General features: G+C 32.1%; 2 protein-coding genes and 1 long non-coding RNA gene across 3 annotated transcripts; 1 reads left to right on the plus strand and 2 right to left on the minus strand.

Moving 5' to 3' along the window:
• Positions 1-23,507: 23,507 nt before the first annotated feature.
• LOC134726779 (uncharacterized) lies at positions 23,508-25,103 on the minus strand. Its single transcript, XR_010108636.1, has 3 exons — positions 24,997-25,103; positions 24,532-24,659; positions 23,508-23,853 (listed from the first exon to the last, which is right to left on the minus strand). It is a non-coding gene; the product is annotated as an uncharacterized LOC134726779 (long non-coding RNA).
• Positions 25,104-29,254: 4,151 nt separating this feature from the next.
• LOC134724545 (mitochondrial glycine transporter B-like) lies at positions 29,255-38,277 on the plus strand. Its single transcript, XM_063587636.1, has 9 exons — positions 29,255-29,594; positions 30,451-30,563; positions 31,309-31,390; positions 31,893-32,075; positions 32,953-33,022; positions 33,489-33,587; positions 35,738-35,904; positions 36,185-36,277; positions 37,489-38,277. Exons 1-9 carry the CDS (start codon positions 29,577-29,579, stop codon positions 37,513-37,515), a joined length of 852 nt encoding a protein of 283 aa, XP_063443706.1. The 5' UTR covers positions 29,255-29,576; the 3' UTR covers positions 37,516-38,277.
• A 3,386-nt stretch (positions 38,278-41,663) lies between these two features.
• LOC134726780 (centrosomal protein 20-like) lies at positions 41,664-49,620 on the minus strand. Its single transcript, XM_063591195.1, has 5 exons — positions 49,503-49,620; positions 44,652-44,849; positions 44,075-44,159; positions 42,936-43,066; positions 41,664-42,065 (listed from the first exon to the last, which is right to left on the minus strand). The coding sequence occupies exons 1-5, from the start codon at positions 49,528-49,530 to the stop codon at positions 42,025-42,027; spliced, it is 483 nt and encodes a 160-aa protein (XP_063447265.1). The 5' UTR covers positions 49,531-49,620; the 3' UTR covers positions 41,664-42,024.
• Between the last annotated feature and the right edge of the window lie 22,469 nt (positions 49,621-72,089).

Here is a 72,089-nt window from a genome sequence, read left to right on the forward strand (position 1 = left end):
GTTTCTTGTAATGAAGTCACCTCATTTGTGCCTGTCCCAAGTTAGGAGCCTCAAGCCTTTGTTAGTCTTATAGGATTAAAAAAAAACCATTATATGGTGGCCTTCGGCTGATTTCTACTCTCTGGTCGGGTTGTTGTCTCATTGACACTTTCCCCATTTCCATTCTCAATGTTATAACCCTCATTACGGTAGTGCACAGTATTCGAGGTAGATTGTAAACAATTGGAATTAAATAAAAGCGGTGCAAGTGATTCCGAAAAAGGACATATCCATGAAAATTTAACATTGACATATGAACCATGAGAAATGGTAAGGTCAAGGTCTGATAACACTGGACTTATACCACACACAAAGACAGTTGATCTCTTACTTAAAGTATCCGAGATTCATTCCATATCTCGGAAAGTTTCCAATATATATAAATAAATTGAGTATCAAGAAATCTAAGCAATCAAAGAACTTTAAACGTCTCATAGATAGAATTGTCAACTAGAAATTGTTACCAAAATTCACTTTAGTTCTTAGTTAAAACATAAAAAAAAAAAAATAACACACTTCAATCCTTATCTGACATCATATTCAATTTTTAAAGCTTTATAAACATATTGCATTTAAAATATATTTAAAGATGTTTCCATTGATTTTTCTTTTTTTTTTTTACAACTTCAGATACTTTATTTTACTATAATAGTTGTTAACAAATCTCCTTAATGTTACAACAATGGCATTAAGGTTCTGCCCTGTATGGTTAATTACCAATAAAAAATAATCCATTGATTTTTCTATTACATAGATATACGTTGATGTGTCCCATTGTCTTCACAGGTCAGGCTACAATGTTTCACCTTGGCTCTTTCACATTGTTTACTTCTTACGTATGTGTCAATGTCCGAATGGGTAATAATACGTAACCACTCACATATACTTACGGGGCGCCGAATGGGACTCTTGTGGTTTTGTACAAAATTCAAATCTGTCATAACAAAATCATTTTTGTCTTACAAAACTATGTGCTACAGACTTGTTTTGTGAAAACTTCAATTTTGTGATGACAAAATTCATTTGTGTAGACAAAATTCATTTTTGTCATGACAAAATTCATTTTTGTAGACAAAATTCATATTTGTCATGACAAAAGTCAATTTTGTCTTAAAGGTATGCAAATATAAACATATTTGCATACAAAATTGACTTTTGTTACCTGATATGGAAATTAAATCACAAAAGTCAATTGTGTGCGGTAAGATTCAATTTTGTGAGACAAAATTGACTTTTGTGAAACAAAATTAACTTTTGTGAGACAAAATTGACTTTTGTGAGACAAAATTGACTTTTGTGAGACAAAATTGACTTTTGTGAGACAAAATTTAATTTTGTCATTTTTGTTGAGACAAAATTCAATTTTGTCATTTTTGTTGAGACAAAATTCAATTTTGTCATTTTTGTTGAGACAAAAGTCAATTTTGTTAATTTTGTTGAGACAAAAGTCAATTTTGTAAATTTTGTTGAGACAAAAGTCAATTTTGTTAATTTTGTTGAGACAAAAGTCAATTTTGTCAATTTTGTTGAGACAAAAGTCAATTTTGTCAATTTTGTTGAGACAAAAGTCAATTTTGTCAATTTTGTTGTGACCAAAGTCAATTTTGTCAATTTTGTTGAGACAAAAGTCAATTTTGTCAATTTTGTTGAGACAAAAGTCAATTTTGTGACGACAAAATTCATTTTTGTGATGACAAAATTCAATTTTGTAACAACAAAATTGACTGTTATGAGACAAAATTGACTTTCGTGAGACAAAATTGACTTTCGTGAGACAAAACTCTATTTTGTTGAGACAAAATTCAATTTTGTTAATTTTGTTGAGACAAAATTCAATTTTGTTAATTTTGTTGAGACAAAATTCAATTTTGTCAATTTTGTTGAGACAAAATTCAATTTTGTTAATTTTGTTGAGACAAAATTCAATTTTGTCAATTTTGTTGAGACAAAAGTCAATTTTGTCAATTTTGTCTCACAAAAGTCAATTTTGTGTAACAAAAGTCAATTTTGTGTAACAAAAGTCAATTTTTTAAAGTAATTTTGTGTAACAAAAGTCAATTTTTGTGTAACAAAAGTATTTTTTGTGTAACAAAAGTGATTTTTGTGTAACAAAAGTAATTTTTGTGTAACAAAAGTAATTTTTGTGTAATAAAAGTAATTTTTGTGTAACAAAAGTCAATTTTGTGTAACAAAAGTCGATTTTGTATGCAAATTAGTTCACAAAAACCAAACTAAACTAATTTAAATACAAAATTGACTTTTGTCGCTCAATTTTCAAATAAGGTAACAAAAGTCAAGTCTGTGTAACAAAAATGAATTTTGTCATGACAAAAGTGACTTTTGTTCGCTGATAGATAATTTTGTATGACAAAATTTCAAATTTGTAGTATGATACAAATTTTGTTAAACTGAACTCATTTTTGTTGAACAAAAGTCACTTTTGTCCGTACAAAATTGAATTTTGAGTACAAAACCACAAGAGTCTCATTCGGCGCCCCGTAATACTAGCCATTGATATAATCACAACATACTTTTATGATATGATAAGAATGTATTGCGTACTGATCTAAAATTTGCTGCTGCAATGGACAGCAGCCTTCTTTCAAGACAATATTGATTTGCGACAGAAGCTGAAGAATATCGAATCAAACGAGTATTCTCTCCCTATATAGAAAAAAAACCTGGTAGTATCCATGAGATTGAGTTCCAGTGCAAAAGTTGCAAAAGTCCACTATGACGTCCCACTTTCCACTATGACATCTCACTTTCCACTATGACGTGTCACTTTCCACTATGACATATGTTTCCACTATGACGTCTCACTTTCCACTTTGACATCTGACTTTCAGCAAATTTTAAAATTTAAGATTTAATCTGAGGTTATATAAAAGTCATGGCCTTCTGAAATCTAATAATGTAAATAATTGTATTATCTACGCGACACGATCTAAAAGATTGTTTATAATAGAAACAAAGTCGAATGGTTAATCGTATCAACGTTGACATGTTGAGCGACATCCATTTCTGGGAGCATGTCATTGCATACTTATCTTATACTATAAATAAATTAAGTTTTAGTTTATTTACACAACATTTTGGTATTCTGCCAATAATATATGATTGTTATTGTACGTTAATGATTGTATACTGTTATGAAATTTATAATGATACGCATTAAACTGTTAAAGATTTTATTGAAATTAAAGGACATTACTTATCTGAGTGAAATGACATTTAGGTCAAATTTATTGAAGTAAAACTGGTGTCAATTTTGGATTTTACTAGTTCATTGTTTGGTTTAAATTTGTTTAACACAAAGTTTTAAACAAATCAAAATTTTTGACAATAACTGTCTGTTAATTCTTAATTATTTCCTAATGCTTGTAGGGTAAAATTTTGGTTGGCTTGCTTGCTAAGTTTGCATAAATCAAATTTAAGCTTTGAAATAAGGATTGATATCTTGATTGATTAGTTTTTTTATATGCTGCATTATCGCAAAGAGGCTATATCGTGGCGACAGCTTATTCAAATCTTTTTACAATCTTTGACATCTCGAAAAACTATATTTTGGGCAAATTTACACCTATATATTATATATAATTTGATTGGAAATCATTCAAATACTATATATTGTACAATATACAAACAAAGCAAGCAAACTAGTCAAAGTCTTGCTCTACATGGATTAGTTAATAAGCTGTAAACTGCCAATTTAGTGGAAGATATTAGCAGGCAAAATCGAGGGAATTGTGCAAATGATGATACAAGCATGAAAATTACCACAAAGCATCATTATTATATACTTTTAAAGAAACAACTGCTGGCCATTAAAAAAAATCATTTTTTCAAGATGGCCACCGCCGTTTTCCAAAATGGCTGTTTTTTCAGTTTGAAAATACTGTTTTTTTCTAGAAAACTTTTCGTTTACCTTCTATTAGTGAAAAACAGCTGTCAGGTTTGGTAGCTACCTTCTTTACATGTGAATAATTCACTAGACATGAGTATTTGACACAAACCGGGTTTGCGCATGCGCGAAAATGTAACAAAATTCATTAAAAAATAGTTGAACTATTTACTATAAAATAAGTGATTTGGGATTTTCAATGATATTATGATTTGGTTTGATAACATTTTTCAAGGTTATAACACACATGATTTAACAATTTTGCGCATGCGCAAACCATTTATAGACATAATGAGTTATTTGTATGCACTACCAGGGCAAACTGGTATAAATCGTAGTTCATCTCATTACTCTAAAAAGCAAGTAAGTGTAAAATCTATGATGCCACTGTTTAAAAACAAGCCAATTCAGTTGCAATGAACAGGTATTTGATGGATAAGACGGAAAATGTGGTTAAAATGAGAAAAACATCAATAGTAACGGTAGATCAGCCACTTTTGGTAATGATTATTCAGTGGGAATTGTACATCGAAGATAAGTTTATCGTCATGTAACGTGGATTTCACATTGAAATGACTTGTTTTAAAGTTCTTGGTGATATATTAAGTGAAGGTAGATGGACACATGTTTCATGTTTCCTCACTAAAACCATTATTGCAACAGCTAGAACGGCTTATTCTTGTATGTATGTTCAAATGTACCTAGGACTAGACACGCGCATCAGATAACTCTATGTGTTTTAGCTTAAAAGATCTATATCGGCTTAAGAAAGCTAAACACATAAATTATAATCATATCATGACTCTGTGACGTTCAATGATTTGATAGACTGGCGTAAGAAAATATAGTCATCTCTACCACAGTTCAATTCCTGGCGTTCAATTATAAAATAAGAACTTCTTGTGAATTTGGTAGTATGCTTATTTCATGAGTCAGATTTTGTACCAACAGTCCATATAAAGCATGATACTGTATTCATTTAGGTCTTGATCGTGTAACATATTCTCGATCGCGACCGACCTTCTCCGAGATATGGCTTCCCTTCTCTTAAGTCACCCACAGGTGGCAATTGATTTTGAAAATGATAATTTTACTGTACGTAAGACCAAAAAATATTTTTCTTATAACACAATTTATCAGACAAAAACAGAATAATGCAATTGTAAAGGGCGATGTGTTGTCATAGATTTAACCGAAGACCTCATTTAGACGTATTGATGGTAGCTATACCAGAAGTCAGTAGACCATCAGATAAATTTGCAAGATCAAGTGGTTTGAGGCATTCTATAATAGATGAACGACTTAATGAACACACAAGGGTTTCTTTAAAAAGATCAAAGGCAAATAATTTGAAGATCCTTTGAAGTAAATACAAAACGAAGGAGAACCGGTTTCTTATAACCAGATTAAAAAGAACAACTCTTATTATATAAAACTGTAAACGTTTTTGTAAAAAAAACAAAGCTAGAGCTCTTAGATATCTTTTCTAGTTTTTATTTTTTGTCGCAGTGGACACATTGATTTGGAATATTTCTTAATCCATAAAGACAAACTGCTCCTCCGTTTTTGTTTTCGGATGTCATTTTAAACAGTGGTATTAAATCGGTGCAAATGGATAAACTTGAAACATTTTTGTGGATGATTTTGCAATTGTGTTATACGGCCTTAAATAAAATCTTGCATCGATAAGTATTCAAGAGTAGATATTGTTTTAGATTTACTAAATGAATCATTGAAAGGCTAGATGTGAGAAGACAAAACTTGGGTTCTGGAGTAGTTTTCTCTATGAAGATGACAACGAAACGAAAATTTTCAAGTGTTTTGCCGACAGAAATGCTTCTGTAGAGACTAATAAGGATACTTTCCAGCTACCCCTTGTAAGCATGTAGAAGCAGATATACGAATGTTTGTCCATGATCGGCCTGATTATGAAAATTGTTGTAGGACGGTTATTCAATATAGCACCGACACAGATGTAGTAGTATTAAGAATTGCAGCACTCCAAAACTTTGGTGGAACAAACTGTGGATAGGTTTTGGCAGGAATGAAGTCTTTTGATGGCTTCCTGTACGTGATATATCGAATGCGTTTGGTCCTCGTGTAGCTACTCTTCCTTTCATTCATACATTCAGTGCATGTGACACTAAGGGAATAGGTCAGTTTGGATGACATAGGAAGTATTTCAACATGTAAGGGACGTACTTATTTCTTTGCTGATTATAAAGACACATACAAGAACATAAAAGAAGCATTTGTTTGCATCATGTATGACAAAACATCATCACTTTATTTTTACCCAGGAAGCAGCGGCATTGTGATGTAGTTCCGCCTACAAGAGTTTTTTTCTTCGGAGCACATCGAAAGAGCAGCGTATCAAGGATGATAAGTTTGGGCTCAGTCTGATTTATGTACCAATTCATGAATACTAGGGTTGGATGAAAGAAAAAAATCGAGGACTCCTTCGGCTACCGTTAAAGTTGCATCCTCCTGTCGGGAACTTTTGAAATGACGAGGCGAAACATCCAGTTGTGTTGGTGACTGTAAATGCTACCGTTCTGTCCGAGTACGAGTTTTGTTATTGGCTACTGACCGATAATTGTAAGATAACGAACCTGTCTTTCTAATAAAACTAGACATTAAATCTTTACAAAGAATGTGATATCACTTGTTAAGATGATGAAAATTATAAAAAAAATACATTTTCAAAACATTTTGAAACCGGAAATCAATCTTTTTTGTCATTTGTGTGTTGTTTTTCTGTACTTTGGGAACTGTTATTTACGCTTAATAAAACCATACATTGGATTATACCTATAACACAACTTTCAAAGATTTAAAACTGGATATGACGCCATTTGCAAAATGATCGGTGGCCATCTTGAAAAAATGAAATTTTTTATGGCAAGCACCTGATTTCTTTTAATTATCATTCAGTCCACCTGTATACCAAAGTTCATGCTTGTATTTCATGCATGTGTTATAATTGTTAAGTTGATGAAAAATATTTTTTTACGTATTTGCATCTAATTTGGAACCGGAAACCACTATTTTTCTTCAGTTATGTGTTGTTTTGTCGTACTAAGGAGCTGTTTTTAACGTTTTATCATCATATCTTACATTGAATTATACATAACACATCTTTCAAGGATTGAAATCCCTTGTAAAATTGCTTGAAATTAAAAAAAAATGAAATTTTTGACTCGTTAGCCGACATTTTGAAACCGGAAGTCACCTTAAGTTTCATTAATGTATTGTCTAGTCGTTATTTATGAACTGTCATTTTCTTTTTATCAAATCTAACAATGGATTTTACAAATAACACACTTTTCAAAGGATTAACCATTAATGGCTAATTTGTTATGACGCCATTTTCAAAATGTGTGGTGGCCATCTTGAAAAAATGATTATTTTTTCTGGCCAGCAGCGGATTTTTTATAAGTATCATTTAGTTAACCTTTATACCAAATTTCATGCTTGTATCACGATTTGCACAATTATGTCCATAATATCTCCCACTAATTAACCATATCGATGATGTTTGATAAGCTTAGGAAAGTAAAGCATATCCAGGAAAATCGTGTTTTGTTTCGAACTAGTTCGGAACCAGTTTGACATAACAAAAATAACTTTTTGAATAATTCATTTTATGTATATATACATTACCTACGTAATTATTTATAAATAAATTTATTAAGCACAAATTACACCATAAGAAATCTTATACATGCATGTATTATAGCTTGCTGTTCTGTGCTAGCCAAGGCTCCGTGTTGAAAAACCGTACTTCGATCCATATTAAATGGTTTAATTTTACAAATTGTGACTTGGATGAAGAATAGTCTCATTGGCACCTATACCACATCTTCTTATACATATTTAGTTTACAATGTTGTATTTTGTATACATTTGTACTTTTTTTCTGTTCTAACTATGGCGTGTTCAGTTTATTTACGACTTATGAGTTGGTTATCTTTAATTTACCTTTCTTTTACTACATCGTCCTTTTAACTCGGGTGGATAGTATGAGTGGCCGTTCATGTCATTTGCGTGATTATATACGCGTATATGATTTTATACGCGTAAATATACGCGTATATTGTTGTTTTCAACGCGTATATTGTGGTTTTCAACGCGTATATTGTAGTTTTATACGCGTATATTGTTAAAATAAACACGTTTATACTTAAATCCAATTTATTTATCATATACGCGTTAATATACGCGTATGCAATCATTATATACGCGTTTATATACGCGCTAATTGCATAAATATATACGCGTATGAAATCATTATATACGCGTAAATAAACATTCGTTTGTCTTTTTGTTTTAACCAATGAAAACTGCGTTCTTAAACTAGTTTGTATATCACAATTGTAATGAAGTGCGGTTCTTTCGACCAACATACGTAATTAATCTCAAGACTTTACACCGTTTTATTTAAATTTCATTTATATGAAAGTTTGTTGCCTATAATTAAAATAATAACAAACAGTGTTTCTGGAATATTTGCTTATACTATTAAAGCATGGGTCCCTTTTCAAAAGTCTCCCAACGAATAAGTAACAGGGCATTAACCGAGCGCTGGAACGGGTACTATGAGTGGCCGTTCATGTCATTTGCGCGATTATATACGCGTATATAATTTTCAACGCGTATATATACGCGTATATTGTGGTTTTCAACGCGTATATTATCGTTTTATACGCGTATATTGTTAAAATAAACACGTTTATACTTTATTCCAATTTATTTATTATATACGCGTTAATATACGCGTTATTTGCATAAATATACGCGTTAATATACGCGTTATTTGTGTTAATATACGCGTATGAAATCATTATATACGCGTTAATAAACATTCGTTTGTCTTATTGTTTTAACCAATGAAAGCTGCGTTCTTAAACTGGTTTGCATGTGACAATTGGGTTACACTAATGACTGGACCGAATGACAGGACCGAATGACAGGACCAAATGAAAAATGCTAATAACTTTTTCATTTCTTTAAGGATTGATCTCAAATTTGAAATATAATAAGATTTTATCATTTGATAAATAAATTTAAGAAAAAAAAATTAAAAAATTTTTGGTAAGAAACTTTAGAAAACGTGACATGACCAATTCTGATAATGACAGGACCAACTTCGAGAATGACAGGACCAAATAAAAATGCTAATAACTTTTTTATTTTTCAAAGAAATTCTCTCAGATTTGAAATATAAAATGGTATGCCATATTTTGACACCAAAATGTTATAAAAAATATAGATTTATTTTCAAAAACTTTCGAAAACGTGGCATGACCATTGCTGACTGACAGGACCAACCTCGACAATGACCGGACCAGATGAAGTTGCTAATTTCTCTTTTATTTCTTAAAATATTTTTCTGAGATTGAAATATAATAAGATTTCATCATTTGATAAATAGATTTAAGAAAAAAATTAACAAAAATTGTAAGAAACTTTAAAAAACGTGACATGACCAACTCTGATAATGACAGGACCAACATCGACAATGACAGGACCAAATAAAAATGCTAATAACTTTTTTATTTTTCAAAGGAATTCTCCCAGATTTGAAAAATAAAATCATATGTCATATTTTGAACATAAATGTTATAAAAAATATTGAAAGTTTAAACGTGGCATGACTATCGCTGACTGACATGACCAACCTCGACAATGACAGGTCCAGATGAAATTGCTAATTACTTTTAATTTTCTAAAAAAATAAATTCTGAAATTTAAGATATAATCAGATTCAAGCATTTTATACATAAAGATAGGAATAATATAGAATTTTTTTATTTAAAGCTTGCAGTAATATGACCTCGACAAGGACAGGACCAAATAAAAATGCTATTCACTTTTTAATTTTGAAAAGGAATAATGTCAGATTTAAAATATAATAAGATCTCATTTTTAATACATCAATTTTGCAAAAACGTGAAATGACCAAAGTTCTTCTTTAGAAATCCTGGTTGAAATTTATAAGAATTATGAAAAAAAGCATAATTAAGATTGAATGAAAAGTTTTTAGAAAATAAGGGAATAAAGATAACTTGGGGAAAACGTTAGGTCTGCGAAAGCCCACCGCGTTATTTGAACTTTTTATTGGTATATTGTAATCCGAGTTGTAGAAATATTGTTGAGCTTGAGAAACTTTGTAGATTTATTAAATTAATTTCTGTGAAAGTTTATCCTCCTCGCTAGTACAACTATATGGTTTTTTTTTTATAAACTATGTAAAGATCATTCATTCATTCATTCATTCAGAATACTTTGTATATTAATTACCGGTCATAATCTGACACGTCTGAAAACAATTATAAGGTAACAAACAAAAGGTTTGACATAAGCCATAAATAAGTTGATAAATCCAATAAAGATTGTGATGACAGTAATGAAAATCACATAATAGTTCATGTCGTTGTTTTATTAAAATTTTCAGTACAGTAAATAATTATTTCCATGTATGTTTGAGTATATGCAGGGTATATCTTGATCGTTTTTTCACGGACTACTTTAAAAAGTTTGATACCTTTCCAAAGTGGCTTAAATTGGGCTTCATGATGTCAAGAAATATTATGATGATTATTCAATAAATCTTAATTAATCTATAGTTAAATGAACTATCTCTTAAACTTTAAAATGATTATATGTTATAACATATAAATATTTCAAGATCTCTTTCTTAAATATAGTGATCATTCGTGTCTTTTTGTCCTGTTGCTCTCCGCCAACATATGTTTAGTAGCTAGATCAAGATTTTTAACCACCATAGAATATTTTTTTCTGAATAAGATATATCTTATCAATTATGGATCAGAATTGAACAAATTCAGTAAAATAAGAAAGACATTATGATTTATCATCGGCCAGATCATAGCTGATGTTGGTCAGGTCACACAAACGCAAGCTTTCAATACGTTGTATTCTATATTTTTCTTATATGATGTGCGAAATGGTATAAATTGTCATTTATTTCAATTTTGAGAGAAATATTCTGACAAATATATAATAAACATTTTTATTTGGTCCTGTCATTAATTGTAGATGATTGTCCGGTCATTGGCAACGTTATTTTGGTCACAGTTCCGCAATTAAGCTTTCTATACCTTTTTCTTATATTTATGTATAAAATGGTGTAATCTTCTCATATTTTAAATTTTCATAGAAATATTCTGAGAAATAAAAGAGTAATTAGCAATGCCATCTGGTCCGGTCATTGTCGAGGTTTGTCCTGTCAGTCAGCGATGGTCATATTACGTTTTTGAAAATTTTTGACAATAAATCTATACTTTTTATAACATAGATATTTCAAACTGTGACATATCATTTTATTTTTTAAATCTGAGATAATTCTTTTGAAAAATTAAAAAGTTATTAGCATTTTTATTTGGTCCTGTCATTGTCAAAGTTGGTCCTGTCATTATCAGTGTTGGTCATGTCACGTTTTCTAAAAAAATTATATATCTATTTTATTTTGTTCACTTAAATCTATTCATCAAATGATGAAATCTTGTTACATTTCAAATTTCAGAAAAATATTTTAAGAAATAAAAGAGAAATTAGCAACTTTCATCTGGTCCGGTCATTGTCGAGGTTGGTCCTGTCAGTCAGCAATGGTCATGTCACGTTTTTGAAAATAAATCTATATTTTTTTATAACATTTTGGTGTCAAAATATGGCATACCATTTTATATTTCAAATCTGAGATAATTTCTTTGAAAAATAAAAAAGTTATCAGCATTTTTATTTGGTCCTGTCATTCTCGATGTTGGTCCTGTCATTATCAGAATTGGTCATGTCACGTTTTCTAAAGTTTCTTACCAAAATTTTTTTAATTTTTTTTCTTAAATTTATTTATCAAATGATAAAATCTTATTATATTTCAAATTTGAGATCAATCCTTAAAGAAATGAAAAAGTTATTAGCATTTTTCATTTGGTCCTGTCATTCGGTCCTGTCATTCGGTCCAGTCATTAGTGTAACCCAATTGTCACATGCAAACCAGTTTAAGAACGCAGCTTTCATTGGTTAAAACAATAAGACAAACGAATGTTTATTAACGCGTATATAATGATTTCATACGCGTATATTAACACAAATAACGCGTATATTAACGCGTATATTTATGCAAATAACGCGTATATTAACGCGTATATAATAAATAAATTGGAATAAAGTATAAACGTGTTTATTTTAACAATATACGCGTATAAAACGATAATATACGCGTTGAAAACCACAATATACGCGTTGAAAACCACAATATACGCGTTGAAAACCACAATATACGCGTATATATACGCGTTGAAAATTATATACGCGTATATAATCGCGCAAATGACATGAACGGCCACTCATAGGGTACATACGCGCTAATCGGGTTATTTCATCTCTCAGAACACATAGTTACCACCAGAGACATGCACCTAATTCAAAATCGATTTATTTCAAGGACTTAGGTGCAACATATACCCCGCGTATTAAAAGCGAATAAGGAACGAATAAGTAACAGGTTATTAACCGAGCGCTGGAACGGGTACATACGCGGTAATAGGGTTATGCTATCTCTAAGAACACATTGTTACCACCAGAGGCATGAACACAATTGAAAATCCTTTCTAAAAGGTGCAATGTATAACACACGTCTTATATTTAGATAAGTAACAGGGTATACACCGAGCGCTGGAACGGGTACATGCGCGCTAATAGGGTTATTTCATCACTCAGAACACATAGTTACCGCCAGAGACAAGAACACAATTGAAAATCATTTTCTAAAAGGTGCAACGTATAATACGCGTGTTATAAACAAGGTTTTAGTCAAGCTCCGACACGATGTGCATGTACACCCCGCTAACATGTTTTATAGCTGATCATGCGGTATGGGCTTTGCTTATTGTTGAAGACCGTATCCTGACCTATGGTTGTTAATTTCTGTGTCATTTTGGTCTGTTGTGGGGGAGTTGTCTCATTGTCGATCATACCACATCTTCATTTTTATACAAGCGGTAAAAGGTGATTTTACCTCTTGGAACCGAGAACCAGATCTTCAAACATACGAATATAAAACATTTAAAAGGTAGAGCGTATAAAAACAATATAAGAAACAAATAAGTATCGAACATAAAGCAACAGGATCGGTTGAGCACAAACACATATAAAGAGGTCATTAAAACGTAATTTTACCTCAACAAATTTAGAACTATAACCAGAGATAAGAATGTACACAATTAAAAAGGGGGAAGGATATCAAAAATCGAATAAGTAACGAATAAGGAATAAGTAATAAGTAACGAATAGGCAACGAATAGGTAATAACGAAAAAGTAACGAACAGGTAATAGGGAATTCGTAACGAATAGGTAATAACGAAAAAGTAACGAACAGGGAATAGGGAATACGTAACGAATAGGTAACGGATAGAGAATAGGGAATAAGTAACGAATAGGTAACGAATAGGGAATAGGGAATGAGTAAGGAATAGGTAACGAATAGGGAATACGTAACGAAAAAGGAATAAGTAACCAACTTGACGTCCATGTTGAAGACACCATCTGTGCATGTCGGAGAAAATGTACCACTATAATTTGTTTGTATAATTGTCCATTAAATTCAAATTCATTGTTTCTTAGTATAAATTTAACAGATGCCGTTAAAACTTTTTTGATGGGAATATTTAAAGTATATTCTTGTGTGTCAATTGATTCTAATGCATTGATAACTGTTTCTTCTTAGTTATTAATGTTCACATTTGAGTACATAGACGTTACATCATAGGCAATAAGAATGCAATCCTTGATGTTAGATCACATATTAAAAAAACTGAAACGTATCAATATTTACCAATCACTAGTGCACATCCGAAAACACACATTCACAAGTATTACAGTTTGCAAGTGAATCTATACGTCATATTAGAAATAATAGTGACACCAAGGAGTTAGATAGAAATTTAACTAACTTACAAGATAAGTTTATATTGAAAGATGATACTGTAAAAATAAAACAGAGTATGTTATTAGAAACGTTAGAAATACTACAAGCAGAAAAAACAACCTTATTAAAGGCCGATAGGACAAAGAATGTTCCACTCACCCTCCTTACAAAAATCTAAGTAAGGTTATAAGAAAACTAGAGGCTCCAAAGAGCCTGTGTCGCTCACCTTGGTCTATGTGAATATTAAACAAAGGAAGCAGATGGATTCATGACAAAATTGTGTTTTGGTGATGGTGATGTGTTTGTAAATCTTACTTTACTAGTCTTGCTGCTTACATTTATCTCTATCTATAATGAACTTGGCCCAGTAGTTTCAGTGGAAAATGTTAATAAAAATTTACAAATTTTATGAAAATTGTTAAAAATTGACTATAAAGGACAATAACTCCTTAGGGGGTCAATTGACAATTTCGGTCATGTTGACTTATTTGTAAATCTTACTTTGCTGAACATAATTGCTGTTTACAGTTTATCTCTATCTATAATAAAATTTAAGATAATAACCAAAAACAGCAAAATTTCCTTAAAATTACCGATTCAGGGGCAGCAACCCAACAACGGGTTGTCAGATTCATCTGAAAATTATAGGGCAGATAGATCTTGATCTGAGTAATAATTTTACCCCGTGTTGGATTTGCTCTAAATGCTTTGGTTTTTGAGTTATAAGCCAAAAACTGCATTTTACCCCTATGTTCTATTTTTAGCTGTGGCGGCCATCTTGATTTGAAAGTCGGGTCACCGGACACATTTTTAAAACAAGATACCCCAAAGATGATGATTGCCAAGTCTGGATTAATTTGGCCCAGTAGTTTCAGAGGAGAAGATTTTTGTAAAAGATAACTAAGATTTACGAAAAATGGTTAAAAATTGACTATAAAGGGCAATAACTCCTAAACGGGTCAACTGACCATTTCGGTCATGTTGACTTATTTGTAAATCCTACTTTACTAAACATTATTGCTGTTTACAGTTTATCTCTATCTATAATAATATTCAAGATAATAACCAAAAACTGCAAAATTTCCACAAAATTACCAATTCAGGGGCAGCAACCCAACAACGGGTTGACCGATTCATCTGAAAATTTCAGGGCAGATAGATCTTGACCTGATAAACATTTTTACCCTGTCAGATTTCCTCTAAATGCTTTGGTTTTTGAGTTATAAGCCAAAAACTGCATTTAAACCTCTATGTTCTATTTTTTGCCGTGGCGGCCATCTTGGTTGGTTGACAGGGTCACACCACACATTTATTAAACTAGATACCCCAATGATGATTGTGGCCAAGTTTGGTTCAATTTGGCCCAGTAGTTTCAGAGGAGAAGATTTTTGTAAAAGATAACTAAGATTTACGAAAAATGGTTAAAAATTGACTATAAAGGGCAATAACTCCTAAACGGGTCAACTGACCATTTCGGTCATGTTGACTTATTTGTAAATCCTACTTTACTAAACATTATTGCTGTTTACAGTTTATCTTTATCTATAATAATATTCAAAATAATAACCAAAAACTGCAAAATTTCCACAAAATTACCAATTCAGGGGCAGCAACCCAACAACGGGTTGACCGATTCATCTGAAAATTTCAGGGCAGATAGATTTTGACCTGATAAACATTTTTACCCCATGTCAGATTTCCTCTAAATGCTTTGGTTTTTGAGTTATAAGCCAAAAACTGCAGTTTACCCCTATGTTCTATTTTTAGCCGTGGCTGCCATCTTGGTTGGTTGACTGGGTCACGCCACACATTTTTTAAACTAGATACCCCAATGATGATTGTGGCCAAGTTTGGATTAATTTGGCCAAGTAGTTTCAGAGGAGAAGATTTTTGTAAAAGATTACTTTAATTTACGAAAAATGGTTAAAAATTGACTATAAAGGGCAATAACTCCTAAACGGGTCAACTGACCATTTTGGTCATGTTGACTTATTTGTAGATCTTACTTTGCTGAACATTATTGCTGTTTACAGTTTATCTCTATCTATAATAATATTCAAGATAATAACCAAAAACTGCAAAATTTCCACAAAATTACCAATTCAGGGGCAGCAACCCAACAACGGGTTGACCGATTCATCTGAAAATTTCAGGGCAGATAGATCTTGCCCTGATAAACATTTTTACCCCATGTCAGATTTCCTCTAAATGCTTTGGTTTTTGAGTTATAAGCCAAAAACTGCAGTTTACCCCTATGTTCTATTTTTAGCCATGGCGGCCATCTTGGTTAGTTGGCCGGGTCACTGGACACATTTTTTAAACTAGATACCCCAATAATGATAGTGGCCAAGTTTGGTTTAATTTGGCCCAGTAGTTTCAGAGGAGAAGATTTTTGTAAAAGTTAACAACGACGACGGACGACGGACGACGGACGACAGACGACGGACGACGGACGACGGACGACGACGGACGCCGGACGCAAAGTGATGGGAAAAGCTCACTTGGCCCTTCGGGCCAGGTGAGCTAAAAATGAGCAATCTGCAAAAAGACAAACAATGTAGTGAAATCTTCACCCAGGTGCCTATCATAGCGTATAAACGTACCAAAACAATCAAAGAATACCTTGCTAAATCAAGGAAATAGTTGGGAGACTTTTGAAAAGGGACCCATGCTTTAATAGTATAAGCAAATATTCCAAAAACACTGTAAGTTATTATTTTAATTATAGGCAACAAACTTTCATATAAATGAAATTTAAATAAAACGGTGTAAAGTCTTGAGATTAATTACGTATGTTGGTCGAAAGAACCGCACTTCATTCTAACAATTGTGATATATATACAAACTAGTTTAAAACGCAGTTTTCGTTGGTTAAAACAAAAAGACAAACGAATGTTTATTTACGCGTATATAATGATTTCCTACGCGTATAGTAACGCGTATATTTATGCAATTAACGCGTATATAAACGCGTATATAATGATTGCATACGCGTATATTAACGCGTATATGATAAATAAATTGGATTTTAGTATAAACGTGTTTATTTTAACAATATACGCGTATAAAACTACAATATACGCGTTGAAAACCACAATATACGCGTTGAAAACCACAATTTACGCGTTGAAAACCACAATATACGCGTATATTTACGCGTATAAAATCATATACGCGTATATAATCACGCAAATGACCAGAACGGCCACTCATAGGATAGTTTCCTCATTGTCCATCATACCACATCTCCCCATTTAATATAACAGCAATCTATGGCTTCGGTAAAGATCCCAGATATTCGATTATACGAATACGAATACGAATACGAAAGTTTTACTTTTGATTCGGTTCACCTATAACAATACAAGCATAAGCTCTTAAGAGCTTTTTACCGATTGGAGTGAAGATAAAAAATAATGCTCTTTACTAAAGTATAATTTCAAAGATATTTTATTTTAAAGAACAAAATACCAAATATGGACTGTTTATCTCGTCTAACATATAGACAATGTAAATAATTATGAAAACATCCTGCTGTTTATCCGCCCAGGAACTTATATATTAAATATACTGTTCCCACATTCGCTCAATATTTGTATGCTCATATCATATAAATCTCGTCACAATTATTAGACGTCCTCATTATCACAAGATGTTTTGTGCATTATTGCTGTGTTTTTACCTTCTAAACGTTTAGCATCAAGTGAGCGTACCATATGACTTTTATTCTAGATAAATGTGATGTGTTTATGATATCTATAGTATTTAGTGTCGACATGATTATGTGTAGTATATGAATGATCAGCTTACAAGATCGACAAGATATAAGCACAACGATGAGCCTTGTCTCGATATAGATACATGTATTAATGACTAGTTGTTTTGTTGTATTTCAAATACTACATATAAAGGAAGGGTGCACTGATTTAATTCGTTGCACTTTACGTTAACATAATTAACTCTTCTTATGATCTATAAACTGAACTGTTTGTCAAAAGGCGTTTGTGATTGCTTGTAGGGGTAATACCATCATTTTCTGCTTTTTAGAATAAATTATAGCTTTCGTTAAATTGGCAGAATTTTATTAATTGTAGAATGTATCTTGGTTTCAAATAAAGAAATACATTGCATGGAGTACTGTAGTAAAAATTTCATACAACATTAAATAATGCCATTGCATGTTAAAAAACCCAACACATATATATAACACCGGTAGTAAAGCAGGCAACGTTTCACCTTACCTCCTCCCCCCGTCCGACCCCTTGTTAACAAGCTTTAACGGGACAACCTGAGTATTCATAATATTACATTGGAAAACCAAATAAAAAAGAATGCATGGTTCTTATCCAAGATAAATGTCCATTTCTCATTGTTGAATATCTAACTTTGACACATATATATATATTGACTTATATATGCCATTTGGTCTCTGGTGGAGATGTATCTCATTGGCAGTCATATAACATCTTCATATTTTCATACAGATGAGGCAGGGGCGTGTCCAGGATATTTGAAAGGGGGGGCGTAGAATAAAATATTTCGCCGAGCGAAGCGAGGCGAAAAATTTGTGGGACCTTTTTTTGGCTTAAAAACATAAAATAATAGAGAATTGCACTAATGCAACGGTTCCTGACTTGGAGCATGTATATTTTAAAGTTAAAGTGTCAGGATGTGACATTTTTTATGCCGAGTTCTCTCCATTAATTGTCTATGGTGTATTAAAATGATTGGATGGATCTTAATAGGAGTAGACCAATAACGAGAAATTCCAAACTCAAGGGTATATAGGAGTTACTTAACATTTCAATTCCTAGGCCAGGATTTTATAAACGAGAGGCGTGATTACGGTTGAGGGTCCATGGGGAAGCTCAGAAGCTCCTGAATTTCAACAATTTAGCATCAAATTATGAAGTAATCCCTCTATTTTTTTTATTAAGTTCGGGTTTCGTTGAACGACACACATGATACAAGACAAATAAACACTGAAGAATAAAGTTCTTTCGTTCTGAGTATTGCTTTAATGTGGAAATATACATATTTCTAGTATACATGTACCTTGACGCAAAACCTAAAATGAACACAGAAAAAAACTGACGGACTCTCATTTTCAATTACTAGAGTGGATTCATTAGAACCATTTTACGTGGATTTCTCATGGCGTAATCGTCAATAATTTTATCAAAATTATCAAGTTTAATGTCTCTGTGAACATATAAAAGAAGCAGAGCATTTAGGCGATCCTCCTTCATGGTGCTTCTCAAATCATTCTTGATCAACTTAAGGGATGAGTTAGCTCTTTCGGTGGAGCTTGACGTGACGCTCGTCAAAGCAAGTAAGAAGAGAACTTTCATGATGTTTGGAAATAAAGTCGAGCATGCCCTTACATCAGCCGGACTCCGAGAAACGAAATTTTACGGTTGATGATGACCCATCAGATTGGGGAATCAGTATAAAAAGAAATCAGAGTATGTGTTTAATTAATGAATATGATAAATTGCTTTTATTCTATACAATACTAGCAGATTATAACGATAGGCTTTTTTTTTTTTTTTTTTTTTTTTTTAAAGGGGGGGCGTACGCCCATTACGCCCTTACCTGGACCCGCCCCTGTGAGGCACCATGAACTCCAACAAAAAAATCGTGGGTGTTCCAGAAGGGTATGCAGATTCTGCTCCACATGTGGCACCCGTCGTGTTACTCATATAAGTACAAACCCTGTGACAAGTCTTACATGGCAGTTCACAGCCGAGGAAAAAAGGACGGGATCGTTGTTACAACAATAGGAACGTATCCGTCGTCATCTGTGAAACACAATTGGATAGTGATAGCGAGTCCTGATTTCAAAGAGTAATGAGATGGCGGAGAAGAGAACTGCTTTGAAAAAACAATCAAATGAAAAACTTTATCCTGAAGACCTAAAATAGAAATAAGTTCATAAAAAGTTTAAAATACAATTATGGATTTAACTCTTTTTTTTTTTAATTCAAACATCAATAAATAATTCTACAATAATAGTTTTGACTTCTTGTGTATATTTTTGAAATCCGGATATTGTTCCTATATAGATACGAAGCGTCATTATATCTTAACTCGATTCTTAATCAATTTGTAATTTACCAAGCACGAGAGAAGGGGAAATATGCAAACGAAACGAGACTGGATCTTCAACACGGTAAGCGTCCTTTTCACGTAAAAACTGTAAAACTGCCAACAGTTGACATCATGATATATATATATGTAATTTTGTTTGTTCTGTGTTAACAACTATCTATATGATAGATAAGTTGTGCCAAATACGGCTAAGGTAATCTACTCCTGGGGTAAGAAAATCCTTATTTTTTCGAAAATTCTAAGTTTTGTAAACAGAAAATTTATAAAAATGACCATATAATTGATATTCATGCCAACACCGAAGTGCTGACTACTGAAGCAGGGTTAATATTTATATTACATTTACCAGTTCTCGTCCTTAATATGCATCTATAATTTGCCGCTGGACATTAATTCGTATTTTACGAACTTTATCAGCATGAAATATTTTTTGTTGGAAGTAAACAAATTGAACTGATAATTCAATTAGCATAATATAAACACAATGAAATGAGAAATCTGAAATATATTTTAAGGCTTATCGCTTTAACATGAGCCTGTTAACAACTAAGTGGTTGTCGTTTGTTGCGAACAAAAAATATAACCAACTCCCCCACCAGAGGCGGATCCAGAAATTTTCATAAGTGGGCCCACTGAGTCACTGACTGACATAAGAGGGGGTTCGCGTCAGTCACGCTTCAGTGATTCCCTATATAAGCAACCAATTTTTTCCCAAAAAAGGGGGGACCAGGTCCCCAGCCCTCCCCCCCCCTAAATCCGCCTCTGCGGCCACTGGAATATTCTTATGATTAAATCACCTTAAACATGATAAAGAAGAGCATAACAGGATGTTTTTATCCCTGAAATAAAAAGTTGATTTAATGAATCCATTTGTATGCACTCTGTAACATGTGTAATTTGTTTATGTTCGCTAAAGATACGAATGATTGCTTGGTAGTTCATGCATAGTACAAATTACGTCACTTTATGTTAAGAAATGTGTAAACAGTTCATTGAAACTGACTTTAAAGTGCACCATAAAGCGTTTGATGTGACATGTTGTTGTATTCCAAATGTAAATTTATAAGTTATATATACTTATGATAAGAGCTTACGCACATTTTTTTTGTTTATCGCCAACATAGCTTTTTTGAACTCATATTCATCACGATTTATTTGAATTTTAAGTAACAAGAGTGCACACGCTGAAATGTCTCGCCTTCTTTACAAATCATTGATATTATGTTGATAGACCTAAATATAAAGCTTTATTACAACTGTCACATAAACTCAACATTAACCAAGAAAACGAAACATTGATCAATGAACCATGAAATTGGGGTCAAGGTCAGATGAACCATGCCAGGCAGACATGTACAGCTAACAATTCGTCAATACAACAAATATAGTTGACTTATTACTTATAAATTAAGAAAAACAGACCAAAACACAAACACTTAGCAATGGACCGTGAAAATGAGGTCAAGGTCAAATAAAAGCTGCGTAACAAACTACACCAAATATATATAGTTGACCTAATGCATAAAGTATTAGAAAAATAGACCAACACTCAAAAACTTAACTTTGACCACTAAACCACGAAAATGAGGTCAAGGTCAGATGACACCTGCCAGCTAAACATTTACACCTTACAATCATTCCATACACCAAATATAGTAGACCTATTGCATATAGTATGAAAAACAGACCAAAACACAAAAACTTAACTATAACCACTGAACCATGAAATGAGGTCAAGGTCAGATAACACCTGTCAGTTGGAAATGTACACCTTTCAGTCCTTCCATACACCGAATATACTAGACCTATTGCTTATTGTATCTGAGATATGGACTTGACCACCAAAACTTAACCTTGTTCACTGATCCATGAAATGAGGTCCAGGTCAAGTGAAGACTGTCTGACGGGCATGAGGACCTTGCAAGGTACGCACATACCAAATATAGTTATCCAATTACTTATAATAAGAGAATTTAACATTACAAAAAATATGAACCTTTTTTTCAAGTGGTCACTAAACCATTAAAATGAGGTCAAGGACATTGAACATGTGACTGACGGAAAGTTCGTAACATGAGGCATCTATATACAAAGTATGAAGCATACAGGTCTTCTATCTTCTAAAATATAAAGTTTTTAAGAAGTTAGCTAACGCCGCCGCTGGATCACTATCCCAATGTCGAGCTATCTACAACAAAAGTTGCAGGATCGACCAAAAATCGTCCAAAATACGTATCCGTCTCACTCCGCATAATAGCCCGAGTAAATTTTTAATATTCTGGAATTACGCCCTCTTTCAAAAATCCTGGATGCGGCCCAGGCTGCTAATTGCATGCACATTTTACAACCTCGAATTGCAATAGTTTGTGGACTTGAATGTCTTGTGCTAATAAGACTCCGAATCACAATTGGTTGTGGACTTAAATGGCGTGTGTTAGTAAAACATCGAATTGCAATAGGCTGTGGACTTAATTGTTTTGTGCCAGTAAGCCCCCGAATTACAATAGGGTGTGGACTTTTCTATAAATGTCTTGACTGTGCTAGTAAGACCCCGAATTACAATGGGTTGTGTGTTTATCTTTAAATATCTTGTTCTATAGTAAGACATCAAATTACAATGGATTATGTGTTTATCTTTTAATGCCTTGTGCTAGTAAGACCCAGAATTACAATGGGTAGTGTGTTTATCTTTTAATGTCTTGTGCTAGTAATACCCAGAATTAAAATGGGTTGTGTGTTTATCTTTTAATGTCTTGTGCTAGTAAGACCCCGAATTACAATGGGTTGTGTGTTTATCTTTTAATGTCTTGTGCTAGTAAGACCCAGAATTACAATGGGTTGTTTACATGTCTCCGAAATAATTATATTTCTTTGTTTTGTATGAGGTGCTGAGGAAGATTGGTGCCAGTTCCGACAATTTCATAAACTAAATCCATAAATGTACCACTAGTATAACCTGGGACTATTATACTAGTCACAGATATAACCAACAACTTATATTCATAACGCATGTATTTCAATTGTTCACTTACACAGATATAACCAACAACTTATATTCATAACGCATGTATTTCAATTGTTCACTTACACAGATATAACCAACAACTTATATTCATAACGCATGTATTTCAATTGTTCACTTACACAGATATAACCAACAACTTATATTCATAACGCATGTATTTCAATTGTTCACTTACACAGATATAACCAACAACTTATATTCATAACGCATGTATTTCAATTGTTCACTTACACAGATATAACCAACAACTTATATTCATAACGCATGTATTTCAATTGTTCACTTACACAGATATAACCAACAACTTATATTCATAACGCATGTATTTCAATTGTTCACTTACACAGATATAACCAACAACTTATATTCATAACGCATGTATTTCAATTGTTCACTTTCACAAACACGTTCTTGACTGTTAAAAAAATATATCTATAGTTAATCTTCTTTATATATTAAGTAGAATTAAACAAAAGGATTTCGATAGTATTTATTATTCTATTTGTATAACTAAACCGACTAACATGGCTGAAAATAACACGGCGCAATTCCTGTCTGGCTCTAATTAAAATGTATAAGATTAATTAAATCAATAACGGTAATTTAGAATTAAGAATAAATCAAAGAAGAGTTGGTCATCTTGGTTCAGCCGTATTGTCAACCTTTAATGACTCTTAAGTATTTTCTCCCGACAGATCTAGAATGTCCGCTGGTAACTTTTTTGTATAAACAATGTCATAATATCTGTTCCTATTAGAATGCATTTTATATTCCGTTTCGAACAAAAACTTTTATTTATATAGAAAAATAGGTAAACAAATCTGGAAAAAAAGAAAAATAGGTTGGTAAGATATTATAAGAATAAAAAATAATGTGGGGCCAAAAAAAGAAAGAATGAACACATGTACAAAATTGATGTTGGTCAAAAAAGTTAAAGCTAACAAATATACAGCATTCGCGTAAGAATATAGTTGTCGTGCGTTTTATATAATATTCACGCTGTTTGTGAAAGTCTACTGCTGCTTGTGTACTGTTGCTTGTGTACTACTATTCAACTTTTTGTTCTGCTGCTTGAGTTCTGTTGTTTGTTTACTACTGCCTGTGTACTGCCGTTTGTGTTCTGCTGCTTGTGTACTGTTGCTTGTGTACTGCTGTTTGTGTTGTACTGCTCGAGTACTGCTGCTTGAGAACTGCTGTTTGTGTACTGCTGTTTGTGTTCTGCTGCTTGAGTATATAATGTGGCTTGTGTACTGCTGTTTTTATACTACTGATTGTGTGTTACTGTGCTGTTTGTGTACTGCTACTTGTGTTCTGGTACTTGTGTACTGTATTGTACTGGTGCGTGTGTACTACTGGTGTGGACTGTAAGGTATCTCTTCTGGCAATTGCAAGTAATTTATTTTAATATTTTCAAAGACGCAGCGGTACGCTGTATGCTGTATATTTATAAACATAGATAGCACTGACCTCGTCGAAAAAAAAGTATGCCAAACATTTACCTTCACTGTATATGCAATGATGACTAATTATCACCCGAAATGACAACAAACTCTGGAATGCAATAATACATTGCACTTTGTACTTGTTCTAAGCCTCTATATTTACATCATCAACCTATAAACAGAAGCTTATAAACAACAAGCATCTATTAGTGTCAGATATAGTAATCAAGTGAGTGCATTTAATTACGCACGAGGCAGTAATAAATTTATGAAATAATTGTCTGTTTCACTTTGAAGACACTGAGTTTATTTAATTATGAAATTATATATTGACATTTCCATGATTTTAATTAGAAGGTGTCATGGTAATTATTTCCTGTGTATTAATGTTCAAACATTGAAAAAATATCTACTACTGTTTACATTTATATATCGTCAAAAGTATTATTATTTTTAAGATAAGTATAAAGGTCGTACATGTACTACGCGGTATATATATTGAAAAATCTCCATAAAACCTACCTTGCAATTGTTGACAATGTATATTTATTATATATATATTCCAACCAATAATTAAACGTTTGTTTAAGTGGGACGGGCTTTCTCTTGAATTTTGCGGAATACTGAGGCGGAATGCATAAATTTGCATCTTCGTTGATTAGAATGGTGACGTTAAATTTGATACCTCGTGTAAAGAGAATACGGCTTCATGCACGTTAAGAATCCTTAATTACGACAAAGTGCCTGTTGTAAGGCGAAATGTCTGTTCCTTTTCAGTATAACCTCAGTTTACAGTCAGGGTTTCTTTCGCTTGGGCAGCCGGCTGGAGATTGACTGATTCACTGATCTTTTCCTGACCATGCATGAAATATTTGCCACTGGACATTTAGCAAACAACAATCAATCTCCAAATTTTTATAACCTACGATATAGTTATATAGAGAGGAAGAGAGACATCATATAAACAAAAATAAAAGGACACCTGACATAAACTGGTAGCATGCAAACAGTTTGAAGCCATTCGATCAAAATTATCGTTCAATATTGGTATCTACCAAAATAAACACTAGAAAGCCTGCGCATATATAAGGAATATTTAATTCGTCAATGAAAAATGGTGACGGAAATTTTAATTCAATATGCGACAGTCACACCGTGTATATTCACTGACCAATGCTAATACATGTATACTAGTACTAAATATACATTTACATATATACAGTGTGATGTTTAATGTTGTAAATACCAATTGTGTCAATAAATTGTGACTGACTTTATGCCCTTTATGGTTCCTGTTATTTGTGAAATAAAAATATCTTTTATTTTCTATAGTTCGTCAATGATAAGGAATATGACCAATAGGTGACGGGCACCTTATGAAGTCCATGCGATACCGTGCATATTCAGTAAAGTTCGTGGATGATTAGGTATATGACCCACATGTGACGGCCGTAAATCTTGATTCCATGTAATGACATGATAACCGGGCCACTTATATCAACACAAGCCATGATTTCAACTTCCCAATTGTGAACTTTCCATTTCTATGTAGCAACATTCCAGCAGCGCCTGCATACGGAGTATACATCTCCAAATTGATATGATATTCCCGCGCTTGTAAGTCCTATCATGTTTTAGCTATCCGAAGTTCATCCCTACTGTGCACTGGTCATGAGGAGAACTACTGCAGATTGAGATACTATATTCCCGGTTCTATTTTTGCTATTTTTTAGTTTTTACGTATTTTAAAATAAACTTAATATCATATCCTTTTAATATTAAATCGGCCTCATTGCACTCAATGTCTCTTACTATAATTATATCCTACATTGCTCATATTATCAATTTATTAAGGTCTTTCCCCTAGGTGAGGAAAGACCTTATTGTTTTTCTAATGTTTTTTTTTCTTTTTCTTTTTTTTCTTTTTTTTCTTCCAACATTTGTTTGACAAGGCCTCCTCCCCTTTCTGTTGAAGTTATCAAGACCAAATATGGACCATCGATAGACCTCATAATGAACTTTTACAAGATGAACTTTTGTAGGATTTCATCATCCCCTTTAGAAGTTATCTCCCTTTTATTGATTTTTTTCAACATGGCCCCCCTTAAATGTTTTAAAAGATATCATGACCTTATTTGGACAATAGCTAGATCTTATCATGATGTGTTACCATATGAGGCTGCTAAGGATTTCATCATCCGTTATGAAAGTTATGTCCCTTTGAATCCATTTCTTTCTTTTACATTTTTCTCAAAAAGTATTCAAGCTAGAATCGATTTGAAAACAGCAACATGTACAAGAACAGATGGCAATGTTAATGAACATGTACAATCATTTTGTTATTAATCCTTATAAGGAGTTATTCCCCTTGAAAAATTGTACATAATTTTAGAAAAATTGTATTTCGAGAACCAGAAGTCGTAGAGACTTGGGACCTTCACCAATAATCTGTAATTCATGTGACCTTTACTATGCACCCAAGGTCAAAGGTCACTGAGTGCAAAAAAAAATTACGCTGCAATTTCAAGCTTACATATTAGGAAAACGATAAGACTTTGCTGCATACATACAGCGTATAAATTGTTCCTCTCGACAAGCTCTACATTTTATATGATCAGTCCAAAAATGTCCGACTGTCTGTTCAAAAGTTACAACGGGATGATTCTTAAAAATATAGTATTTTGTGTATATCTTTTTGAAGGTAACAGATATCAACCTACTATAAACTGCAAAAATGATCAGTAATTCAAGACCTTCAATTTGAGGTCAATGTCAGGTCATGATGAAATTTTACCCTGACCTTCACAGTATACTATGACCTTGACCTTGTGATATTTGAAAGGTCAAGTGGTGCTGAGTTGAATGGTGGTAGTCCCATGTCTCCACGACTTCCGGTTCTCAAGTTTGGTATTGCATCATATATTTGATGATTAATTTTGACCCTGGTGAACTTTGAAATCATCCCAATTCTTTTTCTATAATGGTGTCCTTTAACTGTAGATCATTTACCTTTTAACAGATTGGAGATATCTATTGTCGCTTTAGAAATAATGCAGTTCGAAATTTTACGTGCAGTGGCATATATTTCTGAATCAACAACAGTTTAACACTTAAAATGTTTACGAAATTTAAGAGGTTAACCTAATTATATGCTTAACCAAATACCAAAAACATTCCATTTAAAAAAACACCAAAAAAATCAATTTGAAATTTTCATGTTTTGCATTGACTTTGTAAGTTTCATAACTTCTATTTATATCGTCGATATTGCATCATTTTTTGCACTTTGTCAAATGGGGTCAACTGATATATCAAATTGAAGGTCTTAATAAACTCTACTTAAAAATGAAAATTTTAAACCTCTTTTTCATCCCAGGTGGAAGGCTGGGGTCATTTAGTGCAAAAATTCAAATTTCTCAGATGGTAAGGTTGTCGCATATCAAATGAAAGAACATAAAGCGTACATTTCAAATTTCAAATTGACGTTTCCCGAAAATGGGTTGGATGGGGTTATTGAGTGCAAAAATTATTTTTTCTTTTAATGTATGGTTGTTGTATATCAAATGAAAGGTCATGATGTGTACATTTGAAATATCAAATTTCCGACCCCCAAAAAAAAGTTGAACAGGGTTATTAAGTGCAAAAATCAAACTTTCTAGAACATGGCGTTGTCGCATATCAAATGAAAGCTCATCTACTCTATGTTACATATATCATACTTCCAATCTCAAAAATGTAGGCGGATGAGGTCATTAAAAGTTAAAAGTGAAAAGTTTGAGAAGGTATGCTTGTCGTATATCAAACGAAAGGTAGTACTAAGAACATTACGAAAACATCACTTTTACAGGAAAGACCTTTCAATTGTTTTACAAACAATTGAGATACTAGTTATTTATGTATTACTTATTGTGTATTTCACTAATGTTTATATAATCATTGTATTATGATGTTTTTGTATCTTGCCTGACAAGGGCCCATGATTGGAAAATAAAATAATGTCTAATGTCTAATGTCATACTAGGAACGCGGACCTAGAAGAGAGCACCTAACAACAACTCGGTACTTGAAGTTAAGGTTTGACTGTCCCTGAGTTATCTTTCGTCCCTCTTTTAAGACAGTAAATGGAACCCAAATGAGTAGATTCCGAAAGAAATCTGAGTTAGAGTATAGTGTAATATAGTCCTAGACCAGTGGCGGATCCAGCCATTTTAAAAGGGGGTAGGGTTCCCATCCCATGACAAAGGGGGGGGGGGGTTCCAACTATATGCCCCCCCCCCCGATCTGCCAATGCAGATAGTATTTACCGGTCCATTCTGTGTGTATTCATTTGTATCTCAATCATCTCTAATCAATAGGTCAACGACCTACTTGGAGAATAAAAGTAGCTAAATATCAGCCTAGTTAAAAGTAACTGGACCAAATAGGTAAGTTTGACGTATCAATGTACCAAAACAGTGGAATATTAAAATGCAGGGTGTATTGAATTAAAAAAAAATTAAGCAGTTTAAACTGGTCAGAAGTGGTTTTATTAGGCACTACTTTACTACTTTACTGTTTTAAAAATTGAATGTAAATATAGTCCGCTAATTTTACGTATAAAATTTGTGCTTTTTACACCTGAATTCAAATCTACAAAAAAAATAGTATGTTATACAGACAAAAGTAACAATATTAATTATATTGCAAGTTGAAAACATCAAATATGACGTACACATGGCTTCAAACCTGTTTGGCATGCTGCCAAGCTGCGTAGGAATATACATATTAACCCCCGCGCTACAAATTTACGTTAGATCAACAAATAACAGAATCGTGAACAGTACTTGTGTATCAGAGAAATAGTTAACCTTCTTAGTCTTTGGAAAACATATTTATCACAGGAGATATAAAGAAAGCGATATATTACATTCTGAGGAATTTATTTGTCTTTATTTTAGAAAGCGATTTATTTATTTTCAATCGCAAAAGACGCTTTTCTCGGACCATGTTTTAACCAAGTGGGGTTCGTCCCCGTTTCTAAATAAACCGTATTTACCGTTAAAAATCGGTCGGGCAACTGTTTCAATCAAACTGATACACAATCCGTATTAAAACTTATAGCAATGGAATCCGCATTAACGGTAAGGTTTCAATTTTGTTTATTTAGTTTATTATGAAGGTGAAAAGGGGGAGGGGTGACATGTATTTACTAAAATTTGGTCTTGCTTCGATGTTTATTGCTGTCAAATAGATATATTTTATATGATATGATTTTGTTTTTCTGCAATTCACTGTCTATGTATAGTGCACCACCTCTGGATTTTACCTTAATAATGTAATATATTTTATCCTTGTTTCTTCCCCCTTTTTAAATATTTTGATATTTTAATATTACCCGTTAAGGGGTGTTCCTTATAATAGGAAGCTCATACGAAGAAAAGAAAGATAGAAGCAATAAAAAGTAAATTTTTATACTATCGTCACACTTTCAATAAATAGTTCACATGGATTATTTTTATATGTGTACAGTTTGCAGTATATTTTAATAATATAATAATACAACCATATTGTCTAATATATTTATGTAAACAAATATTACTAATCCGTCTGTTGTCGACAGTAAATACTTTAGAACCGATAGGTCACACGTTGAGGCTGCGTGTCAAATGGTTTCCCTGTTGGCACGAGTCCAGATAATTATGACGTCTATATATTTACATTTTCACTGTGACTCCTACTGACGATCAAGGCGTTACATCAAGTGGAGATAACTCCAACATTCTTTCCAATGTGTTAATTTTGCCCAATACTACCCTTCATAGGCTTAGATTTTCTTTATAAGTTTTGACAGAAAAATCTTATTGATTAATTGAACTAATTTTGAAAAATTTAATTGAACTAATTTTGAAAAATTCAATTGAACTAATTTTGAAAAATAAAATATCTTGTATGTATATTATGTTTTGCATGTTTATCAGATAAAATCTTATTTTTCAGTCACCAGTTGTGAAATCATTCATGTGTGGAATGTTCAGTGGAACATGCTCCACGCTACTGTTCCAGCCATTAGACCTGGTCAAGACCCGTTTACAAGTTTCAGTAAATGTTGGGTAAGATATTGAAAGTATATAAATAATCAGTAAATCACAGGATTAATATTATTCAAAAAAGAATACAACCACTTCAAATATTTAAACAGACACAATAATAAGATTAGAAGAACATTATTTTAATCTGTGACAAATATAACCAGTTTCAATTGTATAATATGGCAAACATTTTAAATGTAAACAGCAAAGCTAGAACTTTCTGTATTGATTGACACTGCACAAAGTTTTGGCACCCAATTATAATATCAGTTTCAGAGCAGGTGTTTTACCTGGAAAAAGAAGCATCAACATTCCAGTTCAAATTCTGTAACAACACCTTTTTCAAATACAAGCCTAAAAATCAATATTCAAACATATTTCTTGAGTGTTGGAAAAAGTCTTATGCACACTTGCCAGCTTGATTAAAATTTTACTAGATGGGGGTTGCAGACTGAACTGTTATGCATATATAGAATAGTAAAAATTAATTAAAATTTTTCGAAGGAACATATTAATGTTTTACTATCAAACTTTAACCTCCTAGAACTTAGAAGTGAGAAAATAAGGAAATAAGAATTGGTGACGGTGAACAATCAGACTTTTTAGCAAATTTTTGCATTGAATAAATAAATGTCTCTTCTCTACTTGAGATGGCAGTAGGTAGATATATGTTAAGGTTAACCATAAATATTTTAATGTAGAAAACCATTTATTAATTTTTTTTTAAATTTTTTTTTCTAAATGTAAATAAAATTTTGTTTTTCAGAGGACGTGTAGGAATGGTCACCATCTTTTGTAATGTTGTACAACAAGATACTATGAGAGGGTTATGGAAAGGTATTGTTCCTGTAAGTATAGATAATGCTTGCACAGGCATGGTAAGGGTTGCTCTTAAGTCTTTTCCACTTCACTTATTATTGATATAAGAAAATGTTGCCAATGAAACAACTCCACATCCCAGTTGTAATTTGTAAAATAAACCATTATAGGTGAAAGTTAGGCTTAACACTTAGCCTTGGCTCACACTGAACAGCAAGCTCTTAAGGGCTCAAAAAACCACTAGAGTAAATCACTCGAACAGGAAAACAAACAGTCTAATCTACATGTATATTAAAAATAAGAAACCATTATGAACCACATCAACAAACAACAACCACTGAACGTCAGGATCCTATTAACATTTTTGTTATCATTGGGTAACATAAAGCTTTTGATATATGTATAAATGTATAAGGAGTGACGGCTGATTCACAAATATATTGTACAAAAGAAACATGAATTGTATTTGTCTAGTCTAGATTATGAAAGCTGTAATAGTTTAATTAATATTTTGTTTTTCTCTTCTTTCAGTCAATCTCGAGAGGAGTCCCAGGCATTGCAATCTACTTTTCTGGAATTACAGCCTTAAAAGCAAAATTAGAAGAAAAGGGAAAGAAACCCAACCCTTTAAAATCAGTTTTGATTGGAGCAGTTGCCAGGGCCACCTCAGCAATAACAGTTATGCCCTTTACAGTGTTGAAGACCAGATTTGAGGTAAGAAATATACAATGTTTATTAACAATATTTTAGAAATGCAAAAAGTTGTAAGTCATTCACATGTGAAAGGTCAAAAGATGTGAACATGTTTTATAGTCATTTAATTTAGAAAAAAATGTCAGACATATACCTGCCCCTGCATTGTATCTTTTTATAATAAGTACAAACTCAAGTTTTTAAGTGTAAGTAAATAACACTTGTACTTCTGGTTTGATGAAAAAATAATGAGGCAGAATTCGAAGCGACCATCTTTAAGATTCAATACATTCTTTCCAACCGATTAAAAAAAAATCTAAACCTATTTTTCAGAAAATTGAACTAAAATTTACCATCTGTTTCAATGTTTTTTTTGGATAATCCACCTTAAATAATCATAATCAGAAAATGTGTATATGTACATGGCGGGGCTAACTGAATTAAAGTATATATATACAGTGTATACAACTCGTCTAAACATCAACCCAACAATGTATATTGAGAGCCCAGGTGGTTGTGTGGTCTAGCGGGATGGCTGCAGTGCAGGCGATTTGGTGTCACAGTAGCATGGGTTCGAATCCCAGTGAGGGAAGAACCAAAAATTTGCGAAAGCAAATTTACAGATCTAACATTGTTGGGTTGATGTTTAGACGAGTTATATATATATTATATATATACTTTATTTTTGGCCTGTATTTTCATTGTCATCTGATTAAGTCTTGCTGATTATATGGTTTCTCTTGCTTTCAGAATCTTTGTTTGAACCTGTTCTGGCCTTCTGCTACAGGAAACTACATGTACTATATATGTATTGGTATCCAGATTCGACCTGGAACTTGTTTAATATTGGTATTATGACCTTGTTATTATAGAAGTATAGATTATTTATGTATTTCAGAGTGGAAAATTTAATTACAACAGTATGTTTGGTGCTCTAAACAATATACTTAAAACAGAAGGTGTTAAAAGTAAGTTACTATAAGACTAAGATATGAAGATGTGGATTAAATGTGGAGCACACAGGAATTGAACAAATGCAAGAGAATTAAAAGACATGTAGAGCATGCCATATTTTTGACATTCTACATGTTGTTTCAACTTAATTAAATTTAGATTCAAGAGGTTTCAGAATAGTATTGATAGTTCTATGTAAGTAAATTATTTCTATAAGGCCAAAAAAATAATACATGCGTGTCCGCTTACATGCTGAAAAAAAATATATGTAGGTACATTTAGGCAGTATCATATTATTTAACAAACTGCTTGTTCCAAAATGGCACAGAAAAAAGTGACATAAAAAAGTGTTAAGGTAGGCATTTAAAACGGTAGGTAGGGTTAGCAGAAACACATGTATTATGTTTTTTGGCCTTATACATGTAGACTTGTATATATATAAATGTAAAATAATTATTTTCATTTGTATTTTTTTTTCAGCTCTGTTTTCTGGTCTTTCTCCAACACTGGCAAGGGATGTGCCCTTTTCTGGGCTCTACTTTATGTTTTACTCTCAACTAAAGAGTACAGTTCAAGGAAGTAAGTGTAACTAGTTAATGGTGTTATCTACATTTATAACTTACATGTAACATACATTTGTGTAAATTTAAATGGTTTTATCGTCATTTATTATAAAGATTTTAAAACTACACATATGTATATATATTTTTTGAAAATGAGCAAGGGATGATTTCAATAAGTGTATTAAAAAAATGAATCTAAATATAACCATAAAGTATTTAGGAATAGTTATATAAAAAAATAAAATCAGCTGTGTTTTCCTTCATTTATTATATTATAATATCTTTTTGAAAAAAATATAAGTTTTAAGACAAAAAAATAGTAAACTTAAAAAATTGGATGCTGTTGAATTAAATAAATTTTAATTTAAAAGTTCCAAAATATTTCTGACATTGTAAGGTACGATTATGCATATTTTAAAAGTCAAGAAATATTATTTTGTTAGAATTATTGAATATTTTGAAAATTTGTCTTTGCTGACCATCTTTTGAAATTTTATATAAATTGTAAGATATAAATTGTCTTTATGTTATTCAATTTCAAAATTATAAATATCGCAAAATAATAAAGTTTCCAAGGGGCTGCCGTTTAATTGGTAGTCAAATAAAACACCACACTAATTGCCTGTTTTTCTATATGTATTTTATTATAGATTTTCCTCCTACTAGCTGCAGAGTCCAAGAGATGAAAGAGGTAAAAAGTCTGATTCCATATTAATATCAGGTAGATTGGTTTGTCTTGCAGTATTTTCTCTTGGACTCCAAATCCATGCTCTTCAGGAGAGGAATTAATCTTAAATCTTTTTTGTTTATCTTGCATATTTCAGAGCTCAAGTTTGTGCAATCTTTTCACTTGATAGACAAAACAAGATGGCATGAATTTTCAGGATACTGTACCTTTTAACAAATATTACTGTTGAAAAGATTATTTTTATTGAAATAGTATCATCTTTTCTCTTGCAGGAGGTCTTTGTATAATTACTATGTTTGCTTAAAGAAAGAGGAACAAAAATGTCCTATTTTCTCTAAGTAAACAAAGTCAAACTATTTGCATGATTATTTTATTTGAAGAAAAAAAATTGAAACATTGAGAGGATTAGCAAGACGACCAACCAATAAGTAAAAAAGGATAAACTTGCAACTGTCACTGAGAAAAACTTTATTAACATCCAGCGGAATTACGACTACCAACCAATAATGAAAAAGTATGAAGCTTTTTGTTCGCGCTTCAATTCAACAATTCTGCGTATGTCGGATTACAAAAAGAAAAAGATTGGCATGTTGAAAAATTTATATCGGAAGCTGTGATTTAAATATGAAACAAAACGACGTTCTGTTTCAAATAAGTTGCCGTTGCATCTAAGAATAAGCAAGTACTAATGTTATGCTGCGACCGTCTTTTGTAGTAATTTCAAATACCAGAATAAAACTTCGCATTTTACACATGTTCTTAATTAAATACACACATTGATTATGGAAAGCAGGAATGAAATCCCAAGTTATAAGATTTTCCTTCCTGTTTTCATAACCTTCTGCAAGAAATATGATCAGTTGAAATCATAGGTTCAGAGTTTTGGTACCTTGGATCTTTTAAATTCTCCAAAAGCTTGATAATTAGCATGGCTACTTCAAAGAAAAAAGTTATTTTGAATTTACTTCAAATCAGTTGTATTGAGTTGATTGTCACAGTAACCCGAGAAGATTGTTTTATCTGCAGGTGGAAAAGATCTTTAAGAGTTTTGAAATATGTATATATCTATATGATTCCTTTTCTTTTTAGATGAACCAATTTTATTCAAAACGTGTCACATTTTGTGGCAGTAAAAACAATGAGGAATTAGAAAAGCATGCTTTGTTTGATTTAGATTATGATAGCTTGTCCAGAGTTGTACTGCGGGACAGTCTAGCCTATGGATAAACCATGAAATTATTTGGAATGTGTGAAAAGAACATATTGGGGTTTTGAAAAGCTATTAAAAGGGGGAGTAACTGGAACAAATCTATGTTTGCCATTTTTGTGAGGAAACCAGAAAAATATCTGGACATGGTTCTTCCAAAGGCTAGTCTTCATGTTTTAAAATGCATATATGCAAAACTAGCAGATATAGATACCATCAAGGAAATTGTAGACAGAAAGCGCTTAGCCCTGGCTTCTGTTTTCTTTTCCAGACGTTCAAAATGAGAATTTACTTCCCGCCTATCACTTCATGTCTGGGGTTGCAGCTGGGATGATGGCATCACTGATCACACAACCTGCTGATGTCGTTAAAACTCACATGCAACTAGAGCCACTCAAATACAAGAAGCTTAAAGATACCATCCAAATTATTTACCAGGTAAAGTATTAATAATGACCCAAACACTTAAATACAGATTATATAAGGAAGCATTATTAAATCCTTACAAGGGAATTTCAAAGTAAGGAAAAATAATCTGTAGTTCAATTGGTTCACAAAAATATCTTCAAGCCCAAAAATCAGTCAAATTTCTTCAAACATGTGGAAACCTTTCCAGAGTAATTTTATGGGCTGAAGAATGTGTAATAAATATTGTAATAATAAATAATGTTAATTTGAAACATGAATGAATTCAATTTAAACCTTGTTTTGTTTGTAGAAGGATGGATTTAATGGTTTCTTGCGTGGAATTGTGCCAAGAGCTTTAAGAAGAACTCTCATGGCAGCAATGGCCTGGACAATTTATGAAGAGGCAAGTATTAAAATTCAGGATATTTCTATTCAAAATTGTAGGTTGTTGTGTTCTTTGGCAACAAATTGATATTTTTTATTAACTTAATCGTGTTATTAATGGATTATATTTAATAAGGCTATTCTCAGTGTGTAGTATCACCTGATCAAAATGATGGAATATTTATAATACAAACACCTAAGTGTCTTTTTGTCGAGCCTTCGACTTAAGTCGAAAAAGCGAGACTAAGCGATCCTACATGGCGTCGGCGTCGTCGGCGGCGTCAACAAATATTCACTCTGTGGTTAAAGTTTTTGAAATTTTAATAACTTTCTTAAACTATACTGGATTTCTACCAAACTTTGACAGAAACTTGTTTATGATCATAAGATAGTATCCAGAAGTAAATTTTGTAAAAAGAAAATTCCATTTTTTCCGTATTTTATTATAAATGGACTTAGTTTTTTCTGCCGGGAAACAAAACATTCACTCTGTGGTTAAAGTTTTTAGAATTTTAATAACTTTCTCCAACTATCCTGGGTTTGTACCAAACTTGGACAGAAGCTTGTTTATGATCATAAGATAGTATCCAGAAGTAAATTTTGTAAAAATAAAATTCTATTTTTTCTGTATTTTATTATAAATGGACTTAGTTTTTTCTGCGGGGAAACAAAACATTCACTCTGTGGTTAAAGTTTTTAGAATTTTTATAACTTTCTTTAAACTATCCTGGGTTTGTACCAAACTTAGACAGAAGCTTGTTTATGATCATAAGATAGTATCCAGAAGTAAATTTTGTAAATAAATAAATCCATTTTTTCCATATTTTACTTTTAAATGGACTTAGTTTTTCTGCGGGGAACCATTACATTCATGACATTCACTCTGTGGTTAAAGTTTTTAAAATTTTAATAACTTTCTTAAACTATCCTGGGTTTGTACCAAACATGGACAGAAGCTTATTTATGATCATAAGATTGTATCCAGAAGTAAAGTTTGTAAAAAAATTACTAATTTTTTTCTGTAATTTACTTTTAAATGGACTTAGATTTTCTAACAATCATAAAATAGTAACAAGAGGAATATTTTTATTGATTTTTTTCCTCATTGTTGTTGAACCTGCGATTTACAGCAAAAATAGGCGAGACACTGGGTTCCGTGGAACCCTTACAAATTTTTTAAATGGTTTATACAATAATATATAAATTAATTGTTTTGTTATTTATTTAAAGGTGTCAAAGACATGCGGCTTGAAATAAAAAAAGGCAGCATGATAAAAAGGAAGTCCAGTTCATACAGGAATGGAATCAACTCAGGGAAGTGACGATATCTGGTGTATGAATTGAGGAGTATCTGATGGACAACGGCATGATCATTAAAACTATTGTCAATTGTTCCTAACGAACATTTTTGACTGTGAAATTTTTCTTTTGATATGTAGTGGAATTTTTAAAAAGTGGAGATTTAAAAAACTACTTCCTATAAAGGTTACAGCAGTTTTGCTTCAATTTATTTGATGCTGTCCCATGGAAATTATACAGTGGTATGATGTATTTATTTGAGCAGTTGATATGAAGGCTATGAGAGACATTTAGAAAAAGTTGTGCACCATATGCCCAATCGTGACGTGCAATCAAAAATTAGAATGCATGTTTGTTTTAACTATATAGTGCTTATATATGAAACTAATAAAATGATTGAGAGTGGGTTTTTAAAGAAAATTATTTGAATTTTTATACCTATTTCAAGTTAAAACAAAGTTTTATTCCCATATTAACAAAATCTTGATATGAGAAAGTACGATAGAGTGTCGACTGTCAAATTTTGATATTTGTCAGATTTGAAAGTTGAATGATATTGTTACCACTGGTATACATGGATGGATAATCACATGTAAAATATGTCATATTGCTCATTTCCATGAAATGTTTATTTATTTATGCAACAACTTTTCATTTTATTATCATTGATCAACAGAAAACCAGAGATCTTTCAGTTGAATAAAACTTTTAAATATGTAACATCTCTTTATATTATCTTGATAAAGGAAAGTATTTGATAGGATTTGAACATCTTAATACACAAAACACAGATCAAGTTTTAATTTGAGTAGCATCACTTTTACTTTTCTAGGGGTATGCCCATTTATATACACAAAACACAGATCAAGTTTTAATTTGAGTAGCATCACTTTTACTTTTCTAGGGGTATGCCCATTTTTAAATGAAAAAAAAAATTTCGTTTCTAATTCTTAGTAAATATTTCCAAACCAAATCATATATACAAGCTTATTACCACGAAACACTGATCAGGTATTGTCACCCTCAATGTTCTAGTGTTGTGCCTCTTATACTATTGCTTCATCTCGGTGTCCCAAATGTGATGAAACACACACAATTCTTTGTACCACAAAGCCTAGATCAAGGCTGAATTTGGATGGCGTCACTTTTATTGTTCTAATGTAATCTTACCGAAGCGGAGGGGGTTTAAGTTTTACCCTTGTCTGTTTGTAGATAAGCACATCAGGTTGACCAAAATTTGGTTGGTTTCTGTTCTCTAACCTAAGTTAGCCTCAACCAAATTTTGTTCAACTTGTACACAATACTTGATATGACAGATCAAGTACGAATTTTGGTATGATGTTTCCAATCAAGTGTTTGTAGACGAAATAATAACAGTTGAGATACTTCAGTAGAACTGCTGTGAATGATTTCGACAACAATGGTATGCGTGTGATACATCATTGTGTACATAAATCAATGACTAATGAGACAACTCTTCACAAATGGCACAGAAATTGCCAACTCATTTTACCTTACAGCCATCAACAATAAGCAAAGTCCATATCAAATAGTCAACTATAAAAGGTCCCAAAGTTACTAACATAAAATAATTAAATAGAAAAACTAACTGCTTAATGATGTACAAAATAATGAAGGAAAAGCAAATGTGTAACTATACAACTGACAAGTGATGAATTACTGGCTGCTGACCTGGGACAGACACAAACAGAATGTGGCCGGATTGAACATACTGAAGGGCCCCAAAACTTACCAGTGACACTACAACATTAAACAAAACTATAATAACCAGATGGATACACATAGAAATACATCTAACAATAAATAGTGAAAATGGCCTGGTACTTGTTTTGATTAAAAAGCAACTACAAAAAAATATGAAGTACAGATCTAAGAGTACCATACTCAGTTACTGACAGCTAGTTGCTAGTTCAAAGCCAATAACAGGTAATAAGAGAAATCGTGCATCTCAAGACCAAACTTGACTAAATTATTAATCAGTACACATTCAATGCCCATTGAAACAGATGTTGAGTGTTACATGCTCTTTAGAGCCTCTATATTAAGTCTTCAACCAACAGAGTCGAAGGGGACTTTAGGATTGCACGTTGTCTGTCCATCTGTCAAATCATTTTGCCACATGTTTTTCTTCATGCTTGAAGATCTTTCTTTGATATACATGTATTGTATATGGATTATCATGACAGATCAATACACATCTTGTGCAGAGTTATGGTCCTTTGACACAGACAATTAACTTAAATAATCAATTTCCGCAGTTGTTTTGTCCATTTTGTTCCAGTTCAATTACTCCAGATGCTTATTATTTTCAGACCCTCAATACAGTTTACAATATTTAAAAATATTCTTTTCAAACTGGATTTATACTGGCTTTGTGAGGACCAGCTGTATGGATGTTTTCAAACTTTAAGTAACAGAATATTAGTTGTTATATTGTTTTAGGGTTACATTATTGTAGACAGGCTTTGAAAAATCACATGAGAGAGGAAAAAAATCCACTATTATTATATAGCATCAAAATAATTTTAAATCAAAATATGCTAAAAGGAAGATAACTCTTTAGAATATATATGACCAGAGTGCACACACTGAAATAATATTATTTACTTACCATTGATTTTACATTGATAGTCCTTAATATATAGATTTACCATACAACAACTATCACATAAACTTGTCTAAGAAAACAAGCTCAAGGTCAAGATAATCCAAACTAGAAACACATGAACAGCTTAGAATCATTCTATAAAACACCAAATTTGTTTTAAATATAATAGTTGACCTATTGCACATACCACCCAAGAAACAAACTTTTAAATACATTGATCAATGAAACCAAACAAAATCAGGTCAAGGTCAGATGAGCCTTAAATTATTTAATTGGATTTGGCACTAATCATCAAACTCGTCCAAAACATTGCTAAGCTTATACGAACCTTTGATATAAAATGAATTAAAAACTGGTAAAAATCTGACAAGAATTGAACAAATCAGATTGCTATCAATGCAATTTGCCATATAATTGTTTCAAAGGAGCATACCTCTTTTAAGACCAGGCCCGTAGCCAGGAATTTCCAAAGGGGGGTTCGTTGGACTCACAAACTCGACTTTAACAGTCACAATTCGAACAGAACATTGACTTTAACAGTGCCTATTTGTTTTCAAGGGGGGGGGGGTTCGGGTATGAAGACTTTTAAACAAAATTGATTAGGTCTGATTTCGAACACGCCCAAGACATAGCTGATTGATCTTTAATTTTTTAGTTTCATAAAAATCTGGCAAGAACTGAAAAAGTGAAAGCCTATAATACAATTTTCCATATAAATAATATTTCCAAGGGGCATAACTCTTCCTGATCGTAACTGATTTTTAAACTTGTTTATGGCATGGATGATATAAACCTATGATTAAAGTTTCATAGATTGATCACATGAGAGCGCTAATTAGACTGGATGGACAATATTGTATTTCTATGTCTATGTGCTGGGGACAAAAGGCTGCAACCCATTGAATATATTAAAGGAGAAGGTTCGACAAGGCTCTAAAATGGCCCTCTTTTTTTTTTTACCGTTTTACCTTAAACATTGACTGGAAAACAAATAAGCATTGTTGTTGAGAATTTATGTTTCTGACTTCGCAACAGTACTCATTTTTATTTTTTACAAAAAATCAATGAAAATTGGTAAATTTTGCATTTATAATTGGACAAGAAATATAAAGCGCACACGTCAACAAAAAATATCTTTGAACACATTGTTTTACATGTTTAACTTGAATATTTAGTTTGTGGACGCCTGCCCTCTATTTTTCTTTGTCCTAAATTTGGATGAAATCCAGCAAATTTTGTCAAATTTCTTCAAAATCTCTTATTTTGATCTATTTAGATGTAGAAATCTAAAATGCTTGCTCCCATTTTCTTTCACATGTTAAATAATAATGATTAAAAGAAGTCATAAAATAAACACAACATCACCATCCATCATCATCATCATGATGCAGTTCATTACACAAATCAATTACTCACTTTTCACATTGATAGCTGGTTTTAGACTACTAGTACTTTTTTTGGCCAAAAATTAAAAAAAAAATGCTCTGATGTTTATTATAAAACTATATAAATAATTAACAATATATATACAAAAGTCAATTTTATGTAAAAAAATCCTTATCATTATTACACTTTTGTGACAAAGGAAAGAAGTTTCAAAAGGTAGTCTCTTCTTTAATGGCTTTATACTCATCACTAACAATAGCATACATTCAAGTTATACTATCAAATAAATAGATATACAAACAAAAATACATGTACAAACTAGTTCAGAATGTCTTTGAACATACAAAAATTGTCTGTTTTGTTTTTGTGTTGTGGGTGTTAGCCTTCTCTTTTCTTCTTATCACTATGATTTGACAAAATAAAAAGGACCAAATATTCTAATGTCCGTCTTTTCATCGTTTTATTATCACAGCATCTTCATCTTCTCTTTGACCTGTTTAAAATAAAATACAAAGTTTAAAATCTTAAAAAAAAAGTTTGACTCAATTTGGTTTTGTTGTAAATCAAGTTGTTAGTTTTCTTGTTTGAATTATTTCACATGTATAAACTGACTATATGTATGGGTTTTGCAACTTTTGCTCATTGCCAAATGATGCACTGTGGCCTTTAGTAGCTTGCATCCATATCATTCAAACTCTGGTGAATGGTTGTTTCTTTTTCCATAGGCAATCAAACCATATATGCTTAATTTTTTGAGCAACAATTATAAGGAATAGAGTAGAGCCATGCAGACTGAATCTAGTTAATAATTTAGTTTTACAAATGTTTAAACATATTGAGCAGAAATTTATAATCCTGTTTCAAACTGGAAATTTTTTTAATACAATATAATCATACAACTTTGACCTATAACGGTTTACTTTTACAAATTGTGACTTGCAAATCATAACTTGGATGAGAGAGTTGTTTCATTGGCACTCATACCACATCTTCTTATATCTATATAATGTATACTAAAACTTCTTGGCTTAAACTATTTTGGGCACAATTAAACACCCAGCACCCAACCACCTACTACAATTCTTTATCTTGATTCAATCAAAGAGTAATCTGAAGATACGCTGTCACACAGATGAAACTGCAATGGTACTAAAGTTATGTTCCGGAAAAGAAGCCAGAAGCAGGACGAATGATCAGACAGACTGATGGACTTACAGACAGTGGAACACATGGACTCTATTTCTAAATTTGTTCTCACAATGTTTGAAAATCCAAAACACTTGTTTTCAATGAAAGTAAATAACAATAGATCAAATCCATACCCTCATATTAAACTATGTAAATATTTACACCTTCTGCTTACCTAAGTCTTGCCTAAGCTGCTCTAGAAAAGCTCCTCTTCCTGGACCCTGATTTCTCTGTGGTGATGCCTCTCGACCTGTTGGTTTTCTATTTTCTTTGAGATATGTAGATACCAACCCATATAATAAAGGTCTGTAAAGCAAACAAGAACTTGTTTTCAATTTATCAAACTAGAAATATATAGTTTAATTTTCACAATGATTTTTTTTTACCTACAGTTCACAACAATCTAAGATTGAGAAAAATCTTTTGGAAATTTCCCGTGCATGATTCTGATCTATAAGAAGGACAATGGTTTTACAGAGCTGTAATTCTCATGAACTCATTTTTACTCATTGTATCTTGCAGTCTTAAAGAGTAAAGACTAAAGAAGACAGGATGTTGAGGACTCAAAACCATTCTTACATTCACATTTATTTACCGGCAGGTTAAATTCATAAGAAACGAGTGACCAGTGAAAAATAATGTTCTTCCAATTCTTGAACCAGCGCATACAAACATCATAAACTTGGTCTTCTGTACTCGAATTTATCATTTTTTTCGTGTAAATTTCGTATAATCGTCAATTTTTTTTTCAATCAGTCAGTGTTGTTGTGAAAATATGGCAGGTAATTAAAGTTCGTGTTTTGAAGCCGAAGTTTAACGATTGTCACCTGTTTGTCAACAATTGACGAAAAATAAACAAAAAAACATGGAAATTGAGCACGTGTTTAACATGTAAATACAGATAATAGTTTATTCTAAGGACGTTCATGCGTATTGTGGTCACCGGATTTTTACGAGATGGATCACAATGAGGTCACCTTGCATACGGAAAATATGTTGGGGGGGGGGGGGGGAATTGCTTGCTGGAAGGAAGCAATTCAAATACAGTAAACTTCTTCTAAATATGAATAAATTAAAGAATTTTCTTCAGAAAAAAGTACATAAGTTTTTATAATGAAAACTATCCATTGAGTTATAAAAAAATATATGCATTAATTTTTTTTGACTTGAGGTTTCTTATGACTTTAACATATATTGAAACTGAACATGTAGGATTATATACTGATGCTACCAGTTAGGTTTTACTGTGTTGTTGTACAACAAGGGTTTTAAAGCTAAATGCACTTTAAAAAAATAAAAACCAAAAACACTTACACTGAGCTAGAATTTCTGTCTTCTCTGATATTCAGTTCTCTGCTTAGAAATCCTCTGTCTAATGGAACATTTGGTTGTCCTGACTCTAAAAAAAGTTACATTATAAATTTATAAATACATAACGTTGTTTCTTTGACGTTTTTTTTATCTTTTTCAATGTGGATGAGTTGGTTGATGTTGCTATCAGACATATATTTGACAAGTTGTGTAAAGACTGTGTGTATATCAAAGGTGAAGTATACTATTAAAAGGTTTGGTGTAGAATACTTTTAATAATTGCATGTATCTTTCTCATATATATTATTGACCCTAGACAAACATGACGAAGGAGAATAATAATAAAATGGGCACTCTACATATGTATGGCCATGAACTTGGAAATATAAAGTATTTGAGATCTTAAAATCATCAATCATTTTTAAAATTAAAAAGACATTAGAATGTGACTGTCTGATATAAGAATTTGTATTTTTTTTTAAATATACCTCTCCAAATAACCATATTGGTAAATGAAGATGTTTTGATTGGATGAAAATTTAATAAGTTTTTAATGAAGGCCTGAATGTAAAGAACTTACCAGCTACCAACACTGATGATGAATATCTGTACTTGTTAAAATCTAGGTACTCTCTGATGAGTTCATTTATAATCAAATTTTCATTGCTAAGTTGAGGTTTATTTTCACTTTCGTCATTCAGTGCATTGAACACCTCAGCTCTTATCCTGGCTTTTATCTGTCCTAGTGTTCCTTTATTCTCTAATGTATCTTTAATGACTGTAAAGAAAATAAACATATACTATTTAAATAGAATCAAAGTGCTTGTAAGCACTGAAGTGTTAAGATTGCTTTAATTCATCAGTGGAAAACATTGGTTGTAGTTGAATCAACAAGAATTCTGGACAAAGGAAGATAACTTCAATTTTTAAAGTTGACATCATTGATAAAAATTTCTGGATATGTTCATGGATAAGATGTATAAAGCACAAAGGTGTCAGTATTCACCTCAGAAACTTACAAAACCTTTGAATAGACTTATTAAGAAGGGATATAATTACGACACTGTTGTCAAGTCATTAAAGATTGCATATTTTGGCATTAATATTGAGTCACTGATAAGGTCTTTGCGTCGAAACTGAACACATTTATTCTAAAAACAGTTGTTGGCATGACACTATTTATGTTCTTCTCATATATGTTATGATGGTATGATACTAAACCCCTAACAGGAAAGATTGTGCCTGATGTTCATATGATGAAATCATAATCTTTCAGTCAGTTTAATTGAAGTCTAAAGCTGGCATGTCAGTTAACTGCTAGTAGTCTGTTGTTATTTATGTATTATTGTCATTTTGTTTATTTTCTTTGGTTTCATCTTCTGACATCAGACTCGGACTTCTCTTGAACTAAATTTTAATGTGTGTATTGTTATGTGTTTACTTTTCTACATTGGTTAGAGGTATAGGGGAGGGTTGAGATCTCACAAACATGTTTAACCCCGCCGCATTTTTGCCCCTGTCCCAAGTCAGGAGCCTCTGGCCTATGTTAGTCTTGTATTATTTTAATTTTAGTTTCTTGTGTACAATTTGGAAATTAGTATGGCGTTCATTGTCACTGAACTAGTATATATTTGTTTTGGGGCCAGCTGAAGGACGCCTCCGGGTGCGGGAATTTCTCGCTACATTGGAGACCTGTTGGTGATCTTCTGCTGTTGTTTTCTTATTTGGTCGGGTTGTTGTCTCTTTGACACATTCCCCATTTCCATTCTCAATTTTATAGAATGTTATGATCAATGCACTATATTCTGTGCATATCAAAGGTAGTGATATTGCGATAAATCTGGGAGGATTTAAATATGAAGTCAGTACAATAGGGTTTTATAATCTGATTCCATACATGGCATTGCAGTCATACACATATCTTAAACTATATCATATTACCAACTTTTAATGACTTGTGACTCTGCATTATACATGTAAAATTGAGAATGGAAATGGGGAAAGTGTCAAAGAGACAACAATCCGACCATAGAAAAAAACTACAGCAGAAGGTCACCAACAGGTCTTCAACGTAGGGAGAAATTCCTGCACCCCCGGAGGTGTCCTTCAGCTGGCTCCTAAACAAATATATACTAGTTCAGTGATAATGAACGCCATACTAATTTCCCAATTGTACAAAAGAAACTAAAATCAAAATAATACAAGACAAACAAAGGCCAGAGGCTCCAGACTTGGGACAGGTGCAAAAATGCAGCAGGGTTAAACATGTTTGTGAGATCTCAACCCTCCCCCTATACCTCTAGCCAATGTAGAAAAGTTAACGCATAGGCCAAATAAAATAATATGTGTGTTTCCTGTTTCATCTTTGAAAAAAATAGGGTAGGTAGGTAGGGATTTTTTTTTATTTTACAATTTTTTTTTACATTGAGTCTATGGGAGAGAAATCCTGACTTTAACAGTGCTTATTGAAAAATGACCAAAAAAACTTTAGGGTAGGCTATTTCTAAGCTTAAAATATAGGGTAGGTAGGGAAACAGGAAACACACATGCTTTTTTATTTGGCCATAACAATGTGCACATCAAAATTCAGTTCAAGAGAAGTCTGATGTACATGTATAATTAAGGAACTTATTAATGTAGCTGGAATAACAACACCTTTATATGGTTATTTATAGTTGCTGTGCAAATGTCATTGTGATGAATTTGATAGATATTTTGGTATATTCAGACTATTTTCATGATTCTAAAATAAAAGATTGAACATATATGCCTGTGATTGTCATGACAATATTTATTTCATAAAAAAAAATCACAAAACACTATAAACTTGACTTTAAAAGGGAAACCGGTTAACCTTTTGAGGCAAATAGTCAATCAATTTATTTTACAACTGGACCTTTATATCTATATTTCATAGCAATATGCAAATGTGAAGAAATGTGAACATAAAATAGAGTGAACATGTTTGGTATTTGGTTATTCCGGTCCTAAGTTGAATGAGTTAATCCATCCCAATTCATTTTGTCACGCATCCATCCTATCCATTTTTAATAAGTGATTAATTTATATCAAAATTGGAGAATTTAATCACACCTTTAATCTGTTTTTCATATATATATATATTATTTTTTCTTAATCCTTATTTATTTTACCCTTATTATATTGTCTAATCTGTAAACCAAATTCATACTCTTATTCATGGTAAACCCTCTTATAATCAAATTAAGAAAACTATATATATATGTATAATATATACTGTACCTACATTTGATAGAACATAACACAATGACATATCACAGTTGCCTGAAGATACTAAACATATTTTATTTCCCCCATTTTTTCGCTATAATCATGAAATCTTTGTATTATGTTCTAGGGTACCACGATTTCCAGAGAAATTCGAGAAAAATGTTATATCCTCAAAACAAACTGATATATCCCGAGATAAAGATTTTTAATTGTCTTATATTTGTTATACTTCTTAAATCATTGTAATAGCATACAATAATAAGGTTTAAGGCGTTCATAATTAATAAAATATTCTTTAATAACTTGTTAAAATGTTAAAAGTAGTATAACCAGAGACATATAAAACAATTGTATTATATGTCTCTGGTATAACACTATAAAAAGTAGCATAACACCATAAAAAATCTTTTTCTTAGGATATATCAGTTTCTTTTGGGGATATAATGTTTTTTCGTATTTCTCGGGAAATCGTGGTACCTTATGTTCTATATAAAAGTAGGTTTTCTAAAATTAAAATTGCATGTATTAGGAGGATTATAGTTTATGTATGATAAGCCACTGAAAGTTAAGTTTTGTGGAGGGGTAACATTTTTTTAAGAGAAATTGTTGGATTTTCATAAAAAGAAAATGACATTCAGTCTAGAACAAAAAGCTCCTGATTAAACCACAAAAGATTTGATACAATAAATTCTGGAATGGACAGACTGAGAGGATGGATACACATGAAAGCAAAATGTTTTGGTGAACAGATCCAACATTGAGGGATGGGAGGGTTCCTGATCTGGAAGAATTATAGTTATCCCGTACCATTGTAAACTCGTACCAACGTCAACTCGTACCACTTTACAAAAACTAGTACCAATGCAAACTCGTATCACTGCTAACTCGTACCAACTTATTTATACATGTTATATGCATTTAAATGGTGTATAATGATGTAATTTTGAAATTTACTTTCACTCAATACCTCTCAAGTCTGTAAAATGAATATAATTTGAAAGTACAATGACCAATTTGCAGCTAATGTTCCCTATCTATTGGATAGAAAATACCGTGGCAGATGTGCTTTGTTGTCTCCTTTGGCTTTTTTTTTTTAACTTTTACCGATTATTATTGAATTTAATTTTTAGCAGTTAATCAAAATAATCAAAATGATTTCCAAAATGAAATTCTTACTTTTTATAAATAACAAGTTACAATGAAATGTAACCGTTTCCTGTTCCCGAATTTCCCGCCAAAAAGCACATGGCTTTCAATAATTGTAAACATAGCATTCAATTTGTGATCATGGATTACAGCATTAATTAATTTAATTTGGATAATTTGGATTTAGATATTCAACTTAAGGTACAGTTAAAATAATGTTTTTTTTCTTTCTTCTGGATTATAATTAACTACTTTAAAAGATCAGCTTAAAAAATAAAACTTTTTAAAAACATTCGTATTTTTGTCTATAAAATCCAGTATAAAATTCAAGTAATTCAACATTAATTTTATTAAGTTTACAAAAAAAATAGCATAAAATATTCGTAATTTTTAATATATTTTTGATGGTAAGAGTTTGCAGTGGTACGAGTTTGCAGTGGTACGACATCCCAGTGGTACGAGTTAACCTTTTTGGTACGAGTTAACATGGTACAAGTTTCTGTTGGTACGAGTTAACTTGCTTCCATCTGGAATACCTGGTCTAAAAAAACACGAAATCTTGAGGTCCAAATTTAAATAAAGTAAATCACGAAGTCCTGAAATCAGAATAAAAGAATTCCCATATCCCAAAATGGTCAATCCCTAAATCCCAAGCCTACAAACGGCTGATCCTGGAGTCCTGACAAAGGTCCTATCCCCATCAACATAAGACAACAATTTATTCATGTTATTATAAATAGTTTGTTCTAGTCAGTTTTGTTCTTGGAAAATATTCTTTTTTATAAAATGTTTTGTAAACTATTCGGAATTTATGTCTTGTTTTTAGAAATGATTGTTAAAGTAAACAGTTTATCTTTATATCAAATAACAATAACATGACCAGACAGGTTTTTCACTAGACCATCTTCATTTACAGCTTTTGTTAAAGTATCATAATGTATTATCCGGTGATAAATTGCAGTAATAAATATTAGGATGGCAAAGAACTGATAAAATACCAGTTTCCTTTACTCATATTTCAACTTAAACCATTTACCGTCTTTTAGTTCATGTGTTGAAGACATTTTATTTACATTGGATGCGAAAAACGTAATAACCACATGAAATGATGACGTTTCCAACACTAATTATTTTCTAAAACTAGAAAACCAATGTAGAATACATCACAAGGAAGCTTTGCTTTGCTCTACATGGACTACGAACTCGCATTATTAAAAACCTTCCGCCAAGCAAGCGTAAGGGTCTTTGCGGTACCAACACTCATCTCACGAGGCGTACGTAGTATGTCTTTTTTTTAGATATTTATATAAACATTATTCGTCATTGTGCGAAGTGCTCCTTTGAAGGAGGGATTTTCTCAAACAGAACAGAACAGAACAATGCGGAGAATTTGTGAATATTTCCGGACAAATAGTATCGATTATTCGAGCATCGATATTACTCTTTTTTTTTAAATATTGAGCTGCCATAATTTTTTTTGTTAAATCATCTTTGTCTTTGCTGCAAAACAATCCACATTTTAGTTTACTGAATTACACTTAGAACCGGTGTGTATGAAACATAAGCAACACTGACGGATGTCACATGTGGAGTAGGATCAACTGCCCTTCCGGAGACCACTGGATCATTCCCCGTTTTTGGTGGTATTCGTTATGCTCTGTCTTTGTTTTTCTCTGTTGTGTTTTGTGTACTGTTGTTTGTCTTGTTTTCATTTTTATTCATGGTGTTAACAAATGTTAACGTTGTCAATGTATTCAGTTTTTACTTACGAGTTTGAATTTCTAATGGGTATCCTTTGCCTCTCAGAGTTCTCCGATTTGTTGTTCAATGTAATGTTCATTGAAGCAATGATGGAATTATCATTCGCTAAAATCTCAGCCTTGTCAAATGATATGTTTTTGTAAGTGGAATTAAATGAGTGATCATCTATTTCTATTTTTTTACAATACACTCGGAGTAGTACAATTTACATACGACAATACTTTTTTGAAGCTTTTCTTGCAACGCTTGTTTATAGTTAAATACTTTGGCTGTAATGGTTTTAATATTACTGTAGGATTCAATAGATAGAAACAGACTGATTTTGAAAATAAATTTGAATTTTAGATGTTCCTCGTGATGTAGAACGTTGCTGATTTGATTGCATCAATTCTTCTATTGGTAAAGTAAGTTAACAGGAAGGAATTTCCTCTTTTCCTCAAGTAATGTTCCGATCTTACTGATTTAAAAAGACGGAAAACTACATCACAGTTACACTGACAAGTCTGTATATTGGAGAACCTGAATTTATGCATCCTTTGTCAAGTGCGTATATAATCTCTGAAACATTTTTGAAAATGGAAAAAAATTAACGAAAAACAAATATGTAACACATAAACAAACGACAACCACTGAATTACAGGCTCCTGACTTGGGACAGGCACATACGTAAAGCCATTAATCAATGTCAAAAATTGTTAAAATGTTATTCTAAAGTGACAAAAAACAACACATGATGCTGCATCACAATTTTTAATCAAAATAACACAAACATATATCACAGAACAATCGAATTATATGTCTAAAGAATGATACATAAGCTCGATACAAATTAACAAGAGTCAGCTTCATTTTCTACTTATTGGCCCACACACATTGGATTATCCGAGACGGTATCAGAAGTCGTGTACTCCACAAAAATGCAAATAAAATTGAGAATGGAAATGGGGAATGTGTCAAAGAGACAACAACCCGACCAAATAAAAAACAACAGCAGAAGGTCACCAACAGGTCTTCAATGTAGCGAGAAATTCCCGCACACGGAGGCGTCCTTCAGCTGGCCTCTAAACAAATATATACTAGTTCAGTGAAATGAACGCCATACTAATTTCCAAATTGTACACAAGAAACTAATATAAAATAATACAAGACTAACAAAGGCCAGAGGCTCCTGACTTGGGACAGGCGCAAAAATGCGGCTATTTCTTTCTTCTTAGGAAAAACTGAGTAAAAGAAGTTAACAGAAAAAATCCGTTTCACAGATTATTACGGATACATTCCTAATTCTCACTACAATTTACAATCCCCTTTCTCATAATGTTATCAATCGAATTAGATTTATTACTGGGTTTGTACCAACATTGTTTTGTGTCATTGTGATACATATGACGTGGCTCTGTGCTTCTACATCCCGTAATTCTGTTATGGTGTTATTGTAATAGTTTGTACTCTTGTCTTTCACATTTGATGAATTGTACTTCTTTGACAAATATTTGTCTTTCTGTCAAGGCTGAAAAGAGATTGTATATATATTATTCGTATCAACATCGGCCCAACAATGTTGTATTTTGTTCTTCCCTGGTTGGGATGCGAACTCATGCTACTGAGATATTGTGGCATCACTGGAAATCTGATGGAAGACAACATGATATGTGTGTGTGGGGGGGGGGGGGGTTAAGAGTGTCAGTAAATAAACTAAATGAATTAGTTTTTTTTTTTTTTATCCTACATTGAACTTTTGATGTCGTCCCTTACATATATATGAAGATGTGGTATGAGTTCCAATGAGACAACTCTCCATCCAAGTTACAATTTAAACTATTTATAAAAATAAACCATATTATAGGTCAAAGTACAGTATTTAGCATATTAATCTATTGCAATAAAAAATCATAATATCTAATAAAATTTGTAGATTTAACTAACTAAGGCCGTGTTCACATTGACCTAAATTCGGTGTTGTGTTAGTGTATCTCACACGTAAACTAAACACAATTGCGTTCCCATTGATAAAACTCAATGTTTACATGTAGTTTAAATCATGTTTTATCTACACAAAGTCGATAGTCAATGTAGGCCTTGTGTAGGTTAAGTGTACACAAAACTAGGCATTTAGAACATTAGTTTTACCCTGTATATATTTAAGGAGGAAACTATTTTTGAGTAAAATTGATATTTTTGATAATTATTAGTATAGTTCTTTACAGAAATTGTTGTCTAAATTTTACAGTTTTTTTTGTTAAAATTAATGTACTTTATTATTAACCCCTGATCAAGACTCATAGCAGCATCATTGCCGAACCCATAAGGCAGCAACTAATTGAGTTTTTTTTTCTTGGGGGGGGGGGGGGGGGGGGGGGGAGTATTTTATAGGAGTCCATGAAAATGTTCTGTTCGAACCTATTTCACAGAAAATAAGTTCTGTGCTTGCATGGGGTACATTTGCGATTAAAGGCAGGACTGTAGGATGAAGATAAGAAATAAAATGGATGCTAATGTATCTATGTTTTATTATTTATGTGGTATTTGACCTCCTTTTTTCCTGTTAATCTGTCATGGGTGTTCTAATCATACATGTACTTAGCTATGGTCAATGTACAGTTTAAAGAATGTGTCTTTTGTTTCTTTATGTCTTTTAATATAATTCATCAGTCACTTTGTCCTTTTCAAAAAAGTACAAATGTTCATCTTTAACCGTTATAATACTTTTTTTCAGAAAGACTTTTGTTATTATTTCTTATTCTACTCTCTCCTGGATCGTCAGTGTCATTTTTAGTATTATTTATTGAGTATGTTATTAACTTTTTGCTGAACTCCACATGAACTAAATTGGATGTTTACACTTTTTATTTATTCCATTATCAATATAATACATTTTTTTTTATAATGACTTTAAACTTACTGATGACAAGTGCTCAGTATATAAGATAACTTGTTTAACCAGTGGAACATATTTCACAGACAAGGAACTTATTTCACTAGGTAAGGAACAAATTTCACCAACCCAGAACTTATTTCACCAGGTAAAGTGTGGAGCTTATTTCATAGAGATGGAACAAATTATATAGAAATTGTCTGTGAAAAAAGTTCTCCCAGAACATATTCCCTGTGAAATTAGTTCCACTGGAACTTTTTTCACAGGAACAAATTTTGGCTCACACTGTTATATAAGATAAGATAAGATAAGATATTTTATTTTCCAATTATGGGCCCCAAAGGACATAAACATTACAACATCAATAATTTTTTCATGATACAATACAAACAATGAGATAAAAAAAAAAAAAAAGTTAAACGAGAACTATTTAAGTTCTTAAAGAATACGTAGATAAAGAATCTATAGTATGTTTTTTTTTAATACTAATGCATTTTATTGCAAGTGTGGTTGATATAGATAACAAACAAGTAGCCCAAAAAGAAAAAAAGAAAAATAGATATCCACATATGTATAGTACACAAAAAGTTGGATCAATTAAATATATAATAATTAGCCAAAAAGAAAGTAGAAATTAAACATGTCCATGACTCATCCTGTGTCAGCAGCAAATAGGAAAGCATTATGGTTTCCTAAAGGCAGCTGACACCAGGGGGCGATACCTTATGGGCCATAGGCATGTAAAATGTGTGTAAATGTCTCTTTCCTACCTGTATCAAAATATAATTGAGTATAAAACATAAAGGCAGGGGGTGGGGTGGTGGGCTATGGATTTTATTTGTTTGTTTCACCCTCAGCTGCCACTATGTATATATAATGCTAAAATTGATTTCGACTTGTCACCAAAATTTGTCCTGTAAAAAATCTATAGCCCAGCCCCCCTCCCCCAAAAAATAAAATAAATAGTTGCTGCCTAATTCATTTGAAAAGGTTTCCGCATCGACTTAACGTGCACAGAAATATTCGCCACCGGTCTTTACTCAAACAACGATTCACGCATACATGCATGACTAAAACAAGTGTGAGATATAAATGATATGTGTGTCTAGTATCTCAGATCCGTTAAATAACACTTGAAATAACAAAAAAAATCAAAAAAACGTTACCCTATTCCTTCACCAAATACTCCTTGGAGAAGGAATACCATTTGAAACAAACAGAAAAGATACAAATGTAGTGATCCCTAATATCTCAATCCTTTTTTTCGGCTGTAAGCACGCTGCTACAGCTAACGTTTTCTAATGCGTAATCGAGACATCTCTAGTATATTCAAACTACTGCAAATTATAAAAATGGCTTTCATAAAGTAGCAACCACTTAATTTAAAAAAGGGGAGGGTTATTTTTTTTTCTGAGTCAGATTTTTTTTCCGCGCGTACGTTTTTATTCCGTTTTTTTTTTCGATGCTGGTGATCAAATACTTTTTTTTCAATATCTAACACTATAATGTATGGGGAAACTCTTGATTAAAAATATATTTCTTTTATCATCTGTATGACCAGATTTTTTTTTATCAAATTTGAGATCCGTATATTTCCATCCCCCCTTTTGAAGTCTAATGGTGGTTCCCTTAATGCTAGAATAATTGTCCGAAAACTTTGAATTCAGTTCTACGTAATGAACATTTAAATGACATATAGTTTACAAGTGTGAACAAATCTTATGTACAGGTAATTAAACAAGGTGTATAGATGTGAACAAATTTAATGTGAAACCAGTGTCCATTACATTAAACTAATTGTAAACATGTTTACTGTACACAGCGTTTGGTGTGAACACGGCCTAAGTCCTTATATTTGTTTAAAGTAACTTTCGTTTGTAGTGGAATATAGTTTTAACGTTGATTGAGCTACAATTATAAATTGCTTGCCGGTCCCTTTATGTGATTACCATTAAAAATTGCTGGTTCATTTCCCAATCAATCTATCATCAAGAGAAGAAAATTAATTCGAATTACATTCATAGTCTTTTTCAAAAATGGTGAACGGTTCTTTATATTGGTATGTAATCATTTTAAACGTTTCAAATTTATGAAATTATATTCGTAGATCAAGGTTTTTGATACACCAATAACAAAAACTGAAATATATTGAATTGATACACTTTGTAATTATTCAAAATTATATCAGAAACGTAAACTTAATTATAAAATAATGAACCTGTAAAGGGGAGAGAATACTCGCATAACTTTTTCGAATTTACACATAATACAACGAAATGTCACTCTTGCATACGAATGGCACATCAATAGAATATTTTAACTGCGCAGTCTTCCGCCACCTTCAATGATGATTCTAAATTATAAATATAACCAAAAGTTGTTAATCTATAGATAGTGAAGACTAATAAAAGCTAACCCACTGTAAAAATATTTTTTTGCAATTTTTTAAAACTTCCTCAGAAAAATGCTCGAGCCACTTGACTTTCAAAGTTCAAAATTAACGTTTTTACACAATATTTGATTAAAGAAGTTAAATATTATTCGCTTCTCAAAGTGTAAGACGCAATAAAATTCGTATGCTTGCACCTTCCTACCGAAATACGGATTTAATTAAGTCCTGAACATTTCGACATTTTTTCGTATATTTATAACAAAACCGGTTTTAACCAAATCACAAGTACGTGTTAAGATCCGACTAAATACCTATTTCCCGATATGGTCAAGTAAAATTGCTACAGTATTCAGGGCGGAGCCTATAGCTACAAAGGACCCAAACATTACTACTGTAAACCCATTCAAATGGGAAAACCAACGGTCTCATCTTTATAAAAAGCGAGAAACGCTAATGAGCAACATAAAAAAAACGACAACTAATGAACACAAAATTCCTCACTTAGGACAGATGCATACAATTGCAGCGGGTTTAAACGTTTAATGGTACAAAACATTCACCATTATCTGAAACAATGGTGTAACATCACAACATAGAAATGCACACTATAAAATATCGATTGAATTACATATGGCTTAACTCAATCAAAAGACATATTTACACCAATGAACAAACACCGAACGAACACATTTGATCTATGATACAATGTAAATAAAAAAATAAAATAAGGGATGAATAATTAAAGTAATAGTACTAGAGGTCGGTCATTTAAAGACGTATCAACCGTATCATATACGTTGATGTATCCGCATCTGCAGATATAACAAAAAATAGTATATGATCCCGTACTTTCAATAATCCAAAATGGGCGACTGAATAATTTCTAATGCAGAAATTTACAAAACAATTAGGAAATGTCGAGATTTTGTGGAATATGGAACCCGACTTTTAAAGATAGTCCGGATAGTTGGAACAGTTTACGTGCATGATAGGAGTTAATACGGTAAAAATCGGTTGCAAGTTTGTGTATGAACTTGTTCTCACGTTTAACCAAATTGTTAGTTGACAACTAGAGTGATACTCAGTACTTTTCATGTACCTTTTATGACAAAATCACAAATGAACAATATTCAAAGTTCCTTACGTGTATATAAGAAGTAGATTTGAGTTTTTTTATGTTTATTCATATAAGATCTTGAAATTTTTTTTTAACTAGATTATCAAAGGTTTATGTACGATATTCGTGTACCTGCCCCTACATTGGCTCCTTTTGAAGGACATGTAAAAGTAGTTTATACATCCCATTAAAAAAAAATTTAAAACACCACTATCACAAAGATTGAAAGTGTATGTTTGATTGTTTCGAAGAGATTCTAATTAGGTTTTTTTTTTTAAATGTAGCATGTCTTATTAATAAGCTCGGGATCACATAATATTTTTGGATATATCTACAGATGCGGATACGTCAACGTATACGATACGGTTGATACGTTTGTAAATGACCGATCTCTATTATACCGCTGTGAATTGTTAAACAATTTTAAAAAAAACAACTATAAACTTTAAACCAAAATTCGCCATTTGCAATAATATCATACACAGGTAAATGAAGATAATTTTCCTGTTAGGTATACAGTTTAAAAGAAAAGGAAATAATTTTGATGTTTATAACATGCCAAAAATTATATTACAAATTTTTGAGTTACCTCTCTTTGAATATATAGATTTCAGCTATTGAAGTTTTGTAACATGTCAAATATATTGTATTACATTAGAAATGTTTGAGTTATCTATCTTTGTATAGAGTTAAGTAAATGAAGTGAAATTTGGGAATTAAATAAAATTGAAAAAAAAAGAGAAAAGATAATTTTTATATTAGGATTTATATATTTTATCAAATCATATTTATGATACAGTTTGATTATTTTGTCCAAATATTATTTAAAGGTATTTCAAAATATTATTTACTTCATTCAAGTAATTAGTGTTCAGGTAAAAACTGTTCACTACATTGTATGTTTTTACTATTGATAAATAACTGATCGACAGGTGTAATTGTGTCTCAATTTTGTGAACAAAAATATTTGAAGATTTAAGGTTGGTGTTTTTTGTAAATATTTATAATGATTGTGAATATGACTGTTTGATATAAAAGAGATTTATAAAATACAAAAAGAATACAAATATGATATGTACATGTAAATAACATTCTATATATTTATTTGAAGTTTTGCAAATGCAAATATGATTTTGAAATTTTGTTTAATCATTTGAATTTGAAATATAGTTTTATTGAACTTATTGATAGGCATTGTTGAGAGATATTTATACTATGAAAGATGTGTTTTACATTTTAAATATAAAAGGTTCTGATGAAGTAAATACTGTTCACAGGTAGATCTATGTGATTTTCTTACTGGAGGAATATTATTGCAGTAAAATTGTCTGCCATTTCCTTATTTTGGTTATGTATATTGAATGGTTATTATGTGCCCTTGATTGATATTATGATTATGTTTAGTTATTTTTTTATATTTCTAATTGAAACATTATTGATTATTCATAAACAAATGTTGTTTACTTTGAAGATTTTCTCTTGTGTTCATATTTTAATTTGAGAAATGTTATGAATTGTAATATTTAGAAAGGGAGATAATCTTGTTCTTAAAGCTTTTATATAGCTTCGTATAAATTAATGTTTCTATTGTATTTAATTGATATTTGAAAAAGCAATCTTTATTTCAAGTTAAATTCAATAGACAACTTTCGAGTTCGATGCATTTCCGTCAAAAACTCTGGTTTTAGTGAACGTCATTTGTGCGTTTAGGGGCGTCGTCACTTCCGTTCCAACGTTGAGCGAGTGGTTGGAAAACTATAATTCTATATTGTACGAATAATTCGGCAAATTGAATTCTTAAAATTGACAATCAGCATTGCTGTCATTAGGGAATTGTCATTAAGTACCTAGAGAAAAACCATTATTTCTAGTTTATCCTGCACAATGACGATCAATAAGACGCTTGATGAACGTAAATAGTGCAGGGATACAGGCGACCCCCTCAATCTGGTAAATGACGCCATAAAGGCACGTATAATTGACGAGTCTTTTCCGGTGACAGATGAACTCGAAAGTGGTCTATTGAATTTATATCCGCATTTCATTAGACTTATGATGTTTTTTGTTTTCCATTTTTCCACAAATATTGAACTATTCAGCGTTGCCAGTACTTAATGTTATTTTCGATAAATGTATAATGTGAATTCGAATATATGAATACAGTATAATAAATTCATGAACCTTACATTTGTGCTTTCGTAAGCCAGTTTGATCGTCACAGTTGAATAGACAACTTTCGAGTTCATCCGTCACCGGAAAAAACTCGTCAATTATACGCGCCTTTATCATCGTCATTTGTGCGTTTAGGGGCGTCGTCACTTCCTTCCAATGTTGAGCGAGTGGTTGGAAAACTATAATTCTATATTGTACGAATTATTCGGCAAATTGAATTCTCAAAATTGACAATCAACACTGCTGTCATTAGGGAAATGTCAGTAAGTACCTACAGAGCAACCATTATTTCTAGTTTATCCTGCACAAAGACGATCACTAAGACGCTTGATGAACGTAAGTAGTGCAGGGATACAGGCGAGCCCCTCTATCTGGTAAATGACGTCATAAAGGCGTGTATAATTGACGAGTTTTTGCCGGTGACGGATGAACTCGAAAGTGGTCTATTATGCTTGTTTATTGGTGTAAGTATGTCGATTGTTTTGTTTTTAAAGTTATAGACATCTAATTATTGATTTATCTATAAATAGACAATTATGCTTGCTTTTTCATGTAAGTATGTCTTTTGTTTTGTTTTTTAAAGTTATAAACATCTAATTATTGATTTATCTATAAATAGAGGCAACAGTAGTATACCGCTGTTCAAAACATGCAAAACTCATAAATCCATGGACAAAAAACAAAATCGGGGTAAGTTAACCAACTAAAACCGATGGAAACGCATGAAATATAAGAGGAGAACAACGACATAACACTAAAACTGGTTTACATCTGATAATGTCCATTTCAGTGGCAAATGCAATGCATGTGTCTTCATACTTGAGTTTCGACATACTCAACATAATTACAACTACACATTTTATCGCATGTACATACCTGTGTTTCATTTGTTTATTTTTCGTATTTTTCGTATTATCCCATTCAGTAAAAAAATGACGACTAATATTGTTTAAAAAAAGGAAATGTCTCAGGTCAACACTTAATTGTTTATTGATTAAATCAAGGTCTAATAATTTATCTAAATAATATTATAAATATGAATATTATGAAAACGAATTAGCTTTAACCATGTTTAGGTTTAAATTGTTTAGAAAAATATATGAACATTTTTTTTTATGGTTTTATGATATATGTTATATATAGAAGGGTGGATAATTGATGTCTCATTTGCTCACTGTAAGCATACAAAGATGAAAGTGGGCACTCATTGCTCTGAGCTTCGAGTATTACGATAGACGTCTAAAGATTTATTGTATCGTATTTTTTTAGAAGACAGTAATTCCAATAATTTTTTTCCCAGTTTATTATACAAATAACTTTCACTTTTTTTCTGTTTTCTTTGATTCTTTATTAAAATCATTGTTCAAACTTAAATACTCCTCAATGTTTGTAATAAACTTTAGATTTTTAAATATGCAGGCCTTAATCAACTTTTTCAACTGTTGACAAATTACATTTGGTGCAGTAAAATGTTAACCATTATTGAAATTGGATTTCTAATAATAATTTTCATATTTTAGAAATTGGATTTCTAATAATAATTTTCATATTTTAGAAATCTATAAATAAACTCATCATAGATACCAGGATTGAAATTTTATATTTACGCCAGACGGGCATTTCGTCTTCAAAAGACTCACCGATAACGGTCGAATACAAAAATGTTAAAAAGGCCAAATAAATTATGAAGTTGAAGAGCATAGTTGACCAAAAATTCTTACTTTTTTTCCAAATACACTACGGTAATCTATTCCTGAGGTAAAAAAGCCTTACATGTAGTAATAAATACATAAATTCAAAGTTCAAAATTTATAATAATGAACATATCAATGATAAATCAAGTCAACACAGAAGTGCTGACTACTGGGCTGATGATACCCTTAAACACCTATATCAACCCTTGTGTAAAATTTTGCTATTAAAGAAAAATTTTGACACCAATACAAATGACAGTTTAAATCAATATTTGAAATAAGATCATCTCATGGGTGACGATATTAATTTTTGTCATAGTAATTGTAGAAAAAACAAGCCGTCAACAACGAGATAAATAATTCCTATATGTCTCCCTTTTTTGTTTAGAAAATCATGATTAAAAATATGTGACAATGACTGAGAAAATGGATATGGGATACTTTTGTGCCATTATTTACTATAAGAACAATTTATTTTGTGTTTGAGTTTGACTTTTCAGTAAAAGGTCATGTCTAGTATTAATAGAATTGATTAATTTGTTTACTACATTGATTTTATATGTACAGATTGTTGGTTCATGTCTGCCATTTTTTTGGGTGTAAATCGTTTTATTTTTAATTAGTCCTTTACTTTTCTCAATTGAACTGTTTCATAGCAGAGTATGGGTTTTCTCATCGTTGAAGGCCATACATGTGCCTATAATTGCTTACATTCACTTTATTTATACTAAGGTGGAAAATGGTTTCTCATTGATAATCATAACACATCTCTTTATTTGTTATATAGTACAACGAATATTTTGTTAAAATTCAAATGATTTTCACTGAAATATTTTATCATTCTATTTAGTTCAGCAGAGCATTTTTCTTTCTCCCTTGGATTTGTCATTTTGTTGCTTTGTGTTAAGTCTATTTCCTTTTTAGTCCGTCCCTGTGTGTGTTACATTTTAATGTTGTGTCGTTGTTGTCCTCTTATATTTAATTCCTTTCCCTCAGTTTTAGTTTGTTACCCCCCATTTTGTTTTTTGTCGTCGATCGATTTATGAGTTTTGAACAGCGGTATACTACTGTTGCCTTTATTAAGAAACTAGTGGTTTCGGACATGTAATGTTCTAAAATAAATCTGAGTAGCAGTGCTGTCTTATCTGCTCATATAAATACCACTGCCTGGCAGGTTCAAGTCATTTGATGTTAGATGGTTGAGGAAGCTCACCTGCTGGTGGAGTTTTAGTTTTGCATTTCAGTAAATTGAATGTATATGACTCTGAGGATGCACTTTCTCTGCATGTAACTACTCCTGGATGTTGTGAATCCATGTAAAATGATGATAATGTTTTAAAGTTTAAAGTACTGTTGTAAATAAGGCTTCCATTCATAAAACTTTACAGGATTCTGTGGTATGTTGTGTCCATTACTGCTAGACCTTGTCACAGTTTTAGCTACCTGTAATAAAACAAAGAATAAAACATTAACTGGAAGAATTTTCATACATTATTTGAGATTACTAACAAAAACATACAGATTTTAAAAAAGGAAATTTCAAAAGGTGACTTTACAGTAAAATACAGCCAGACATATAAGCTGATGACAATAACTTTAGAAACTTACTCGGGTAAAACTAGATATATTATCTATGCCTGAATCAACATGTTTCAAGGTGTGTATATATAAAATGAAACATCTTTAGAAACTAATGTTATATCATTAATCCTAAGAACTAATCCAGGTTTCATATGTGTAAGAATTATTGCCCTTTGATCATATTAAATAGGTGAAATATTGACTATTTGAAATGACTTTAGAAAAAAAACCATTGATAGTTCTATCTTAAATCAAGACATAATGTGTAATACATGTACTAATATATTAAATTGTAGTTTTAACTATTATATATTAAACAACAATTATCTACATCTTGATAATGTTTTTGCTGCTGAATTTCTCTAGTATAACTTCCAAACACCAAAATGCCAATCAGGCTCAAACTAGGTATGTCCTGCAATCATCATGGATTACTATATGCTTTTGTGTAATCCTTGAAAAACAAAATAATTCTATTGCAAAAAATACTTTTAAAAAAGCAAATACCAAAATGAGAAATTTAACAAGATACCAGTAACTATAATTGTTATACTAGGAATCAATTTTGTATACAAAATATATGCATCACTTTTAAAAATAAATAAATATTTTAAGTGTTGATAACATGAAATGTTGATTTTAATCACAGAACTATCAAAATATCATACTCTGCATACATTGTTAAGTTTCAATTTATACAATTATACTTTTCTAGCATAAGTGACTTGAAAAACGACTAACCAAAGACAAATTACGACAACCCAAATGTTAAATCTATTTGACTGTATAAGCACACATGTTCTTTAAATGACAATCAGTAAAAGCTATTGTCTATAGTACATGTAGTAATTCCGTTCTCTCTAAACCTCGCATTATATCTAAGACGACAAAACAACAAACATCATACTATAGCATAGTGGTATATATATTTATTATCTAGTCTAATAAAAAAGCTATACTACTTCTTTTATATAGTTGCTAAAAACTACATGACAGCATATAAAAATTTTAACAATATAATCAATAAATGTATCTATGTTTTGGCTTTCTCAGAGGCCACTTTATAAAAAATCAACTCAATCTAAACAATAATTTGAAACATTATTCTAAAAATAACGTATTAACTATAGGATGCGGTGGATACCTGCAACATTGTTTCGGCTGCGGTGGATACAAGCAGCAGGGTTTTCGGCTGCGGTTGATACCGGCAGCGGGGTTTCGGCTGCGGTGGATACCAGCATCGGGGTATCGGCTGTAGTGGATACCAGCAGCACGATATGCAAAATAATCCCATGCTTACTTATAAAATAATAATTGGAACTGATAATTAGAAATGTTTACTATACTGATGTATAATTGACTTGGGGGTAAATAATAATTTCCCCGAAATTAACATGGCCAAATTAAGCGGATTTAATACCATTAAATGAGTGAAAGATAGGTACATCATTTATTGCGATTTAATGTTTTTTTTAATGAACAGTCGTTTGTGCGAAGGAGTTATCACAAGTTAAAATAATCAGTTGCAGCATAAATGAAGCCCACATTTGAACATTGAATCAATCTAACCTAAATTTACTAAAATATGGAACTTAAATTGTCTCCATGTTTTTTTACTACTCAAATGTCAAATAATGCTACAAAAAAATTTCATGTGTGTAAAACTAAAAAAAAGAAACAATGATAATCTATATTTGACATTTCAAGCTTTAAACTACAACAAATGAATTAGTTATGAAAACACATATCATGCTGAGCTCTTTTCAATACTTTGGCATCAGTTCTTATGTATCGTATGCAACAGTCTGATGACCACCTGCCCAATGTTTGAATAATATGACCCTCGACATCACATGCTGCTGAGGAAGTAGCTGTTCCTCTACGAAAGGAGTGGCCACAAAACTCAACAGTATTATAACCAAGTGTGTCCAATAGTTGTCTCAATGGAGAAATAAATGTTTCCCTGCTTAACGGCGATGGTTAGAATTCATCCTCGATAAAAAGGGGAGATTTTGGTAATGCGCCATTTTAATATCTTATAGACAGATACTTCCTCATTGTATTCACTGGTTTAAATGTGTCATTTTCATATTTATAGTAATATTCACCCCTTGAAAGGGATCATGCTTGGATAATCGCAGGCGAAAAATAAAAATCTGTTTCGTCGGATCCACAGTGATATCTTGCAAAAGTACTGTACATGAATTATCATTATAAGACCGACAGGTAAATTTTCCATACCTGAGAAAATCGAAACATGCCATTTTAAAAGCACACTGAATCATGAGGTCTAGCACTGGTGAAAATATTCTTTTCGATAATAGAGCACAAAGCTTTTTCAAAATTGATTATGTAATTGGCAATCTTTCTTGAACAACATTGTTCTGAGATTTTTTAATACCCCGAAGAATAACTGGTAATCTGATAGCATTCGCCATAGGATCATATCCTAAAAATCTTATATAATAATGACGTACTGCGGCAAGATAGAGTTTAATAGTCTGGTGTTTCAGATTAAGTGTTTTTTTAAGAAATAGACTAGAAGATCTTCTTTTACATAAGCTTAAGGGAGCAAGGTTGACCATTCATGACCAAGAAAGTTCTGAAAGATTTGAAAGCGGATTTATATGTCAATCTAGTGCTTTCGCTCAAAGACGCATCCCGTAATTCGTCTATCATTAAATTCAAACAATCATCAGCTCTGTTGGATGCAGACAAGGAGTTGGTATCGCGTTTGCATGTGGTGCCAAGGCTCTGCACGTCATCATCTGGTAACGAGAAAGAGAATCAGCTTTACAGTTTTTTATACCAGGAATGTGTTTGGCATGCACAACAGAATTATTAATTGTTGAATGATAAGTGAGCTTTCTCATTAACTTCATCAAGTTTTGAATCTTAGATCTACCATTTTTTTTTATAATATCAACAGTAGCTAAATTGTCACAATTGAATAATATACGTTTTCGTTTCCATATATCTCCCCACAGAACGCATGCCATTACAATTGGATACAATTAAAAAAATGCCATAGATTTTTGCTCACAAGACAATAGTTCATAAGGAAAGTCGTCTTGAAACCATTCATTTTGATAAAAACCTTCAATTAAATGAGGAAGGTGTAGCATCAGTTAACAAGTGAATGTCCGCAGGATTCGTTATACTATCATTTAAAAAGAAGGAAACACCATTCCAATCTTTTAAAATTTTTGACCACATAACAAGATCAGGTTATAGCTTTTTAAGTGCACATGGTGATGCAACTTTTTAACAGTAGTAGACAGCTTAATTAAGTGTGAAACAAATGATCTACATGACACTATAACTATGCACGCAAAATTTAAATGCCCTAGTAAACTTAATAACTCTCTTTTTGTGCAAGAATTGCGCTTACTAAAATATTCTATAATTTCTTGAACTCGTAAAACCTTTTCTATAGGGAGATAAGCCCCCATATTAATAGTATCTAAAAATATCCCTAAATATTCTAACTTATGACATGGTCCTTCAGTTTTCTTAAAAGAAAGTGGCACACCTAATGACTTAAAAATATCTAAAAAAGTATTCATAGTTTGTTGAGCATTGTCTTGTTCTGGTACATTAACTAGAAAATCATCTAACAAGTATAAAATGTGCTTTATATTGTAATTGTTCTGAGCAATCCAACATATTGCCTGTGAAAGAGTGTCAAAGATTTTTGGGCTAAACCTGCACCCAATCAACAATTTATTAAAAAAAGTATTATCTGTCATCCCATTTGATTCCATGAAACGGCCATAACATTGGCGACAGGTGCATAACCTTGAAGGCGTCGGCTATATCGGTTTTTAAAAGCCAAGATTTAAAACCTAGGCTTTTGATAGTTCTGATAGCATCATCAATTGAAACATATTGCAAAGATCCTCATGAGGCGCTGACAAGTCTACGATCAAACGCTTCTTTTTATTGTATTTACCTTCTACCACACCGATGGTTTAATGCGGTAATGTTTAAATGGAATAAAATCAAATGGTCCTTCTAAATAGCGCTTTTCTACCTCTCTCTCTCTATCAATCTTAAAACGTGTGCTGGTTGTTACGCTGATCGTAAGTTTTTGCACTCAATAGACTAAGATGGTAATGTTGTAATACCTGTGGAAAAACCTTGACTTAACCCAGAAACTAGGTAATTCTTAAATTCCTTATTTGGATGATTGTCTAATTCATGAACTAAATTACTAATCACAATGTTGTTACTCCTAAACTTAGGGAAACTTGATCGTTTACATTCTTCTCTGCATATTGGACCCGATTTTGTAGGGTCCCAGTGCCTCGTTTTTTGAACTCGTGCAGACTGTTTTAGGGTGCTTTCCATAACAACTTAGACAAATATGTAAATTTCTACAATGAGGTCTAAAATAACCTGTTTTCCCAATGAAATTATTACAAATTTCCTTTCCTCCATGGTAAGAACGCTCCCTGTCGTGTATGTCTTGATCTGACCTGTATGACCCTATCGTATTCCTATTGTTGTTGTTTGACTGATTACAATAACTACTTGAATGAAAAGTGCTACTGCAAATGCTACATGTGTTAGGTTTAATGTTCGCAAAAATATTGCAAAATAGAGTTATTTCTGATAGACCAGTCAACAGGAATATTGTTATGCCTTAAATGAGCTGCCGCATTAGCATAAAACCGTTTATGGTACTCGTAAAATTCCTTACCCGGATACCTGGTGGCCATATCCACCAAATCATGTTCATAAAGATCCAGCTCACTCTTACGGTGAGGAAATGTTGTACACATTATGTTCTTATAAATCTTATGTTCTTATAAATCCCAAAAGCCTGAATAAATTCGCCCAGAGACAATGATCTTGAACTCCTAGGGTCAGATTTATTGTTGTTGTCTTCACTCAAGCATAACTCGTGTGTTCCTGAACCACAATAATATGGTATCAATAAAGACGTTAGATTAATGTCCATACCTGATAAAATATTCTTTCGTAACTGGGGTGAAATTGTTTCAACAAACGGTAGAGTTTCTGCAGAAAAGCCGTGTGCTGTTCGCACCATGTTGCCTGAATTTCCCATATTTAAAAGCTGTTCCTCGCTCCCTGCGGCTGCTTTTGGTGCAGTTCGTGTGTTTTGCAATACATTGTCTGCGGACTGTAGATTTAAATTTGAACAAGATTGACTTGAATTTGTAAAATTATGATTGATGATATTGGATACACTATCACCGGAGCGGAGATATATGCATTTGGTGTTTCTGCGATTCTACTAGTACTGGTATTTTCATTTCTGGCTTGAAGTAATAAATTCAACTTTCCTATTAAGCCTGAAACATTCTGTTGTAGGGATTGTACAGTCGATGATAATTTTGATACAATTCCAATCAAAACACGATTGTCGTTACTGGCCGGGCGTGTTTTCATTATTGTTTGTGTTTGGTGCATCATGTGATTGCGGATCCCCATCTACATGATCTACACGTGCGCTTTGTAGTGGCAATGCATGATGGTATACCGCACTACCATTTATGGATTCCTCACCACGTGTCACTTCGCCTCGTGTGTCCTCTTCACGTGCATTTGTTGTGTTTGATGTGGTACTGTCGGAATTTTCGTATTGTCTCAAAATACGTATCAATGTCAAACGTTTTGCATTTAAACATGTTAAAGGAAAAGCGATATTCTTTCTTTCTAACTCTGCTTTTAGTCTAGCAATTGTCCAATTTTCAAGTAATGTAGGATTATAGACTGCATTATTGTTTTTCTTTTTCGTAATCGGACCCATTGCGTCCGTGCATGTGTATAAATTTAATGTAAAATGCAATAAAGGTGAATAAGTTCTATGAATAATAAAAATCAAAATCAAAATATAAAATAGCACATAATGTATAAATGAAGACTTCTCGCCGTACAAACACGTGGATTGTTCAAAGTTTATTCCATGCTCCTTTGCCTGATATATTTTTCATCACCGTGACACGGGATAACTTATTTGAGTTCATATAAAGTCTGAATAAGCCAACACTATAGTTTATTCACAGCAGTTTAAATACTGAAACAGCCACTTTGTAAAGAACTTTTTGAAAACAAAATTAAAATCTGCTACGATGAACTGGCAGCACAAAACGAGCTTATTAATACTACTTATATTCTCCTATCTGAATAGCTAACCAATCTTCTAAAAATATCTCAGTTCTCTCAGTAATTTCTAAAAATATGTATCTGTTATCTCAATTTGTATTCTATAAATATCCCACCTGACGTAGGTACTCAGCGTAGGTAGGAATTATTTATCGTATAAACTAAAATTTAAATCTTTAAAATACCTTCTAAAAAATACAGATAGAATAAAATCATTATTGTTTATTTAAAAGAGAAATTTAAACTTTTATCAGTAAATTGTTGTTTTGATTATAGTGTAAAATAATGTAAAACTGTCAATGTATATTTGTTCCACCTAACAGAAGTTCCAATGGAAACTTTATTATAAACAATGCCATAATATCTATTCCTGTTGGAACAAATATTCTATACCATTTATTCCGTTAGGAACATATACTGTAATATTTATTCCTTTGGAAATAATATTCCAGAATATATTTTCCTTTTGTAACTTATATTATGAAGGAACTTCTATTCCGTGACAACACAATCTATTAATATTTACCTATCATTACCATGATTACTCTCCATAAAGCATACATATTATATTACATTATCCTTGTTCAATTCAGTTGTCAAAATGAAAATGAATCATGCTTCAGCTAGCAACATCTAGCACATGCCTGACCCTGTCTCTATTGCCTTCTCTTCTCATCTACAGCACCAATACAAACATTACTGTAACAATCTTAAAAAAAGGAAAAGCGTTACAAAAGAAGGGTAATAACTGTAACAGACAGTGTATAATTCGGAGTTTAGTATGACGTCCATTATCACTGAGCTAGTATATATATTTGTTAAGGCCGTTGTTATCTCTTTAACACATTCCCCATGCATTTCCATTCTCAATTTTATTAACATCTAATTGCAGAACTAAAATCTGAGAAACATTTTGTTATCTTAAGTAGCACTGCTGCTTATGAACTCGCAAAACAACTTACTAGTTTACCTTTAATATGTTTAATTCTCAAAAGTCATATAGAAACTTTCTCAACTGAAGAGCTTAATGATGTGGACAATAAGGGGGTTAGTGTTTCAACTATATACGTAACTTGTTTGGCTTTCTAGCTAAGCGTCACTAATGAGTCATATGTAGTCGAGACAAAACGCGCGTCTGGCGTTTCAAATTATAAGCCTGGTAACTTTGATAACAATATATAATGATACAATTGAATTTAGTAAATGCAGCCTTTGGCTATACACTTTACATGTGCTGGAATCTCAGACAATAATCTGTCAACATTTAGACAAAATGTTTTCATATGTCGCATATGTAGTGAAAACTTACCCAATCAGCTCAAATAGATAAATTAAGATAATGATTATGGTCACTAACATAATGAGATCGTCACTATAGTAAAAACATTGCATAATAACTAAACTGAACCAATACTGATAACATGGTAAGTGATCCACCAATCAGGAAAAATCTTCAGAACAAGAGGTTTAACCTAACAAAAATCATGAAATCACTGAAAAAATGCATTAAATACAAGAAATTTGATTGTTGACCAAAGAGAAAAACAACAAGAACTAGATGATCCTCTCAAAAGTAAAGGATAAACAGCAACAGACAAAATCTAAGGCTAAGGAAGAAACCAGTCTCAATAAGGATACATTTCACAATTACAGATCCTATAAAAATAATTAAATTTCTATAATAAATAGTGCTTCTCAAAACCAGCATATTCACAACTTCTGCAGACAACTTATTGAAAATATATTTAATGAGCAACGGACTAGAAATTTAGAACTATACACATGCTTTAAAATAAGCAAACTATGCAATCTCAATATCAACAATTAATTACTGTAAACCAACTTATATTCTTGGATACTTTATTTCGCGTTTTACCCTTTCTTGACCACTTCGCGGCTATTTAATTTCGCGATTATCTGATTTACTTGATGAAGTTTATTAAGAAAAGATCAAAAATTGACATATTCGCAACGATTTATATTCGCGTTATTTTTCTTCTCGCGAAAGTCGCAAAAATAAATCGCTCGCGAAAATAAGTTGGTTTACAGTATTCATTTTCAGAACCATCAACACCATGAACATTATCTACCACCATATCTGTCTAGACTCCTCAATACCATCCCTAAACATATACCACCTCCTGATGTTCATCAAAGGTATTTACCACAAAACCAGCAATATGTTAATACCAACATTATGTATAGACAGGCACCTGCATATTACAGACCATTTGTCCCAGCTCAACAGCTATACCATCCAACACATTTCAATGAAAATTCATATGTGGAACAACCAACACAACACAATTTAACAACAGGTTTACCCTATGGTTATCAACAACCAATACCCAAGTTCTCAGGAACAGAGTCATAATTATAGACCAACAAAATCAACTCTTCTGAAACAACCAGAGTTGGATTCCATACTCAAAATAATGCACAAGCATACGAAAACACCGCTATCACATCAAAGGATGAGGAACAGAGAGAGAGAAATAACAGCAACTCAGCCATATCTAACAAAGGCAAAATTTGACAGAAACAAATTCCATAGGTCCACCCCGCCATACACAATTACACAAGATTAAATCCTTTATACGACAATACAAATTGAATCCGATCTCAACAAAAAGCAAGGAGCAAAATGAGTATCGATCTTAACAAAGAAGAAAAACCTCAAAACTTTTTTTATACCACAAGGACCTCCAGACCAAACATGACTCATTCTAGAAAACCAGTCTCGTATCTCACAGTAACAACATATATCATTGCAGAAGGGGTTAAATCAAACAGTGAATATATATTAACGACCTATGCGTATAGGAACATTGGATCTTCAGCTTCCAACAACTAGCACACATATCTACCATATAAACACTCAACTGTTCGAAGTGTTAACTCTGTTGATGATCTTTCATTTATAAATATACCTATAGAGGGAAAGGAAAGATTCACTATCATGGCATATCAATACATCGCATCTCGTAAAAACAAAAATGATGGAATTGAAAGAATTGTAGCTTTCGAAATGAAGAACTACACGTTGATAAATATTTTTTATACAATGGGTGCATGCAGAAAGAGATTAAATTGACAAATAACTAAAGAAATATATATACATATATGTATGTATTGCCACCCGTATTATCTGTCTGATTTCTCAGTGCTCTGTTTTTATTTAGTAAAATGTCTTTTGGTACTTGTCAAATGAAATAACAATACAACATTTCGATTACATCTTTTTTAAGGTAAAACAAATATATTTGTTTCTCTCCTCAAAATACATTATATATATGAAAGCTCTTTTTTTGAGAGCCCAGGTGGTCGTGTGGTCTGTGCAGTGCAGGCGATTTGGTGTCACGATATCACAGTAGCATGGGTTCGAATCCCGGCGAGGGAAGAACCAAAAATTTGCGAAAGCAAATTTACAGATCTAACATTGTTGGGTTGATGTTTAGACGAGTTGTATATACATTATGTACACAGCCATGTATCACCATCATTGATGGCGATCCGATGGATACATCTGTTGTAGGGTTGTCACTGACTCAGACGAACTTATAATATAATTATTTTCTGTGACTGTATCTTACATTAATTTGTAGGATCCTTTACTAATTTAGCTGATCTGTAACAATAACATCTTCATGCCTTATATATCATTTACTGTAGTACGCTGCTAGATTAAAACTGACGTGGAAAGGTATCACATGCCCACCGAAAGCTCTTTTTTTGAGAGCCCAGGTGGTCGTGTGGTCTAGCGGGACGGCTGCAGTACAGGCGATTTGGTGTCACGATATCACAGTAGCATGGGTTCGAATCCCGGCGAGGGAAGAACCAAAAATTTGCGAAAGCAAATTTACAGATCTAACATTGTTGGGTTGTAGTAGTCATCCCTGTTA

Source organism: Mytilus trossulus, chromosome 7, assembly GCF_036588685.1.
Source record: "Mytilus trossulus isolate FHL-02 chromosome 7, PNRI_Mtr1.1.1.hap1, whole genome shotgun sequence".
NCBI lineage: Eukaryota > Metazoa > Mollusca > Bivalvia > Mytilida > Mytilidae > Mytilus > Mytilus trossulus.

Bases quoted from the DNA above. Each gene is read 5' to 3' on its own strand.
- LOC134724545 (XM_063587636.1), top strand. The intron at 31,391-31,892 runs GTAAGTATAGAT...CTCTTCTTTCAG, and splicing joins TATGGAAAGGTATTGTTCCT to TCAATCTCGAGAGGAGTCCC. The intron at 36,278-37,488 runs GCAAGTATTAAA...ATTTATTTAAAG, and splicing joins CCTGGACAATTTATGAAGAG to GTGTCAAAGACATGCGGCTT.
- LOC134726780 (XM_063591195.1), bottom strand. From the start codon at position 49,530: ATGTCTTCAACACATGAACTAAAAGACG. The intron at 44,850-49,502 runs GTAAATGGTTTA...TTTTCTTTACAG, and splicing joins AACACATGAACTAAAAGACG to TCATTAAAGATACATTAGAG. The intron at 42,066-42,935 runs GTAAGCAGAAGG...TATTTTAAACAG, and splicing joins GCAGCTTAGGCAAGACTTAG to GTCAAAGAGAAGATGAAGAT.